The 72,089-nt window shown below is 39.1% G+C and overlaps 2 protein-coding genes across 10 annotated transcripts in view; one reads left to right on the top strand and one right to left on the bottom strand.

Annotated features, from left to right (window-relative positions):
• Positions 1 to 13,061: 13,061 nt before the first annotated feature.
• PAX6 (paired box 6) lies at positions 13,062 to 44,605 on the top strand. Of its 7 annotated transcripts, XM_075188028.1 has the most exons (14): positions 13,062 to 13,193; positions 19,477 to 19,632; positions 22,495 to 22,560; positions 22,773 to 22,827; positions 26,063 to 26,193; positions 26,723 to 26,764; positions 26,856 to 27,071; positions 27,503 to 27,668; positions 35,266 to 35,424; positions 35,755 to 35,837; positions 37,102 to 37,252; positions 38,252 to 38,367; positions 42,924 to 43,074; positions 43,403 to 44,605. In XM_075188028.1, the coding sequence occupies exons 4-14, from the start codon at positions 22,818 to 22,820 to the stop codon at positions 43,486 to 43,488; spliced, it is 1,311 nt and encodes a 436-aa protein (XP_075044129.1). In that variant the 5' UTR covers positions 13,062 to 13,193; positions 19,477 to 19,632; positions 22,495 to 22,560; positions 22,773 to 22,817; the 3' UTR covers positions 43,489 to 44,605. The 7 variants fall into 7 exon arrangements, with proteins under 7 accessions (XP_075044129.1, XP_075044128.1, XP_075044131.1 ...); XM_075188027.1 differs by lacking the exon at positions 22,773 to 22,827; XM_075188030.1 differs by lacking the exon at positions 26,723 to 26,764.
• Positions 44,606 to 64,705: 20,100 nt separating this feature from the next.
• Positions 64,706 to 72,089, bottom strand: part of ELP4 (elongator acetyltransferase complex subunit 4) — a 194,784-nt gene continuing 187,400 nt past the window's right edge. For all 3 annotated transcript variants that reach the window (XM_075188034.1, XM_075188036.1, XM_075188035.1), the window contains one exon: positions 64,706 to 64,977. In XM_075188034.1, the coding sequence (XP_075044135.1) occupies positions 64,846 to 64,977 (132 nt within the window). In that variant the 3' untranslated portion in view covers positions 64,706 to 64,845. The remainder of the gene's footprint in view (positions 64,978 to 72,089) is intronic.

The raw sequence follows: 72,089 nt of genomic DNA, 5'->3' as shown, positions 1-72,089 counted from the left end.
AATGTTTTTATTTAACACACTACTTCTGTTCCCCCGGCCATGAATGGCTACACTGAGAACTCCTAATATTTTTTAGATCCTTTAGTCCTCACATTCAGTGGTGTTTTCAATGCATGAAAACGGTTCAGAGAATGGAGACCACTGTTTATAACAACCCCATGCCCACTCTACAGATCACATGCGTTTGGTGACTGTGCTGCATTTCTTTAAGGACACTACCTGCTCCTTCCACTTGCATTTATCACAGATCATAGAATTGGAGAATTCTAGGCAACGTCCAATGATCTCTCCCATATGTGTATAAAAACACAATAGACAACTACATGTTGATTGTGTTTGTGTTTGGCATGCAATTTCTCTGGAGTTTGTACTAAAACTGCACAGTCCTGCGCCCATGTTTTTTATGGGAAGCAGGATAAACACATTTAAATGATGCTCATTTTGGACCTCATTTAGAGTCGGACGGAAAGTCCGTCTAAGAAGTGTAGGAGTGGGAGTGTGCCGCAGCTTGGTAGGGTATTACGAGTAGCAAGCAACCCCAGTTACATCCCACTCGTAATACCCTACAGAGTTGGGAGCAGTTCCTGCAGCTAGCTAACTGCTTGCGCCACCTAATTCCTGCCGCACAGCTTTAGCCCTTTTTCTTTAGCCCGTCTGCGCCTCACTGCGTCTAGGATTTACTTACTTGGTCACGCCTTCACAATTCCGCGTTCCGCCCATTCTCTCGCAGTCGCAAGTGTTAATTGTGTCCAAGATGCAGGCGGATATGGTGCTTGCTGCACATGCGTGATAGTGTTTTTTTGTTTGATGCGCCTAAAACGGACTTTGCATCTGACTCTAAATGAGGTTCTTTATAAGCACTAAAGTTGACCAGTGAGTAAATTGACCGGATTATCATTCAATAGGGTGACATACGTGAGTCCAATCTGACAAAGACCGGCCAGTTGGCCTATCAGGCCATTGTCTGGATTGCTTCTTATTCCACTGCAGGTTGTTAGCGTATTTAAAAGATGACCGCACACACAAGCCAATAATGGTCATGTTCCTATTGCAGTTTCACCCTACCCCAATCATGGTTCTTGTCAATGAAGCCCTGCACAATTTATTAGCAAAGGTCATTTCAATTTTATATTATTTATCAGTCCATTAATCTGTACAATAAGAGTGATGTTAGATTAATGCTTTTTAATTACTGACAGTTGTACATTTTACTTTTACTGACAATTGTTGAGCTGTCCACACATCTCTCCCGGCACTGACGGGATCTCCAGGAAGAACACAGAAGGTCTCCCACACTCTGACTCTTGCAGAGATCCCTGTTTACAAACAATAACTGTCTTCACAAAGTCTGAGAGTCCTTGGCAGTCACCAAGCTGAAACTGAACAGCTTTCACCGCCTCTGATATTATATTTGTAAGACCCTTTTTTTTTGTGTTCCCTTCAACACTCCTTAGAACGAATCATTTGCTCTATTCTTTTTAATTGTGATAGCAATTAACCATCGTGTATGCCCCAGTTGCCTGTAACGGAGCATTAAACTAGGCTTTATTTAACGCTAATTTACCATAACTGTTTTGTTTAACTTTGTGGCGTAAGAACCAGGTTTTTGTAACAAAAAATAGGTATAATTTTGTGTGGAGCTGCCTTTCTTTTACCCTATGCCCAGCAAGACTTCCTTTGTACACCCTACTCTGCTGGGCAGGAAGGCTGGAGCCTTATTTCCGAACACCTGGAGCCTACAGGACAGAAAATAAGCATTGATATAGATTTAGTTGAAATGTAATCTCAAATCTGTCCAAGATTCAGGGAGATAATTACACTTTCGGTGAATTGCCAAGGGTCGGGGTCTCTGTGGACCCGAGGAGCTGATCTACTAACAATAGTGTAACATAAAAAATTGTGTTTGAGATTATAATGTTAATATATTCTACCACAAAGGAGTCAGGGGTAATATGCAGCTCATTCAATACATCAGTTGATTCCTTTTCCTGTGTAGAGATACTAATCCTTTCCAGCAGTTAATTACAAAGAAAAGTTATGTTTAGAATTACACAGGCAGTGCTAATCAATTGTAACTCAATATTGGCAGGGGCTTCCTGGGCTAAGGTTTGTAGGTGTATGTGAAAGAGAGGGAATGAGAGAGAGACGGCAGGAGAGAGAGACAGAGAGAGGGATGGAGAGAAATAAAGAGAGGGATTGAAAGAGAGAGGGAATGGGGGAAAGAGAGAATGGGAAATGAAAGAGAGAGAGAAAAGGAAAGGTAGCTTAAAGGAGAGAATGATATATTGATTGAGATATATATATATATATATATATATATATATATATATATATATGTTGCTGTCTCTCACAGCTCACTCTTTTTCTCTTTATACCTCTTCTCTCTGTAAACAAATGCACTTATTTGGCCTCCATTACCACATCTATGTTCTGAAGCCGAAATATAGCTCTCCTGCCATAACCTCTCTCCTCTTTTACAAAATGCCTCTCTGTCATCTCCACTTGGATGTCCCAACAAAACCTAAAGTTTAACATGTCCAATGGAGCTCTATATCTTCCCAACTTCAAGTGTCACTCACCCCTCTAGCCTTCCTTACTTTTGACATCAACGCACTCTCCCTAGTTTCCTATGCCAGCTGCCTTGGTGTCATCCTTGACTTCATCCCCAACTTTACACCACACATCCAATTACTTTGTTATGTCACCTCCTTTTTTCAAAACTTTGACAGGTTACTCCCCTTTCTCACTGTAGACGTTATCAAAATACTTATATATTCTTGCATTATTTCCTGCACAGACTTCTGCAACATTCTGCTATCTGGCCTTCCTCTCATCCATCTATTCCCACTCTTTTTCACCATAAGTGCTGCAGTGAGACTGATCTTACTCTATTGCTGTTCCACACCCATTGCACCACTCTACAAATCTCTACAATTTGCTCTCCATTACCTTCAAAGACCAGTTCAAGCAACTCACCATCATCAACCTCCGTTTCATACATCTATGACCTCACCTAAGGATACTCTGCCTTTCGCCCATCTCTTCTGCTTCTGACCTGCACCTCAGCTCCTCTCTGATAACCACCTCTCTTGCCTCCAAGACTTCTCCTGTGCTGCTCCACACAATCTGGATCTCCATATCTCTCCAGACTAGACTGTCCACCAACCTTCATGTTTTCCACTGCTCTCTCAAAACCCAACTCTTTACTATAACTTATCTTACCCCATTTAAGGCAACTCTCTCTGGGAATTCTATCAGCTACAGTTCCTATCCTTGCTTCGAGTCCCACCAACTTGTATTGTGTCAGCATTGCCCTCTTCCTCCAGACTGTAAACTCTCATGAACAGGGCCCAAGGAAGGACAAGGGACACATAGGAAAAGATAAGAAGAGAGAGGGGAGCTACTGACAGAGAGAGGGAAAGACAGCACGGAATAAAGGGGCTTGTGCAGAGTGAGTGCTACTCCAGTTCAAGTGGGGTGAAAATATTCTGCACGTGCTCAGAAATGTGGCCACATGACTAAGCGCCTATGCAGATATGTGTGACTGTGGCACATATGGCCGATGCTTCCTGGAATGGTGGGATAGAGCAGGCTGGGGGTGTTCTAAGGCAGGCAGTACAGTAAGGGCACGTTCAGGCAATTATTAACAGCTGCAGACCAGGGGGTAAATATATCAAGCTGAGAGTTTTCCGTCGGGATTAAAATGTGGAGATGTTGCCTATAGCAACCAATCAGATTCTAGCTGTCATTTTGTAGAATGTACTAAATAAATGATAGCTAGAATCTGATTGGTTTTTCAAACCCGCCGGAAAACTCTCAGCTTGATACATTTACCCCCAGGACTCAGACGTATTATGCTTGTAGTATTATGTAGGTGGTCAATGGCAAATGCAAATAGCGGATGGAGAAGATGATGATGACTGTCACCAGCAATAATGAACCACTTGTGATTGGCTGGTTGCGAATGCTCCAATGACACTGATAGGTGTTTTTTTTCTTTGCACATGTATATATTTTGCTTTTGTGCGTCTGTGTTTAATACAGTTGGGTTTTTCATGTGCAGGAGACAGGGAGTTTTTTCTCTTATATTAGAGAGGTTTTAAAACATGTATTAATGCCTAATAGCAAATGCATATTTTGGCTTCCCCCCCACCCCCCCGAAAAAAATGGTTAAAAATATGGCCATAGATTGTAAGCTTGAGAGCAGGGTTCTCTTACCTCTCTGTCTGTATGTCTTGCCCAGTATTGTCTTATCAATGTTTGTTCCCAATTGTAAAGTGCTACGGAATTTGCTGGCGCTATATAAATAGATTATGATGATGATGATGATGTGTGAGTATTCCTGGCATAAACTGGGCAAAAATGTGACTGGTGCAGATCTGCATTAGCGGCAGAATGTTACACAAGTGCAGGTCCTGGATTGCAATGCAGTCACATAGTAAATAAGAAGAGTGATATGGATATTTATGACCATCTAAAAATAATATTAGGCTGTAGCTTTTTCCGCATTTACTATCTGTTTTAAAATTATTACTTATAATAATAATAATTAATATTTTGTATTATTATTATTATTATTATTATTATTATTGAAAATAAGGATAATATTAATATTATTATTATTTGTTATTTAACAGATAAGTGGATGCTAAACAAACATGAAGTTTCTTTAGCAGGTCAACTGGAGGTGTTTAACCCCTTCCCTGCCACCGGCAACCCGACCTCTGCCCCTCTGGCGCCTAGTTTCAGGGAGACTTACAGTAATTGTGACTTACTCACGCACTCAGCTACATTCCAGCGGAGCCACTCAGCAGTCCCCGTGTAAACACACCCCAGTCACTGGGGGGGGGGGGGGGCAGCCTCTGTCTCTTAGAAAACTGCGTATTTTGGTTTTATTTAGCGTGATAAACCGTCACGTCATCTGATGTGTTGCATAAAATAAACCGTTAACTAGTAATTAAAGGAAATGTCTCTTTCTTCATTACTTGCATTTAAACAGACTGAAAGCCAAAACCCACAGCCACTATATTTAATCAGACGCATCATTCCTAATTAACACGTGGAGGCAACGCTGAGACTATTAAATAAAACAAGACACAATTCTAATATCTCTACACAGGATCATTTATTTCACAGGAGCAAGTGGAACATATTGCAAGACTTGTCTTGAAAACGACAACAACGGGGGAGAATTTACTATTTCTATAAATCTGTAATTTTGCAGTAATTATATATATATGTTGTATATATATATATATATATATATATATATATATATATATATATATATATATATATGTATATATATTTATTTATTTTTAAATTGTAGGTTTATTGCACAATATATATATAATATATAGGTTTAGCATACAACATGTATAATATATAGATTTAGTATTCTATATATATATATATATATATATATATATATATATATATATATATATATATTATACAAACGCGCGTATATTGCTATAATAACAACTAGATGGAATGATAAAGTGCCAATATTATATTGGCTTTGTGACAATACTTATGAAATGTACTTAGTGATGGTTTTAAATATTTAAATAGACCATGGGCAGTCAAAATAAGTACAAATACCACGTTTCAGAAATGGAAACTCAAGACATAAGTAATATTTTCCTTCCCTTAGTGTTGTACAAAATGGAAGAAACCATTGGTGAACTGATTATGGACGTGTGTGTGTGTGTGTGTGTGTGTATATAAATTCATAAAGAATGAGGAATATTTCGTGATTACCATTCAGTTTAAAAATAGTATACAGTATCATAAACAGGGTGGTTCAACAGAGCAAAATGGAATCAGGTCGGGTTATGACATAGAGACGTTAAAGAAATGGAAGCAGCATTGAAGACGAAGCATTGAGATCACGGACACAACATAGGTCTCACAGCAGAGAAAGTGTCAGATCACAGAATAGAGTCGTATTAGAGATGATAGGTCAGATTAAGAAACCAGATGTCAGATTATGGAAGAGAGAGATGAGATTAAATTACAGAAATTTGTGATAAAGGACGAGAGAGCTCAGATTACAGAGGAAAGAGAGTTGGTCAGGACAAGAGACACCAGATGTATATAAGTAATAATGTAGGAAAGAGATGTATGTGTGTCTATGGGAGAGACCCATTGGCACTAGGGTAGATCCACCTCTGGCCCTCCTCATGCCATTTACATAGTGACTGTACATAGGACACCTGAGGACTTTCCACCAGTGCCTGGTGGGTACGAACCAACGGGAAACCCCAAGTGCATATTCGAAGTCTCCCTAATCTCCTATGAAACAGCAATATATATGTTAATTGAAAAACGTATGAATTGAAAATGGATGTGGCAAGTTGTAATTTGGCTCCTCGATGTCTGCAGCTCCCTCGTTTGGTCCCATCCTCTGCACGGTGTACATGGCTGTCAGGAAACAGCTTGTGTCTCACATTGACTTCTTTTTGATGGCACTGGATGACAAATGTGTTGTTTTATCCATACAATTTATTTCATTATTGTGTCCAGCACGAATCATCACAATCAATCATAAGGCAGTCCACTTGTCAGGTGTCAATCTCGCTATGTTTTGAAGGATTCAGTCTATATTTAATCCAATTACAAGGGTCATGGCATAAGTGCAAATCCCCTTGTTGGAACTCCCGACTAATTCAAGATTTTAAAGTAAAAAAAAAAAAAGTCAGTTTGATCACATGGACTGAGAGAGGGGGGATACATTTAAATATCCCATTTTGAATTATACAGTAGTTTTCTATTAAAAGAGTTATTCCATGCAGGATTGTGTGCAAATGAAATATCTTGTTATTTTGCTAAAGGAGAGGGAGCTTAATGATGAGGGGGGGGATCTTTCCGCTCCGTGCGCTTTCAAATACAATTGTAGATCGAACTCAGCCTTGTCAAGTTGAGCAAAAGTGCATTTTTAACATCCAGGACGTGACTGTCGACTTTCTGCGGATTGCCTCCAATCACCCCCAGGGAATCCAGCTAATGTCTCAGTCTAGAGCCAGGATGAGGGAGAAAAACAAATCAAGTATTGGACACAATCACGCTTATTATTAAAATATCTTTAATAGGAGGCGCAGAGTGAGAATCCAGGACGATCTGGATAAAATGTAAAGCTAAAGGTTTTTTTTGGGGGTTTTTTTTGTAAATACATTTGTGCATAAATCACACAAACACCAAGAGATGTGGCAGATTTTTTTTTCAGAGCTGAGCGCAATTTAACTATAGAGAATCATTAATATCGTGGTTTAACTCAAGCGTTGCCAAAAGGCGCAAAGGACAATAATTACGCGCCAGGCTATTTTTGCGTTAAATTATTAAACATACGTCCATATGAGTAACTAGCAGCCGGCTATGGATAGTCTGATTAAAAAAAAAAAATACATTCTTGATATATGACATATGCACAAGTTACAAACTTGTAATCATTCACAATATCCACAGATCCACAGCTAAAAGTACATATATGTGCACTATCACCGTTCTGAAATGTTTGACTGCGTAACCAGTTCACAAACTGTATGATCTATCTATCTATCTATCTATCTATCTATCTATCTATCTATCTATCTGTCTGTGTGTGTGTGTGTGTGTGTGTGTGTGTGTGTGTGTGTGTGTGTGTATGTATATATATATATATATATATATATATATATATATATGTATATATAGATATATATAGATAGATATATATAGATAGATAGATAGATAGATAGATAGATAACTAGATAGATAGATAGATAGATAGATAGATAGAGATATAATATATGTGTTTTTATATATATATATATATATATATATATATATATATATATATATATATAGTGGCTGAAACTTTGACCACCTGTTTGCTTCACTAGATATAAAATCGCCACATATATTACGATGTTTCCACACTTTAGTAGTATCTCACAAGAACGGTGGATAATTAATCTGGAAATACATTTATTTATGAAGATCTGAATGATACCTTTAGTCTAGCAGTCAATGACTTGTGTCCTATCCCGTCTGTCATGGGGTACACTAACACTAGCTATCACAGCCAGTAATATTGCGGAAGGAAAGCGCACACCTAACGCACTGATAGACACTTACCATTCTGCGAGCTGATGGGAGCTACATCCAGGCCGTGATCAGTGCTGGAGCTCGCTGGGTCCCAGGGATGCTGCGGGTTGAGTGTGTTGAACTGAGGCTTCTCTTGGGCTCTGCAGTCTGTGTAATGCCACAGTAAACAAATTGTCTTGATGCGCTTATTATTATTGCTCAGATTCTGCTTGGATAGAGAATTAAAGCTCATTATTACAGTGTGTGTGTGTTGAGAATTGCTCAGTCTATGTGAACACATGGGCTTAGGGCATCCTTCAAAACTTCAGCTCGCAAAGTCACTGGAAGATGTATTATACATTTGTAACACATAGAACTGCGTCTCTGTGACGGCAAACTGCGCTTACCTCCACCTGGACAGCAAACAGCTTCTGATGGCAATGTATCCGTTTATGTGTCCTGTATATAAGTGTGTACAGTGTGTGTGTGACTGATACACGTTATAGATACAATACACACTTCTTTTTATTTCATTTAAGCTACCTGTGTTTTAGACAGTTGCCTCCTTTGTGAAGATCTGTATGTTGTATGCAGAAAGTATTAAGTAGTCCATCATTTAATCAAAGTTGCTTTATTTTCACTATACAAATACACATTTCAAAGTTTTCTGTCAAGTTCCATCCGCAGAGAATGGCAGCATTAACGTATAACCAGCATATGCAGATTGGCTGATATTTAACCTTTTGTGAGTGAGCAAAGGTTGTTCCACAATAACAGCCAGTGGGTTCATGTGACCCAGTCCCTCTGGCTGCCCCTTCTTTTCCTCAATACTGAAAGAGAGGGGGGGAATGAGAGAGAGAGAGGGAGGGAGAGAGAGAGAGAGAGAGAGAGAGAGAGAGAGAGAGAGAGAGAGAGAGAGAGAGAGAGAAATGAAGAGCCATAAAGAGGAAGAGATGAGAGAGAGATTGAGAGAGAGAGAGGAATATAGATGGAGAGAGAGAAGGAGAGAGAGAGGAATATAGATGGAGAGAGAGAGGGAGAGAGAGAGGAATATAGATAAAGAGAGGGAGAGAGAGAGGAATATAGATGGAGAGAGAGAGGGAGACAGAGAGGAATATAGATGGAGAGAGAGAGAGGAATATAGATGGAGAGAGAGAGAGGGAGAGAGAGAGAGGAATATAGATGGAGAGAGAGAGGAATATAGATGGAGAGAGAGAAGGAGAGAGAGAGGAATATAGATGGAGAGAGAGAGAGGAATATACATGGAGAGAGAGAGAGGGAGAGAGAGAGGAATATAGATGGAGAGAGAGAGAGGAATATAGATGGAGAGAGAGAGGGGGAGAGAGAGGAATATAGATGGAGAGAGAGAGAGGAATATACATGGAGAGAGAGAGAGAGGGAGAGAGAGAGGAACATAGATGGAGAGAGAGAGAGGAATATACATGGAGAAAGAGAGAGGGAGAGAGAGAGGAATATAGATGCAGAGAGAGAGAGAGGAATATAGATGGAGAGAGAGGGGGAGACATGAAGAGAAAGAGAGATATGAAGGGAGAGAAAGATGAAGGGAAATAGAGAGCGATGAAGAGAGAGAGAGAGAGAGAGAGAGAGAGAGGGAGAGGGAGAGAGGGAGAGCATGGATGGGGAGGACTAGCTGAGTGAGAGGCCTAGCTGTCTCTGTGTGGGAAGATTTTGCGTGTTATAAAACATTGTGATGTGCATATAGTGTAGGTTGCTCCATCTATGTCGATGTACATAAGAGGGTGGGTTGTTTGCCCATTCCTCCTTCCAAATGTGCAGATAACCTACATCACACAAGTCCATTTATTTACCCCTATACCCCTAGACTGCACAGGGGTTATTGCTGCGTTGTGTTTGTAGCTGGCTATAGTAAGTTGTGTTAGAATAAGTGTCAGCACCGAATCTCCTGAGGATCCTAATCCTGTCTATCAATGCCAGTAAACATGCTTCTCATCATAACAAATGTGTGATCTAGTTTGGCCCTTTACCTGACCCGGTGTGTGGGAGAGGGCACACGGTGTGTGGAAGCGGGCACACAGTATGTAGGAGCGGGCACACAGTATGTAGGAGTGGGCACACAGTATGTAGGAGTGGGCACACGGTGTGTGGGAGCGGGCACACAGTATGTAGGAGCGGGCACACGGTGTGTGGGAGCGGGCACACGGTGTGTAGGAGCGGGCACACAGTATGTAGGAGCGGGCACACAGTATGTAGGAGTGGGCATACAGTGTGTAAGATCAGGCTGGGTGTATAACGAAGCATAGTTGTGTGTCCTTAGTGCTACAACTAGCTGTGTCATACTTCACTGATTCTACCATTTTTAGAGGCAAAGACAAGCTATGAAGTTAGCGTTGTAATGTCTTAAATGGTCATAGGTTGAGTAGATCAGAAGACTTGTCCATTTTGTCCTGATATTTCAACCAAGAATGTTAGTAAGTATAATTTGTGTCTGCACCTGTGTGTGTATAGTGTGCCTTGTGTCTGTGTGTACAGTGAGGCGTGTGTATATGTGTGTGTGTGTACAGGGAGGTTTCTGTGATTGTCCAAAATGAGGTAAATGTGTATGTGGGAGGAATTTGTGTGTGCACATAAAAGTGTGTGTGTGTGGAATAGGGAGCCGTGTGCTTGTTTGTGGTACAAGGAGCCACTTCTGTGTGTACTGAAGCTGTATGTGTGTGAGTGTGCGCATGTTCCGGTGTGTGTGTGTGTGTGTGTGTGTGTGTGTGTGGGAGACCAGTCTGTGTACATGGAGGCCAGAGTGTGTGTGTGTGTGTGTGTGTGTGTGTGTGTGTGTGTGTGTGCCGTGTAGTGTGCATGTTTATGTGTACAATAAGATACATAGAAGGACTGGGAGACCAGTCTGTGTACATGGCGGCTGTGTGTGTATACAGGGAGGCTGTGTGTGTGTGTGTGTGTGTGTGTGTGTGTGTACAGGGAGGCTGTGTGTGTACAGGGAGGCTGGGTGTGTGTGTGTATGTGTGTACAGGGAGGATGTGTGTGTACAGGGAGGCTGTGTGTGTGTGTGTGTGTGTGTGTGTGTGTGTCTGTGTGTGTGTGTGTGTGTGTGTGTGTGTGTGTGTGCATGGAGGCTGTGTGTGTGCTGTGCTGAGAGAGGCTGTGTGTGTGTGTGTGTGTGTGTGTGTGTGTGTGTGTGTGTGTGTGGAGGCTATGTGTGTGTGAGTGTGTGTACAGGGAGGCTGTGTGTGTGCTGTGCTGAGAGAGGCCTGGCCGGGCAGACTTTGCTTCACGCCTGATCAGTTCCTGGAGAGCGGTGCAGTTTGGATAGAGGGGGAGAGAGCACCTGGTCCTGACTCAGGATCCATCTCCTTTTATTGACAGCCAGATAAGCAGGACGGGGCCGTGATGTTTCCAGCGCTTCCTTCAAGGACCCTGCTGGGTTGCAGGGATTCAGAGTCCATTAATGGCAACAACTCCAAATAATCTGTAAAACACCTTTGTGACAGCTCTTTCCCAGGTTGCCCTTTTAAGCCAGTGAAATATTAGCCACAAACTTCCTGTGAAACCTGCGGAGCACTGATGCACCCCTACCCTGTAATGTGAGCAAACACAGAGCAACTGGCCCCTTCTCCATGTCCGACAGCAGAAGCAGTATGTTCAGATACGATAGATAGATAGATAGATAGATAGATAGATAGATAGATAGATAGATAGATAGACAGACAGACAGATAGATAGACAGACAGACAGACAGACAGACAGATAGATAGATAGATAGATAGATAGATATATCTATATATAGATATGAGATAGATAGATTAATATATATATAGATTTTAGTAAAGACTTGCATTACTATGTGCTATTACAGACATTGTACTAATAATACATTACACCTGCACAGTCACTAACTCTTCCACAAATAATTCTGCTGACACCCGGTTGATATGTCTACATTATAATCGCCCGCACAAGATACAATAAGTAAGAATATAACAAGATAAACTGATGTCTATATTACATTGCACAGTAACAACTACACGTTTTCTAAGTAATAAATGATAGAAAGTAGCTCGCTATGAGCGGCAGGGCCGCTGTACATGGAGGCAGGTAAGTATCTGTCAGTCCCCGGGTTGGAAGGTCATGTTTACAGAGTAATTAGTGGAACTGACACAAACAGTTACAGATGTGAATGCAGCCGCGCAGCTGCTAACACTACTCTGTCTATATACAGTATCTGTCTATTCAGTGTACAATTCTCACCTGAGGTTTAATCATTCCAAAATCATTCTAACAGTATTATTATATTATTGCAGTGAGTGGGTACTTACAGAACAAGTACCCGATTTTATCTGCGTGATATAAAATATACTCGCTCAGCAACAAATAAATAAAAATAGAAATCTACACAATAGAGAACACATGCAGTCGTGCATAATTTTATATATATATATATATATATATATATATATATATATATATATATATATATATATATATATATATACATATATATATAAAGCTATAGATAGATATCGATATATATCTTATTCACTATGACTGGGTTGCAATTTCATTACCCTAGCCAACATCTATTCTTTCTACATTATTGTAAACATATACACACACATACATGCATGCAAAAATAAGAATGTCACATAACTACTTTATATAAGAAATATTAACATGATATCCATACAATATAATGTATAAATATTTACTAGATAAACATCAATACATAACAATAATAATAATAAACTATTATTATTAGTATTATTATTATTATTATTATTATTATTAATAATAATAATAATAATAATAATAATAATAATACATTTAGTGAGTTAAAATACAAATATCCAGGCCCTTCCTGTCTGTACCACTATTATAATGGGGTAGTATTGAATCAACTACTGTCCATGTGACGTCACTGCTGCGCATCAGCCAATCAGGGCGGAGCTGGCATTGATATTAAGAGAAAGTTAGAGCCTAGACACACACCCTCCTTTTTTCTGTCACTGACATTTAAACGGTGTGGCAGATTCTTATGTAGAATTTGAAGATCAAATCTGCCAGTTTAAAGCTATCAACAAGAGCAAATGTGTTGGAATCAACAGATCAAGTGAACTATTGGTCACAAGCTGCAACAGGTAATATTTGGCGTTAATACTCTTGTCAATAATGCTGATCCGGTGCTATCTGTTTTATTTGCTCTGACTGTTTGCTGAGATACCTTAAGCTTTATAATTGTACAAGTACTGTAAACGGGCTTCACAACAGGGAAAAGTTCTAAAGATGAAGTTTTGAGCCTGTTTTGAATGTAGCTGGATATGTGGATATAGGAGAATTATGATGTAGCGGTGTGTTATCAGAATTATACGGTAATATAGAAAATATATATATATATATATATATATATATATATATATATATATACATATATATATATCGGATCTAGACGTAAAACAAGCATAAACGCAAAATATATTCAGCTTTTCAGAATGCTGTAAATACAACAACTGCGAGATACTTAGCTGGTTTGTCTGACTTGTTGGAAGCTTTCTGTTGAAATGAAAGAATGTGATCCACATACTTGGGTGTATTTTAAATCCTTACACTGTGTGATTTGATCTTTTTTTCGGAAGACCATATAATTAACGATTAGCACTGGCTAAGAGTATAGGGAATTAAATTACAGTTAACTGCTCACACCCTTTTTTGCTTCTGATGGAACAGGTTTAAAAATGTACTTAAGGAAATTGAATTTCAAGCAGAAAAAAAAAACCCTCTTTCTATTAACCGCTGAATAAGGAAACTACCACATAAAAAGCACAAACACAATCCTAATAATCACTCTGCAGAAGCAAACTTTATAAAACCCAAACATAAAAATCCTAAAAGGTAGCTAAATAATAAATGTCCTAAAAAAAAACAACGCATTATTTATTAATATGCTTACAATATTAAATATTAAAGATATTGTTTAATCTTAGCATTGGCCGGATAGGTAATGCGATAAATCAATATAACAGAAAAAAAAATATTGCTGTTATAGTTTACCCACCTGTAATCATTTTAAAGCCACCTGTGTTGTGTTTTAATAACTAAAATATGAAAAGAAGAAAAGAAAAAGGCTTTTGTAATATGCTTTATTATTTTATACCGAAAATAGTCCAGGCTATTTCATTTAAAAAAAATGCAATTCGTCATCGACCCTCCTCCCTAATTAAAGTTGTTTATTGGAAGTTATGTGTATCTAGCTGTCATGCAGCGAAAAAAACGCAGCATAATTACCTCTACCAGATAGGCTTTTCATATGCATATCAGTATGATACAATCATTTGGTGTAAGATATTATAGAATTTAATCCAATGAATTTATCTTCTGATCCCACCAATCTTATAGGTTGTGGGAAGTCAAATCCTTGCTACATGGAAACAGTTAATAGGAGAAACCTGACAAAAAAAAGTCATCTATGAATATATAGTATATTTGTGGAATTAAAGCTGGATTTTACGTTTTTGCATTGAGATTGCTCATGTCTATAAAAGCGCAGGGCTGCCCGCCTTAGTTATTGCAACAATAAAGCGTCTTTCACATATTCCAGATGTCAAGGAGGACAAACTGTTTAATAAATTGACCTCTAATTGAAAATATATCATGCAGGCAGCTGGAGAAGATATGAAGGGTTTCGTGTGATCTACAGCCTGGGATCTCTAGTCGCTAATAAAACTCACATTGAGCTGCTTAGAGCCTTGATTAACAGAGAGATTATAGTGTTACAGGACTTTTTTTTTTTTAACAGCTTGTATTAATCAATAGTATATCCCTTCAGCAAAGGATGGTCCTTTTTTAAATTCACAAGTCATTTTTAGCACCCCCTAGCTTTAAAACGTATTTTCCCAAATTTGCACACACAAAAAAATCGCTATACAAAAAAAAACTTGTATTAAAGAAATGTCACCATGGAAAAAAATAAAATAAAAATATATTTATTAAATTACCTTTGAAATATTTTGGGGTATGGTTGTGTAGTTATGTTGACTGGCAGTAGCAGAGAAGGCAAGATGTGTGTATTTGTTTAAAAGGATGAATTTCTATTTATCTCAATGTCTTGAACATTACAGGAATCAAACACCGCCCCATCTACACAAATAGTCATTGGTTATCCTAGAGGCAAATGCATTTCAGCCTAACACGTCAGGAATGGTGTTTCACTCTAAGTTCAAAGTGATCTGGACAAGGGGACTTTAAGCATTTTTCTGGGTATTAAAAAAGGTGACTTGCAAAACAGATATTAATACAACAAGACGTGCATGGGACTGCCATAAAAACAAGAATCACTTTCACACAAACACAAACCCTACATTACTATTAAACATTAGACTAAAGACATATCAATCCATTAACATACATTAATCATTGCAAAATCCCGTTAATAGTTGTCGACAAATCGAAATAAAATCATGTTTGCATAATACATATTCCTTAAAATAATAGCAAGAAATGTTATTATATACCGAAAGTGTCTAAAACACTACATTGAAAATATTACAATAAAATAACCGTCTAAATCGCTTGGAGACGCTGCAGCATTATAAAACCATTGGCACGTTCTTTCCTAATTACATGTCATAAATGAGCGGCGATTATCACGCGATTTCTAACATATGGGGTAAACAAAATAAAAATGGCATATATCAGAATGGGCAATAATCATTAAAAGTCAACTAGTCCAAGGACTAGTTTCATCATTAAGTGATTTCCCATTTAGTAGCCATGTTCTCTGATCTAGGTTAAGGGTAAATGTAGTGAATATTATAAATCGCATGCTGCCAAGTGTTCTGTTATTTTTAGTCGGTGGAAAAACTTTGTGACCTTGTTTCCACAGTTCTTCACACAACTACCAATCTGCTACAGTAACACCTTCCGATGTTTGCCGGGGCAAAATTAGTAATTTTATATGGCCCCAGCAAAGAAATAAATCCATGGTGTAGATTAAATGATACAGATAAGAGCCTAGAGCACTCACCTTTTGTAAGTACCCCTGACACAGCTCATCCCCCTTCCACTGCCTCCATTAATATGACGTCACCTGCATTCATCAACGACCCTCCCCTTATTTTTTTTTTTTCCTCTCTTCCCTTTTTTTTTAAACTAAAACTTTTTTTTTTTCCTATTGGGAGGGTACACAAAGACCACTCTGCCCTAGGGAGAAATAGGAACACGATTCAAGGAGAGGCATTAGTTGGTGTTAATCCCAACAGTTGCTAATTGAGAGGTGGTTAGATAGGGGGGGGGAAAAACAACTTTATATTTGCCTGGGAAATCTGACTCGACCATTTATTGTGAGCTTGGGAGAGATCCACCACGAGTGTTTTCATTATTTTAGCAGAGAAGGGACAAAACAAAGAAGCGACTACTACAGAAAAAGGATTGCAAGCCATTGGACCAAGCAAGTCTCAAGCTGCAAGTCTTTTTTTTTTTCTCCTTAAATCAAGAAAATATCACTTTTTCCACCTGCTTTAATATACACATAAATGCCTTTAACTTACAAGAGGAGTTGACCTTTCTGCAAGGTTTGTACCATTTTCCTTCAGCTAGTATAATGTACAGTCAGGTCATTACCCTTACTATGCTTAACGGGCCTACAGAGACTTTAAGACTCATAGGAATATGCAAAGCTGTATTTATTTATTTTAAAAAATACTACAACGAAATACAAGCTTTCTTTGCAATAGAATAACAGACACGTTCAACAAAAAAGTGTGTTCTCTAGATACTTGCGTTTTTAACTTAACTTCAAATAAGGCTAGATATCAGATTTGGCGTGCGTACAAGTTCGGCAGCTGCTGTTGAACTAGAAGTCCCAGCCGCTCCTCCCAGGCAGCGCATGATGTGGAGCGCAGCAGAGCTACGGAACCACGCGTTGTCCATGTCTGGGAGGTAACGTGGTTTTTAATCTGTACAGGATGCGTTGGCAGACAATGAGTTAATATACACTCCCACTGCAGTCCACATGAATATTGAGAGAGGCCTGCAGAATATCAGATCATTATACCGGCTTGCAGGGTACTGCTGGATGTAAGATAAACAGTATTTAAGGTCTAGCTCTTGACTCAATAATAAGTTCCACTAGCATCCCAGGCAGTGCAGTTGGGCTCGGTGTATTTGCATAGAGGGAGCTGTGAGGGGCACTGCAAGGAACTGATGGGCAGTGAAGGGGCTGTGTGTAGGCCGCAGGAGGACAGGGCTATGACAGCCAGGCAGCTCATTATCCAGCTCCCATTGAGTCGTCCTTTCACTAACATGCAAACTCTCTGGCAGAGTCGTTTGTCTCCCTATTGTACTTTATTTAAGAATGCAATGCTTGTCAGCTAGTTTATTGATGAGATGTGACTTTTAACACTTTCACATGTCAAGAAAAGTCAAGTGTACACATCTAATACTTTAATTTTCTCCTCTGCGCGCTCAAATCCCTCTCCCCCCCCCCCCCCATCCACTCTTTATTTATTTATTTTCATGTTAACTCTAATATTATTTATATATTTATTTATTTCCATTAGCTCATCACTTGTGACATTAACAATGAAGGAAAGCAGAGATCGAGCTGGTGCTCTAAATGTAACTTTAAAACTAGCGCCCATTGGGTGACTTTTTTTTTGGAGCGTACCGAGGTTTGCGTAAATACTGTCGAACAAATGTACTTTCATGCGTGTGGTCAAAATATAAAAGCAATTACTTACATGCCATGATTGTTGACACCTTCGACAGACATTAAAGTCAAGGCAGAATTGTTTTCTGAGCCAGCATCTTTTTTTTTCCAGTGATCAAAAAAACAAAAAAAAAACAAAACATAAAATAAAAGGGAAAAAAAAACGTAAAAGTAATACGTGGGTTTAATAGTAGCACTAGTATAATAGACATAAAGGCTTGAGGCCCAGAGGAAAAAAAAAACTCACGCAGTGTAGTTATTCTGCTAATTTCCTGGTTTAATCGTTTTGCCCCCTTTCTATATAAGCTAATAACGACCCATCTATATACATTACTACATGTAATGTTCCTCCTTCCATCACCTGCAGGCAGACAGATCTCTTCCCAGACTGAAGATGATTAGGAACATTATCTGCTCATAAAAGTAAAATTAACTCTTTAATGTGCTGGGCACTTGGATAAAAACAAACGCTTTAGTCAACAATGACACGTGGAAGAAATGTGTATATGTTTGCTAAGGACACTCCAGGCCATTTCTCTCAAGAGTGCTCTATACACTGACTGTAAATTGAGAATTTCCTCTAGTGTCCTGTGTGTGTGTTTTTTTTAGTCCTGATTTTCTTAAAAAAAAAAAAAAAAAAAGAGTGTACTTAGACGCCCGGGGGCAATTCACAGCTTGCAAAGCGCCTGTCTTACAAATATTTATGCTCTTTACATTTGAATGATATTTTGGTTATCCCCATTGTTAACTGAGGCTTTTTTTTTCTTCAAAATGCTAATCGCCCCCCATTCACAACCCAAAATCGCCTTTTTACAACAAAATGCTGCTTACAAGGAGAATTATTTAATTCCTATTGTGAGCAGTACACAATTACAGTAGCAGCAGCGTAAAGAAAGCCATCAGGACTTGTTTGGTAGTGATACCTTCTAGTGGATCAGAATAGTAATACCAAAAAAAAAAGAAAAAGAAATGATGTATATTATCCGTCTTCATAGAGAGCACAAAAGTTGTAGAGAAGCCATCTTTTTTTGTTTTTTAAATCCTCCAACAAGTAGGATTATTGAAGAAACAAATGAGTGATGTCAATGAAATCCAATAATCAAATCTTGAATCTGCTTCAGAAATGGTGTGAGTGTGACAGTCTCACACACACACACACACACACACACACACACACACACACACACACACACACATAGTTATAGGGCGAGGAATCAATACATGCAAAAAAAAAACTGTAGTGGGGGATAAAAAAAAATCAACTGTATTCATATTCAAAGACAGGAGCCAATGATGGCATGCACTGGGGGTAACCAGCCAATAGGCATCTGCAAGGCTACCCCAGTGCTTTGCATAAAGCAATATTTTGTGTGTGGAGAAAGCAATTCATTTGCATGTCTAGAGTGATTAGTGGGTTTGAAAGCAAGTCCCAGCTCTGCTTCATTTCCCGCTCTGGTGAAGAAGCAGGAGGAAGTGTTTTGCTGGGAGATGATGACAGAGGTCAGCCTTTGCTAATGGGCCAGTGAAGAAGAGTTGGAGCTGTGGAGGCGAGGCACAGGGAGCAGGCATACATACATTAATACACTTGAACCATCACCAATCAGCATAGGTGTGCACTGTGGCTGTGTTCTGCTCTCTCACACACACACACACACTCCCTGCGTCCCCTTGCACCCACTGACAGCACTTCTTATTGTCAATCTCTGTCTCCTCCTCAGAAACCAACAACGAGGATCGTCCCTGGGAGAAAAAAAGCTTCTTCATTCCTGGGCACTAAAATAAATCAACTGTATTTTTTTTTCTGTTGTCATTAAGCAAGTGGTGCTCACACCAATTATCCAGCGGAGCCTGACAGCACAGGATGCATCTTACAGGTGAGTGTGAGGACACACTATGGCTGGTGGATTTTAGGACACTTCTGCAGCCCTGCACAGCTTACTCTGCATTTGTGGCAGTCTGCTGGGAAACTTTAGGTTGTGTCAGTATCGCTGGCTGTGGTGTTACAGCGGGGCTGACTGTAAGGCTTCTGGTTTTATGGTGTGTGTCGTGGTGCTGTACGCTTGTTGTATGGAGATAGGGTATATCTGCACCGGGGGTGCCTGGTGGTGATCAGTCTGCTCTGTGTGTTCAGAGGCTGGATGGTCCTATGTAATACACCCCAGCCTTGTACCGCCTGCCTGGCTGCCATCATATCGCTAATATGTCCTATGTATGTGGCTGGAGCTGGAACCCAATCTGTGCTTGTCTGTGTGTAGACTTTACATGACACAATTTTTTTTTTTTATTGAACTATATAAATGGGCACATCAAACTTGCCACCCTGGCATCTACATCCAGCTCTGCCCTAGGAAGCGCCTAATCTTATTTTAAAGTGATCGAGAAGTACTTTAAACTATTTTTAATGACTCTAACCTGGCACTTTAATATTGCGGAATTAAATATATTTAGGCGTGTTGGTGTATATATATATATATATATATATATATATATATATATATATGCGTGTTGATGTACATATATACATATATATATCAGTGAATATATGGTATCTGGTTAGGATAAATAGTTTCAGCTAAACATTTAAAACCCCCTTTGGTTTAAAATATGAAGGGTCTTGTTATCATCGGGACTACAGGATCCGCGTAGGGACACTATTTATACAATATCAACAAACCGATTATTGCTCTTTCAACTGTTAAATAAGCTTGTGGATTTCTTTACATGATTCTACAATTATTGCTGAGGCTGAAGTTTAATGTTTGTATTACTGAGTTTGCACAAAATACAGGCATCACTGCTGCACTGTTGTAAACACTTAAATTACTAAATATCGTTTTGCACGTGTCAGACAGTTGTTACATTGTGGTGAACGCTGATATTATTGCTATGTATAATAATAATAATATTATTATTATTTATTATTTATTATTATTATTATTATTATTATTATTATTATTATTATTATTATTATTATTACCAATAAGTTACAGGCGCCCCAGCGTTGCTACATTAATATTAAATATTGTTATGCAAGTGTATGCTCTACACATATGAAATAAACCTAGGTTGCATTATTTGAAGCTAGTTCTGTGAGCACTAGGCCTGGCCTGCTGTAAATTGCAAAATATACTTTAACGATGAAGCTAAGTGCTTAGAAACACAAGCACTGTTTTAAGTCCCTCCAGGGACTGTTTGATAACTAAACATAACTGCAATGATTATTTTGTGACAGTTTGTTGATGGTTCACATATCGCTTCCGGTGTGTGTGTGTGTGTGTGTGTGTGTGTGTGTGTGTGTGTGTGTGTGTGTGTGTGTGTGTTTGTTTTAGATCAGCAAGCATAATACATTCCCTGTGCAAACTGTATGTTACATGTTCAGACTGGATTAAGTATTTTGTTATAAGTGAGATTAGTGGTGTTCTGGCTAGCTGTCTATAGGGTCCTTGCAGGGCGATATGCTTGGTTACCCAGAGAAAGTGTTTACAAATCGCTGTCTGTGTCTTCATCACAAACCACTGGCTCCCTCCACTTTCTGCATATAATGAGGGCATAATAGAGATGGAATATGGGGCTAAATTAAACTGTGAATACACTGTTGCATTATTAATAACAGTGGCAGTAAATATTTACCAATGGTCTGCAAGCTGCGACAAATATTAGCAGAGTAAAATGTTTGCCTAAAATGCTGGTGTAATAACTATACGCTTAAATGGGCGGAAAAGTTGTTTTTATTTTTATGTTGATCAGGAAAATTAATATTCAAAGCAGACATAAAAGAAGCAGAATTACTATTTTAGAGACGTTTCAAACAGAGTTGTTTTTTTTTTTATTTTATTTTACCTCGTTTTTTTTTTTTCCTTCCTTTTTAACCAAACCTCTTCTTTTGTAATTGTCTCTTGCCAATTGAGCGCCCCACAGCGCTGTTGTGTCCTTTTACAAACCCCTAACAACTCGCACCAGTAACACAATTACCTTCAAAAAATTTATAACAAGAAATGACTTTTGCTATTTTCTGCTAAATTCCTGCTTCTAAGCAGCCTCGTGGACATTTTGCAGCAGCTGGAGCTACAAAGTATATAGTAGTTTTAGTTTTATTTTAAAGTTAAGTTATGGACTGTATGCGAAAAGCATTTTTTTTTTTTTTTTGCCTTTGCTTTGAGAGACTTTGGTTTGGGTGAATGTGCAGAATGAAAATCATTGTTGGCTTTGTTAAGTGGCCTCACCCCCCCCCTCCTGATTTAACTTTTTAAAGCACTGAGGCGAGTTAGGCAGCGTGTGTCAATTTACAGTCAAAAATATAAGATCTAAACAGCTAAAGCGAAAGGAGTAAAAAAAGTTAGTTGCAAAAGATAAGCCTAGAAATGTGCCCATATAGGAACATTTTATCCAGACTTTCTGTTGCCCAGCTGTTATTCTTAACTCCTAATTAGCAGTCATGACTCTTGTTTCTATGGTAACACTTTGCCCTGTAATTTTTTTTCCCCCCCGAAAATATTGAAATCTTAAACATATTATTGATGCCGAGCCAGAGTTGCTCATTTTTAGGGAGGGGGGGGGGGGGGTACGGGGGTAGTTTGGAGATAAAGCAAATTCTAAGCTGATGCCTTGGGAAAAAAAAATATTTCAAGAGTAATTAAATGGGATTTGAGGATGTGCTTGTGTGAATGGGGGAAAAAAACCAATTTATTATAACTCTGCTTAATAGTAAATCTAACACAACTATTTATTTATCATAGGGGGAGAATACTAGACTCAGATGCTGGAGTGCGCATTTCTTTTGGGAGAGGAAACGCTAATTTCAGGCAAGTTTTACACAATATTTATGTTGCTGTTTCAATGATAGCAGTCTTTGTGCAAACACTGTACTCTAAACGCCTTCTAAAATATATATACAATTTTATATTTCACTTAAGATGGTGATATAGCAGTAAAACCATCGTATACTCGTGGGGGGAAGAGGGCCTTTTAAGAGCTGTCCCTTAATTAATAGGACAATCTGTTTATTTATTAATAGAATTCCGTAGAGCAACCACGTGGGAATTTATTGCAAGTCATCAACATGCAGAACAGTAAGTAATGTTCCTTAAATCACTATGAAATAAATCCGGGTCTTTCTAAGTCAAATTCTATCACTCTTTTGTTTATCTGAGAGACATCAATCAATTAAACTGGGTGATTTATTTTATGACCCTCTAATATTTTATAGAGCGCTTGTTAAGAGACTTTTGCTAAATTGTCCCAGTTATTTACAATGGCTAGTAAGGTGGTTGCATAAGGATGCAGTTGTTAAGTTGTTAATTTTTTTTTTTTTTAAGAGACTTATTTTGGGTTATGTTTTTTTTAGTTTAAGGAAATCTATTGCAGTTTTGTCATTATTACTATTTTTGTTGTTGCACAGTTAGGCCGGTTAGTGACATTTAGATATAATTATTATTTAAGTGCATTTTGTCGGAACAGTAGAGCGCTTTTCGGTATTTCTGAAACTGGTTGGAAATTATAATTTTATCACTTATTTTCTACTTATGATTTAACAATTTATTATTGTTATTGATTCGTTTTAAGTTGTTACGTTTTCTCAGAGGCTACAAACCTGCACGTAACTTGCGCTGAAAAGAAAATAGTTGTTCCAAAGTTCTAAAAGTACAATTGTTTCTGGATAATATAAATATTTTACCATAGATAATTTTTGGCAAAATTGTCATCAGTGTTTAACGACCGAGACAGTGACCGCTTGGATTTAAGCTGAAATATATTTTGTATATATATTTTCTCTATGCGTAGAATTTGCTGCTCGAAAATTAAGCCAATCTCAGCCAATAGAGTTATTTTTTTTCAGTTAAAAATCAAATCGCTTGATAATGCTAAACTCACGATATATTGGCTAAAAATGTGGTCACATTTATCATGACATAAAATCATAAAAATCTGAAATACACATCGATTCTGTTTATGTTGCATGGTAATCACGTTGAATTATTTTTTTCGCCAGTGTACTACCATTGACTTATTCAATATACATTTCAATGAATAGCGTGAGAATTGATGACTGATCATGCGTTGGATCTATTGTATTTCATATGATGTTGCCACCTATGGCGCAGGAATGGTTAATGATCTCATATATGGAACTTAGTAGCAATTTGTATGTCTTATTCATAACATGACCTATCAGGGTGCTGTGATACATTACAAGTTGCCTTGTGATCAGCTCTGCAAATCTAAGGAGTGAGCCCTTTATTTTCGGGGCTTGTGTAAAGGTCACTAGTGGCTCTATAGCTTTTGTGTCAACAATTCCTGGGTGTATAAAAATCAGGGGAGTCCAAATCAACACCATATGCTTTCTTATTAGCTGACTAGGAGTGGTTAATGATTGCCACACAGCGAAGTCTTCAGTCCTCCCGGGGGAAATCAGATCATGATTAAGGCTTTAACCTTTTAAGTGAAATTTTAGTTTTGCCATTGTCAGTGTCATATTTAGGTTGATAAATGGTCTTTGCAAATGACATTCCTGTAGGGGATGGTGTGCTACGGACAGATCCTCACAGCGAAATAATATCTCCAAATGTGGATTTTCATTGTAGAGAATTCTATATGGGGCGACACAAGACCAGGGCTTGGCTAAGTGTTCTGGAATCTATTATATATATTCATATAGGTCACGTATGGTAAATGAAAGTGGAGATTTCATCATGTTTTAAGGTGTTGGGATGTATGTATTAAAACAACAAGAGATGCTATTTAGTCGTTCAAGTCCTTGATACGGATTAATGTGGATTCTGCAAGGGCAGAGAGTGGGGTTAATGCTTATCACTAATGGTACTGTTGTGGTGTGGAGTGTCAGCCAAAATGATATAAAATAAAATTAAAATAAAAGTGAGTGTTAATGTGATCCAGGTAGCAGACATTGCTCCCCCTCTAACTGTTGTGTCCATACATCCTCATGGCCACCTTTTAAAAAAAAAACGTGGCTTTCCTTGAAATAACTAGTTATAGCCTTATCTCTAGTCTGAGTGATATCCAAATCCGGATAGAAAGGGTCGTTTTTATCATAGTACCATTTGTCCTGACGATGCAATTTTCAAAAGCAGAGCACTGTCATAAAGTGACATGTCTGCCACAAGTACTTCAAATGATCTTTTCAATTAGCCTCCCATGCATGATCCAGGGCGACTTCCGCCTATTTCCAGAAATTAAGCTCAAACTTGACGTGCAGCTAGCTTTATTTTAAAGACAAATGTCAGAAAGACTCATCATACTTTCCCCCTCTTCTATATTTGGTGCTTATTTATTGCTAAGAAGCGAGAGCTCCTGCAAGTCGATTTATCAGTACTCTGCGAGCTGAGGAGCACACATCTTCAGGGGAACTGTCTGTGCTGACTTCAGGTTTGAGGATTTTTTAATGAACTAACTCCTAATATCTCAGCAAAAAGGAATAGCATCACAAGGCAATGTCTGAAGAGGAATTTGCTGGTATTTATGAGACGCTCTAAGTAGTGTAGCTTTGGACTTTCAGAGAGCTTTAAAATACCTTTATTGTGTATTTATTTATTTATTATTATTATTTTTTTTTTGCATAATCTGATTTGGTCCTATAGCTGGCATGTTGTTTTATTCATATATTCCTTGTTTATGTTTGTGTGTGATGGAGTCAGTTAAAAAAAAAAAGAAGAAAACTGATTGGGCATTTTCTTGGCTGGTATAATTGTCTAGTTATCATCGTTTGACTATTTGTGGAATACTGTACCGGACAAACAGGAGTCGATATAAGGTTGATTTAATTTCATTTTTTGCAGTTTTGCTGGAACGTTTAGTGGAAAGCAACTGTTTGTGATGTTTGTGCTTGTGGGGTGCCTTGCTGGTGTGATTAGGGGTGCACTAGCTCCTAGACAAGCGCAGGAGGTGTTTCTGAATCACCCCTTAATTCCAAAATTGTTGTTAAAAGAGAGAAAAACTTTGGGACAGCCATTTCTGGCACTACACAATCACTTGTGCGATGTATAGGTGATCTCAGGGTAGGATGCACTATACATATATATATATATATATATATATATCTATATCTATATCTATATCTATATATATATATATATATATATATATATATATATATATTTATATATATATATATATATATATATATATATATAAAATGAATATCGTATTTCATAATATTTTTTATAATGCTTATGCGTGCAATATAAATAATTTGGTGATAGAAAAAGTTGGTACCCCCCTTATCAAACCCTGTAGATGGCTACTGGACTTTCTCAGAGTAATGCAGTTCTTGCTGTGTTTTGTTCCCAGGTCACAGCGGAGTTAATCAACTTGGTGGCGTGTTTGTAAACGGTAGACCCTTACCAGATTCTACCCGGCAGAAGATAGTGGAGCTGGCTCATAGTGGAGCGAGACCCTGCGATATCTCAAGAATCCTGCAGGTGAAAAGGCTCTTTGCCTTCCAACTGCTGATAAAGGCTGTGGTTATAATGTGATACCCATCTGTTACCTTGCTATCCCCTCTACCAATGTAAACCTCGCTCCAGCGTATTAAAATAGCATTCATCTGCTTAAAACCCCCAAAAAACTACTCCACAGAAACCTGACTTGTTGCTTCAGATTAATAATACTTCGGCATGTTTAAAACATGCCACTTAGTTGAAATAATAATTAGCCTCCCTTACTTCCCTGGAAGCATATATAAATATATATATATTCTTATGTTTTGGCTCTTACGTAACTTGTATTTACTATATACGTTATTCCTGCACTATGGAATTAATTTTAATTAGGGCGATGCACATCTCAATTCTAGCTCTAGACATCTTTAAATCCGAAAAAAATAATAATATTTAGATGAAAACTGTTTTCTAATGATCTTATATAGAGGTAGAATATGTAGGGCCACAAATGTAATTATAAGGAAGACATAAGTTCTCATACCATTTAAGGTATATTTTTGTGTTATAGAACCATGCAGATGCAAAAGTCCAAGTGCTGGATAGTCAAAACGTAAGCTTGTCATTGTTTAATGCCTACTATAAAATTGTACCATTGTCTTGAAATTATTAATAATGTCATTTGTTGTTATTTCTCTATGCAGGTGTCGAACGGCTGTGTGAGTAAGATTTTAGGGAGGTATTACGAGACTGGATCCATCAGACCTAGAGCAATCGGGGGTAGCAAACCGAGAGTTGCCACACCAGAAGTGGTTAGCAAAATAGCCCAGTATAAGCGAGAGTGCCCCTCCATCTTTGCCTGGGAGATCCGAGACAGATTGCTGTCGGAAGGCGTCTGTACCAACGACAATATTCCTAGCGTAAGTCACGTCTTGCGGGGAAATACTGAGAATGCGTCAAATAGAATGACGCAAATGCGTATAAGATAGACGTATTTACCAAGAGTAGGCTAGTGTAACATCCACCACATTGGAAACACTTTAAAAAAGTAACATACTAATTAGAGTACCGTCAAATTGATATAACTGACTTGTCAGAACCATTGGTACGAATTAAATTCTGATCTTTTTGAGGCAGACTAAGAATAAATAGAGTTTATTTGCAGTTAACACATTAATAAAGCTATGTGTATATATATATATATATATATATATATATATATATATATATATATATATATATATATAACTTTTTAGTTTACAAGAAGACCGTGCATGGGTTTTTTTTTCGGGTTGGTGTTTGTATCGTGTATGTCGGGATTTGACTGGAAGGATCGCGATTTGTCTTGCAGGTATCGTCAATAAACCGAGTACTGCGCAACCTGGCTAGCGAGAAGCAACAGATGGGCGCAGATGGCATGTATGACAAGCTGAGGATGCTGAACGGACAGACAGGGACTTGGGGGACCCGGCCTGGGTGGTACCCGGGCACATCAGTACCAGGCCAGCCTGCACAGGGTAAATAGATGGTGCATGTTCAATGTGGGGATGGGGTTGTGGAAGTGACCGATGCGATGTATTGTCCTAGTTAATAAAATATATATATGGATTTTATTTTTTTTGCTTTGCAGATAAATTATTTTATTTTATTATTTTTTTATGTGACAATGCTATTGACAAACTCGAATATAGAACTACATGTTTGTGCTCCAGGATTTATTACAGTATTGTGGTGCTGTGAGTGTGGCACAGTATTTACTATTATGGTGCTGAGAGTGTGGCGCAGTAATTTGTGCTAGACGTGATGTATTTCTATGCAATGGCCCTTTGGTTTTGAGATAATGATTTTCTGTGCAGAATACGCAAAGCGCAACTTGCACGTCAACATTTACATGAATGTAGATCTGATTAAATATCGATATGATATCATTGCTGGGCATTATTTACAAAAGTGAGGCAGTTTCTTAGGTTTTATCAAAGATAGTTGTGTTTTGTACATTTTTGATCTTGACATAGGACCTCATTTAGAGTCGACACAAAGTCTGTTTTAGGCGCAAGTGTCCAAGATGCAGGCGGATTTGGTGCTTTCTGCACATGCATGGTAGTGTTTTTTTTGTTGGATGCGCCTAAAACGGATTTTGCGTCCGACTCTAAATGAGATCCATAGGACCTCTGCAGTGTATATGGAATTAAGTTTTTGTGTGTGTATGGGGGGGTGGGCATATTCCCCTCTGGGGAGTATTCCCGTCCAGCATTTCCTAGATACTAGATGTGACGCAGTATGTCTATTGCAGTAGATAGGCGCAGGTATTATTTGTGGTGCAATATGTATAAGCTAACACATTTTACACAACTTCTGCGCTTTATTCACATAACAGTACATATGGGGTATTGGATGTATAAATTCAGATTTAAGGCAATATTTACAGAGCAATACCTTTAACGCACTTTTGTACATTGAAGTAACTGCAGAGCAGAGTACATAGGGCGCAGCATTTAGACCTGGCAGAACTTGTAGCTCACCGATAGAAATAGAATATTTCTAGAGATATGTTAACACAGGTGATACATGACTGTCTCTGCAGCAGTATTTGTGGATGTTAAAGTATGGGGCATGCTTGGGCACCATACCCAGAGAGATAGCTGCAAGCTATGGGTACCAAATTGTGGTACTATTTTCCTTTCTCTGCTCTCCAGTTACACTAGTGAGATCCGGGCAATAAACTCAGGATGACAAAGGGGTCAGTGATTTCACCAGTGACCTCCAATATTTACCCGTATGTATCTCTTATATATATATATATACACGGCAACAGAAGGGTTAATGCATTACAATTCCTTTGCATTAAACCTATTCGCACCAATCCCGGTTGGCTGTTAATCCGCACTAGGTGCTAGAACACAAACCTGCTTTATGTCTGCAGTCTACAAGGAACCACAAAGTGTACGCACAGTATCTGCTACAATGGATGTTTCTGTCACACACAAGAATTTGTTGTGGGAACATCGCTGTCGCTATGTAATTGCTCATTAGAGATCGTTTAGTTTCTCATTAAGGCGACATGAACAAGCGTCTAGTTGGACCGGCCAGCTGTGGAAAATGTTTCACAGGAGACACTTTGGACACGATATGCCCCCACTTGCCAATTAGAAAAACAATATAAGAAGGGGGCTAAGATGGGAAAGTGGGGCTTCCTAATGTATCTGTCTGATTAGTCCCATCATTGGTGAGACTTACACTGTGTGTCAGACAGTCTCCTAAAAAGCAGGAGCATCAGGCTGAACGAGTCTGACCCATTCTCACCAGCTAAGGTCATTATACCCCTGGTAGGGAATGGTTAAAGCCAAACTGTAATTCCTGGGTACATTAATAGTGTTGGGTAGGAGCGTGTAAAAGGGGGAATGAAGTGCAGAGACGCTATATATATATATATATATATATATATATATATATATATATATATATATATATATATATATATATATATATGTCCATGTATGTGTATATATATATATATATATATATATATATATATATATATATATATATATATATAATGTATGTAAATAAGTGATCCCACTGCCATTGTCAGTATAACTTCTATCTGGCAAGGGCGTATTATTTTTAATTACTTATTATTAGTCAGATGCAAATCAATTGCAAAACAAATTGCTATAAATTATGAATATTACGTGAAGTCTCTACAACGATAATTTCTTAGAGTTGAATAAACTCATAATATGTTACAAACACTCTGGTTCAAGATGCAGAGTTAGTAGTGTTTAGTCATATACATCATTTTATGGGAAATATGCAGACCTAAAATCCTGGAACACCGGCCCCTGAGATGGTGGGGATGTACTTGTGGATTAGACTATTTAGTAAGATTGTATATACAACGCTGCGGATTAATGTTTATAAATATGCACTATATTATATTTATTGTTTTACAGTGTATATATATATATATATATATATATATATATATATATATATATATATATATATATATATATAAATATATATATATAATATTGAGTCTCCTCAGAGGTGTTTTTCCCCCACATTAAGATGCCTGGGAATTTAAATAAAATAACAGGACACAGACTCACTTTAACACACACACAAATCCCATCCCAGACGTAATACGAACGTATTTCTCGTAGAATATTTATGCTGCTATAACATCCCTTTCTCTCCTTAATGTGATTTCCTTGCTTCGGGGATGCTGTTGCTGTTTCATAAGAGCCCATTACCCAGAAAGCATAAGGCAGGGTGAGGTCTCAGAGGGTACAAATATGTTCCCAATATTAGCAACACCGTGAAACAGTGAATGAAATAATAGACACAGAAGAGTTGACAGAACAAAAAGAGACATCACAGGTCCGGGGAGAAAATTCTCCAGCGATTTAGTGGTTTTAAAGATCACTGAGACACTTTTCTTACTTTTTTTTCCCCCCTTCTAAGACTAAAGCCCTCTATAGGATTTAGATATTTTCTCTTTTCAACAGATGCGACAATGTTTTGATCCCAGCACTAGAGCTGAAAGGTGGCCGGGTCGGTTTGCTATCTTATTTTACTGGTTTTCCGCCTCACTGATTAAGACACTAAGAAACTCAGGAATGATTCTAATTTCCCAGAGCTTTTTTTTTTTTCCAAGAAACAAATCCCATACACCGCGTCAGATGGTCTGGGTGTAGGATAATGGGACACACATTCACTCTCTCTTTTTATGGATTAGGTCTGTAAGGTGGAGCAGACCATTCAGCAACTCTCCTTTTAAGGCTTTCTAACTAGACCTTAAAGAAGATATCTTAATTGAGTGTCAGTTTTTTATTATATGTAATTCAATATCAGAAGCCGGCGCACTGGAGGTATTTGAGGGTGCGGGAAGAAAGGCTGCTGGGTGTGAGCCACTGGATAAGCTGGGTCCTTTTTTACGCATTCTCAGAGCGCAGTTACAATCAGGAGATTTCTTCCTCTTACTTTAAAGTTATACACGGCTAACATTTTTAACCCCGGTTAAAGCTTCTCAATAGATCGTTTAAATCTCTTTCTAGATAGCAAAAATAACCCCACTCTTTAAACACTTACTACTTGAACTCTATACTGCAATCCCCTGTCTTCGATGTGGAATAGGCAGTGCTGAATTTAATTGGATTTTTTATATATAGTTATGGAGCATAAACAGAGACTAGAAAACAATGAAATACACAAATACAAGACACATGTTTGTATATGTAAGCTAAAGTGAATAAAGTAGGGACGATTTGGTATATAATGGTCCACACTCAGCAATATAACATGTTCTTTGTAAGTTGCTAATAATTATTATGGAGGAAACTTAGCGTTCCTTACTTTGTGCAGAGTTTTCCTGGATATTTAAATTTATTAGAACATGCAGGAATCTGCCTATGGGTATAGCTATATAACATAAACAGCATATACTATAAAGCAGTGTTTCCCAACTTTGGTCCTCAAGCCTCAAGCACCCCTAACAGTCTGTTTACCGGCGGTTTGAAAAGTGTAGATGTTGCCTATAGCAACCAATCAGATTCTAGTTATAATTTATTTAGTATATTCTAAAAAATGATAACTAGAATCTGATTGGTTGCTATAGGCAACATCTCCACTTTTAAAACATGCCATAAACTCGCAGCTTGATACAATTACCCCTGGGTGTTAGAATATCTGTCCTCTAACCACCTGTGCCAAAACATGGATGTCCTCAAAACATGAAGTGTATTATTTATTTTTTTGGGGGGTGGGGGGGGGCTTCAGGACTGGATTTGGGAACCATTGCTATAGAGGCAACCTGGTTTCTTACTATTGTGAAACTACAATTCCTAACATTCCCTGCTGGGCTCTGGTGTAGTTATGGCACTATAAGATCCAACATGATATGCCAGCCTCTGTCATGTTGAATAGTACTACAAGCCCCAGCATGACTTGCAAGCCTTTGCCACTTGTAGTACAACAGCTGGACAACCAATATATTCTCAACCATGTTCTGGTAGATTAGGTTAGATAATAGATAGATAGATAGATAGTAGATAGTGTATATATATATATAGATAATAGTTAGATGGACAGATAGATAAAGGATAATATATATATATTTTTATATATATATATATATATATATATATATATATATATATAAACAGATAGATAGATAATAGATGGGTAGATAGATAATAGATAGTATATATATATATATATATATATATATATATATATATATATATATGGACAGATAGATAATAGATGGATGAATAGATAATAGATAGATGGACAAATAGATAATATATGTATATATATATATATATATATATATATATAGATAGATAATAGATGGATATAGATAATAGATAGTATGTATATATAGATAACAGGTAGATGTATAGATAGATAGATAATAGACAGTATATATATATATATATATATATATATATATATATATATATATATATATATATATGTAATAGATAGTATGTATATATAGATAATAGGTAGATAGATTGATAGATAGATAGGTGGAACTCTTATCCATGTGAGAAGAATGAGGTCTTATGACTGTTAAGGACTTGTTATGTGATATCCACCTGTAATGCTGGATGCGAGTGGGGGGTGTTAGTTACACCAACATTGACTCCTGTTCATAAACACCAATAAACAAACACACTCCCGACATTAGCACCAGAACACTTAAGAAGCCACATAACAGATTTGATGAGTAAATAGAGGGACACTTGTGTGTTAATATGTGAGTTGAAGCTTATCTAATCTTAACTAAGTACTTTTCCGCCTTTTTTTTGCTGCTGAGTAAATAGCTGCAGTGTATGGACTTATCCCATTGACACGTTTAGGTGGTTTTTTCTTCTCTCTCCGCTCCTATAGAAAGTAAAAAAAAAAAAAAAAATCCTATATAGCTTTGAGTAGCCCAACCCGGGGGACAGTGATTAATGATGGCTGTGCGTAAAGGTTAACATGCTTGCCTGAACAGTCTGTTGACTGGACCCCTTGTGATACAATATAGATCACTGCGAGTTTCAAGAGAATCCTTTTGTCCTCCGTCCTGATTGTGTCCTCAAAATTCTACCCACGGAAGTTTGCCAATCCCCCTGGCCAGAGTGTTTAATAGTTCCTCTTACGCTGCTGTCATTGTGCACTGCTGAAAGGCAGCTCCCTATTCTATTCATGTATTGGTGGCCATCTCAATGGGTCTACAAACGTCCATATGCCACACACTGTAGATGAATCCGACGATTTAAATGGAAGGGAATGTTTGGGGTTTTAAAACATTTCAAAGTGTTTGAAAAGAGCCCACCACATTCTGTCACAATTCCATTAACCCTTTGAAGGCATCACCATTGTAGTAGGTTATTCCTCTGATGTTAATTCCCACAATATTTAATTACAGAAGGTACAGATTCTTTCAAGAAGGGGGATAAGCACTTTTTTGGCTGATCTACACAAAATAAAATAAAAAATTTCTGGAATCCCCAATACCCTATTAATGTAGGTGTATGTTTTGTTTTATAGTAAAAAAAAACAAAAAACAACAACTCTATAACAAAAAGTCAAACCAGTTTTATTGAGGAATAGGTTTTGTCTTAGAAGGGGAGGTATGGTTAAACGTGTCTCACCCATCTTTAGATTTTCCCCATTTGAATGCCAGAGACATACTAATTAAAATAACTACAGGTGTGATAATAAATTATTATAAGTGGCACAATAAAGTCATAGGCTCATTATAAATATTATAAAGTTACTACATGTGTGTTTAGTTAGTTGCTAAAGTCACTACATTATCTTCTAAAATTATATAGTTGTTTTTTTGTGTGTGTGTATGTGTACGTGTGTGTTTTTTTTTTTAAAAGAAATCACACTTTTCCCAGTACACCATATTACAAAGAATGGACAGTCCTTTTATCTAAATATAAAATTCCATTTTCTGCAATTATAGGCTGTTCTTGCTGATGATATAATTACAACTGTTCGCTGTAATGGGTGTCAGAGAATTGCACACACATACAATGGTTGAATAAAATTGTAGAACAATGCACGCACTTCTAAATTCAGAACCTTTAAACATGAAATTGACTGCGGGGAATTAATTTTTTTATTTAAAAATTCCATATAAATATTTCTTTTTAGAGATTACGAGCTTGGTTTGAGTTCTTAATCACACTTTGTACAAACCTATCAAGATTTAATTGATTACAATTGCTGATTATAGATAGTCTGGGAGACAAACCTGAACACATTAAAATAGTTGTAATTTTAATAGCAGATATTTAAGCAGTGATTTAACGTCTCTTTGATAATACAATGTATTTACTTTACTTATCTGACACCAAGGACCTCATTTAGAGTCGGACGCAAAGTCCGTTTAAGAAGTGTAGGAGTGGGAGTGTGCCGCAGCTTGGTAGGGTATTAGGAGTTGCAAACAACCCCAGTTGCGTCCCACTCGTAATACCCTATGGAGCTGCGAGCAGTTCCTGCAGCTAGCTAGCGCTTGCGCCACCTAATTCCTGCCGCACAGCTTTAGCCCTGTTTTGACGCGTGTTGCGTCTGCACCGCACTGCGACTAGGATGTATTTACATGGTCACGCCTTCACAATTCCGCGTTCCTCCCATTCTCCTGTAGCGAGTCACAAGCTGTCGCAAGTGTTAATTGCGACCAAGATGCAGGCGGATTTGGTGCTTTCTGCACATGCGTGGTAGTGTTTTGTTTGCTGGACGCGCCTAAAACGGACTTTGCGTCCGACTCTAAATGAGGTCCCAAATGTGACCCATGTTTAAAATGAATCTATAATGTCCACCACAACTACTGCAAGATTATATTAGTGATTGTTTCATTTGCATAACACCTCCCAGAATGCTTCCCAGTCGTTTAAACAATGAATTCTTTGAGGTGTTTATAGCAAAATAAAATACAATTGATTTTATTAGGAATTTTCTTAAAATTGCTTTAGAGTTCTTTAACATAGTTTGACACAATATTATCCCCCTACCCCCCTCCACACTTATTCTATGGCCATAAGTGTGTTGAGTGTTTGATATGTTGCCTATATTGGGAGTGTCTTATGCTTGACTATCTTATCCTAGATGGATGTCCACAGCAGGAAGGTGGAGGCGAAAACACCAATTCCATCAGCTCTAATGGCGAAGATTCCGACGAAGCACAAATGCGGCTTCAGCTGAAACGAAAATTGCAAAGAAACAGAACTTCCTTTACCCAGGAACAAATAGAGGCGTTAGAAAAAGGTAGATCTTACTGTAACGTGTGGAAGGTGACCTGTGCGTATAAGGTGGTCAAATGTTGGGAATTATACAATAGTATTGTCCATGCAGATATTAAAAAGATAAATATAAACTCCGTTCTTTAAACGATCAGTTATGTAAACACTGTTTTCCGTAGAAAGCCACACATGTAATCCGTATTCCCGTTACACTAATCATTCCACTCTCAGCACAGAGAAAAGACTTTGAAGAAGGGGCCACTAAAGCTCAGTGCCTAATTGGAGACATTTAACATCCTTCATGATGAAACCTGTACATTCTTCTTAACCAACCTGTTCATTTGTATGCTTGCAGAATTTGAACGAACCCATTATCCTGATGTGTTTGCCAGAGAAAGATTAGCTGCCAAAATAGATTTGCCAGAAGCGAGGATACAGGTAACTGTTACTATGTAATTAAAAAAGATGTTTGACCCCGTTGTAAAAATGCATTCCATTTATTCTCCAGTGCAACCGTCATGTAGATAGGAGATGTAGACCTTATGAACGCACAGTTTTACTTATAGATCTCACACTGTGCGCTGGGAAGGATGAAAGACTTTTAATAAGCATCGTAGGGGTTGTTCTCTGCTCATTAGCTGGAATCCTGTTGAATTTCAAGAGGTTCCGCAGGCAATTTTGGAATATATATATATTTATTAAATACACTTGTGTATATAAGATACAATCATAGCAAACAGCATTATATTTTTAAAGATGGCTCTTTATTACAATGTTTTGGACTCAGCAGATATCTTTAAGTATGTTCTTGCTGCTGAGACCAAAATGTTGGAATGAAAACCCTGATTTAAATTTAATAGAGAGTGGTGTTCCGTATGTGTGTCTATCTATCTATCTATCTATCTATCTATCTATCTATCTATCTATCTATCTCCTATCTATCTATCTATCTATCTATCTATCTATCTATCTATCTATCTCCTATCTATCTATCTATCTATCTATCTATCTATCTATCTATCTATCTATCTCCTATCTATCTGTCATATCTATCTATCTATCTATCTATCTATCTATCTATCTATCTATCTATCTATCTATCTATCTATCTATCTGTCATATCTATCTATCTATCTATCTATCTATCTATCTATCTATCTATCTATCTATCTATCTATGTCATATCTGCCTATCTAATATCTATCTATCTATCTATCTATCTATCTATCTATCTATCTATCTATCTATCCATCTATGTCATATCTACCTATCTATCTATCTATCTATCTACCTATCTATCTATCTATCCATCTATATCACATCTATCTATCTATCTATCTATCTATCCATATCATATCATATCATATCATATCATATCATATCATATCTATCTATCTATCTATCTATCTATCTATCTATCTATCTATCTATCTATCTATCTATCTATCTCCTATCTATCTATCTATCTATCTCCTATCTATCTATCTATCTATCTATCTATCTATCTATCTATCTCCTATATATCTATCTATCCTATCCATATCATATCATATCATATCATATCATATCATATCATATCATATCATATCTATCTATCTATCTATCTATCTATCTATCTATCTATCTATCTATCTATCTATATATCTATCTATCTATTACTTGGTCTAGATGATCACCCTCTCTGATCTCCTCTCTTCGCTAGGTATGGTTTTCCAATCGACGGGCAAAATGGAGAAGGGAAGAAAAACTGCGGAACCAGAGGAGACAAGCCAGTAACACACCGAGTCACATTCCAATTAGCAGTAGTTTTAGCACTAGTGTCTACCAACCAATTCCACAACCCACTACACCAGGTGAGATACACAGAACGGAGGCCTTTACTCCACAGGGCCTAGTTCTCAAACAAGGAAGTTGGGATTTTATTTAAACTTCCCCACAAAATTCCATGTTTGTCTGCTTCTCCTAACGATTAAAGAGGTGGACATGACATAGTTCATTACAGTTTAATTTCTCTATTTTTTCCACTTTGATATCTATATAACCAGTAAAGGCTTCACCTTCTTAACAAAACAGCCCTTAATTACCTCACAAAGCGACTGTGGAATGATTTTGCCAGGTCAAACCTGATAAAATGCCTTGCTTCAATTGGGAGGCTCCTGTCGGCTTTAAATAATAGATTCCTTTGTTTTCCCCTTTATTTTGCTGATATTTTAACGCATAGTTATAACAGGCTTTTCATATTATTATGTTTCAATTTTCCTTTTTACGTTGACTTAATAAATAGGTGAAAGACCTGGGGGTACATTTACTAAACTGCGGATGTGAATAAGTGGAGATGTTGCCTATGGCAACCAATCAGATTCTAGTTATCATTTATTTAGTACATTCTACAAAATGACAGCTAGAATCTGATTGGTTGCTATAGGCAACACCTCCACTTTTTCAAACCCGCAGTTTAGTAAATATACCCCCTGGAGATGCCCCCTAGCAGGCGGGGGCTGCATCCTCTCCTCCTGGGAAGGTGAGCATGGCACGTGGTTGTGACATCATAGCCAAGCGCCACACTCACAGCCTCATACAGACACTAAAGAGCCGTACCCAGCAACTTTACATGTCAGACCCTGCTGGCTACGTCTCCTCCGTGTCTAGCTCCATGTGGGGGAAACCCGGGGACACTCATTGAGTGGTTTAGGCTCCATTACTATTGGCTCTCTTGGCAGCTGCCTAGATTCACCCAATGGTATCGCCCTGTGGGAGCATCATTGTATTATGATCAATAGACACCTAGGTATACATGGCTGCCTGTCAGTGACGGCTATAATAACTCCTCTCTCTCTTTCTCTTCTCTTCAGTGTCATCATTTACATCGGGCTCTATGTTGGGCAGAACAGACACGGCTCTTACAAACACATACAGTGCGCTGCCACCAATGCCTAGCTTCACCATGGCGAATAACCTGCCTATGCAAGTGAGTATAATCCTGCCCTTCACTTATGTTTATACGTTGGGCCACCAATATGCTTATAATACAATCAGCCATCTTCACAATAATAATAGTCACAAACACCACATAAACGTTATATGGATGTAGCAGAGATTTCTACCCTGCTCATAATGTAAATATTATTTAGTAGTACAAGAGAGTTCCTGGTACTGGGTTCATTACCGCTACTAATATTTATAGAATTTATTTATAGTATTACCGCTAGTACAGTGTTCCGGGCAAAGTGTTTATTGTGTGCTGAATGCATGTCGCTTGTTTACCTAACACACCCGCTTCAATGTAATATTATAACATAAAAGGAACAGACAGTTCAATATATCTGGGCCGTTATGAACAATAAAACAATTAACCAGAACTTTGTAATAGCTCTTTTTAAATATTCAGTTAACTTTCTTTTATGAATCCACCACATTTCTTTTCTACTAGTTTAAATAACAAACAAGAATAAGAAAGGTCAGGTGACTTGTTCCATGATGTTTGTTGACCGAACTGAACAACAAATTATTATTATTTTCATTATCATTATTATTATGAATATTATCGTTTATTTAGTGTCAACATACACATCGCTTTAAAGTAATGATTTATCCCCTTCTGGGCAGAGGAGCGAGTATATATAAATATTTATTGAGATTACATATTAACCAATGAAGACAAAGAAATAAAACCTTTATATAGCTTCTTTTAACCCCCTTTTGTAGTAATATTTTGCAGCTCACCATTATTTATTGTATTGTTTTCTTTGTTGTTGTTCTTTTAATTCCCCACTCTGATAAGTGTGCAGAAACAGTCACCAGGAATAACCCCTAGATTGACATTTGTCCTATCCATTTGCTTCTGTGCCTGTCCTTAGTTTCTTACAGGCACTGTGTACTTTCTTAATAACATCTCCCTGTCTGTAGATAAGAGGCATTGTCTACAACCTAACCTGCAAAATGGGACTTAAATATTGTTGAATTTGACTAACCACGCAATATAAGTTACATTTATTGACATGATCTATTATGATGTAAAGTGATATCATTCCATCTGATGTGGGTGAAATAATAAGTAATCCACAGTCATTCGCGGAAAACATAGGATGGTGCCAACAATAAACGTTGGTGATTCCCATAATGAAGACGATGCATCTGTTTGAAAGAATCTTCTGAATAGACATAGTTAAGCAGACAAAGCCACAAATGATGGTCCTGAGTCATTCCCAGTGTTTACAGTCCGCTCTGCTACAAGGGACTGTGGCCTAAATGATTCATTGCTCGTCCCACACACTCACTGCCCACTTTCTAATTACCTCCTCCGTAGCGTTGGTCCTGTACATATGTGTACGTGGAGAGCCACACACACGGTGACTTACAGTGAGCTAGTATTTCCGCTTGATCGCTGATCGGCTGGATGGGTGCCTAATTTGGACATATGTTACAGCTAAATTAGGAAGACCCGGTTGTTCAGTGGGAAAGGCTGAATGATTTAATCTGTAAAGATCCCATGTTACCAGTCAGCCAATGACCACATGCACAGGACATAGACATAAAGTAAGGATCCAATCGGATTGTGACAGTGTAGGACAATTGATTTATGGGGTCATACACCTGTAGCTTTAGCCTATATCATAAATACAGCTCTGGTCATCGCTTCAGTTATGTGAGCAGTTATAGTGTACAGCGAGTGCAGTATTAGAACACATAGTGTAGCGTGTATTGCTTTACACACTTTCTAGGTCACAGACAGACAGCATTATACTTTCACCATATTATTCTGATAAAACAATGCGCAATCATATGATTTGTGATGTATATTTACTCTATTGCTCCTTCCCTCATACCACAAGAGTTTCATCCAGACTCCAAACCGGAAAGCCATCCCTGTAACTCACCTCTTCAGGCAAGCTTATTAAATTCCAGAACCACCCTCTTACCCTCCCCTAGGCTCTTCTTCCCAATTACCACCCCTCCTCAGAGTCCATGCAAAACTTACATTCATTCTTTTTCTATATTCAAATCTACTGACCCCCAAAAACAGGGGAGGGCTGGCAAATTTTAGCCTGGGGGCAACACTCGACTCAGCAGCCCATTAGGAACATTTTAAAGGAAAAAAATGCAGGTGGCCCGGTGATCCAGCCCAAGGTAGCCCTCTATGGGACCGGCCCGGGGAGCAGATACCCCCTGCCCCCCAGCTCAACTTGCCCCTGACCCAAAGCCAGATTGTTGTGTGACTGGATGATTCAGCCCACTAAGTAGTCTGGCTGGACCAACATGCAGTCTGTGGCACTTATCCTCTGGTATTAAATGCCTATTTTCCTATAGATGGTAAATAGGGTCCTCTTACCTCTCTTTCAGTTTGCCAATACTCAGTCTTGTTTTATTACTGCGCTTGTTCCAACCTGACAAGCTCTTGGGAGCATGCTGGCGCTATACAAAATAAATATGAATGAAAATAAGAATTAATTGTAGTGTTTTTAGATACTAACATACGGTAAACTGTAGCACGTAGCTAAACACAAAGGCATATCAAATAAAGTGACTTCAGTGGAAATCATTTGCTAAGCTGAAACTTGAATGACCTTATTTATGAAAAGGTCCTTATTCAAGCTCCTATCTGTGCTATTATAATTAGTAGTAATATAACTTGTATTAAAGACACAGCATTGACTAAGTTTCATATACTCTCCATATATCTATATAACCTATTATTATAGCCTCATTCATATTACGCAGTGCATACAGAGGATATGAGGTAATTTACATCAGTCCCTGCCATATTGGAGCTTATAATCTATATTCCCACCCACGAACACTCTAGGGTCCTTTGAGCCAGTTGAGCTTCCAGTATGATTTTGGAGTGTGGGAGGAAACTGGAGCACTCGGAGGAAATCCGCTTAAACACGGAGAGAACATACAAACTCCTCACAGATAGAGTCCTGGTTAAAATCAAACCCAGTGCTGTGAGCCAGCAATACTAACCACTGCGTGGTCCTAAAAGAGACAAACCAGCAATTGTGTGTTTACCTATATATCACTACATTTATCACCAGAAACCACAAGGTTCATCTCACATTTACATCGTAGGTTAAAATTAAAAATTTGAGGTTGGAGTTGGTTTATATTTTAACCAGTTGACAATTGAAAACTAACCTATTCTCATCATTAGACAGTTTTCCTTGGATAGCGTTAAAATTTATTAGCATTCAGGGAAGGTCACATTGTAGCTGTTTATATTACATATGTATATTGTATGCATGATTATACCAAGGGGTACCATAAGAACATAAATAAGGAATACATTTATTTTGTTTCCCCTGATCGGTGAGTTTATATACATATGTTTTTTTAAAAATAATGCAGGATATTTTCTTGCAGATCATTACATCAGCAATGATGGCAAATTGTTTGCTTTCTTTCCCTTTCTACTCAGGGGTAATCGCAGTATTCATAGAGAGGGGTTTCCACACCACGCCGCCAGTGGGCGTGACCAGCATGCATGGGGGCGTGGCTATAATTTTAGACAGTGCTTGGCTGCTCTCCAACTCTTCCTATCCCCATAATATACATGGGCAATGCTGCGTGCACTACTGTTAGGTACACGCAGCTCTCCCTTTTCAAGCAGAGTCATGTGAATCGGGGCATGGTCCAGCCACCTCAATTATACAGTGCCCAGGGCTTTGAGGGGGGTTTCCAGGCACTAGTAACCCCCCCCCCTCGGTTTGCCTATGCCACTATACTGTAAAGTTTTATCATATTAATATTAATTATAGTTTCCAAACAGGGGTGTATCTCACCAGGCAAACACTAGAATTACACCCTCCTGATCCTTATCCAAACTACCATAAACCTTTGTATATGACTTTTGTGCAATAAATCAATGTTGTAATCCTTAAGCACTGCTAGACCTACCAAAAAGGAAGCAGTCACTACTTTGATAGTGTGCGTCTCTAAAATTGGCAATTGCAAAAGAATTCCTGAGCAGTGATGATGATGTATGAACCCACCCCAGCCTGCTTGATTAAAAATAGCAGAGAGGGGGGAGTCTTCTTGTGCATGCGCAAACGTGATGAGGACTCCAGCCCACTATGCTCTTTTCAGAGATTAATTTTAGTGTTGGGAGATATTGCGGGGGCCCCTGAGTGCAAGAGGTCCCATGTTGGGGCCTTGGAGAAGTACCACTGCCATTTTCTGGGCCCTGTAGAATGCAAGTTTTGCCACTGCGTCTAAGGTGCTTTTTTGTAGGTACACCCTTGTCCTCTGCCGTACCAAAATTCCTCCTGCACTGTTAATGAACTACATTTCCCATAATGCCCAGCCAGCGTGGGAGGTGTAGCTCACCTGCAGATTGTGTCTTAATGTTACACCTTTGGTCATCCACATAACCAATAGCATATGTAGACCAGTGGCTCAGACACATACACACAGACATACTTTCATTTTTTTCCACTGGGCAGATGTTGGATACAGGAGGTGCAGTGATTGTGTATAAACATCACAGATGGCACTGAGCAGTAATATTGCTTTTCTTTCTTCTTCCAGCCCCCTGTACCCAGCCAGGCATCCTCCTACTCATGCATGCTGCCCACCAGTCCATCTGTGAATGGGCGGAGCTATGATACATACACACCTCCCCACATGCAGACACACATGAACAGCCAGCCAATGGGCACCTCTGGTACCACCTCTACAGGTAGGCATTCCATTATTTTCCACCCTCTCTGCCACTCCTCCTACACAGCTACTGCTGAATGGGATAGCCACCCATTGATACACAGTGCGCCGCCTGCACACGCACTATAACCATCTCCTACGATAATAAAACACAGCAACAAGCGTCACACTCTGCAAACAATGCATGCTCCAAAAACAAGCCCTGCATCTTCATTAAAAATAAAAACAAAACGTTCCTACGAATCTCCTAAAACCACAGAGTGCATGAGTCGTGTATTGTGATTGCAAAGAATGAACCTAGCCTGAAACATTAACGTATATATCTGTATTTTTATATTTATTTTTAGGTCTCATTTCCCCTGGAGTGTCAGTCCCAGTACAAGTACCCGGCAGTGAATCTGACATGTCTCAGTACTGGCCAAGATTACAGTAAAAATCGTGTTAATTTAACCAATGACTTTATGGAAAACAGTTGGATGTTCAGCAGTATTTTATAAAAATCGAGAACTGTCCTTGGGATAAATACAAATGAAAGACTTGTCTGCACAGCAGCTATGTGCTGATCATATTGGAAAAGACTGCACAATGGACATTTGCACATTGAAAGCATTATATCATTTGGATCAAATCTTCATTTTGATATCCAAACTTTTATCCATTTGATGTACTATTTGTAAACTGACTCTGTTATGTAACAAAGAAACCGAACAACACAGGCCGGGTGGATGGATCTGCTCTCCGTTAGTCATGATTTTCTTTTTGTTTCTTTTTTTTTAATGGAAGCCATGATCAAGCCACGAATTTAAAAGTTTATCAAGCTCTATCGACCCTGATATTTTGTCCGTGGACGCCCCTCCTTTTTTATCGACTTCCCCTCGGGCCAGTTGCCGGAATTTTTTTCTTTTTTTTCTTTAAAAATCCCCTCGCCCACCCTAGTCCTCCCCCCCTCGTTGGTAATCCTCCAAGGTTGACGTTTAGTTTCCAAAACAAAAAATTGAAAAAGAAAGAACTGAAGAGAGACATTTGGTAGATGAAAGGTAGATTATGTCTTCGATATAATCCGGTTTGTTTTATGTCAAAATGTATACGTTTGTGTCTTCCCTAGAAATCTCCCAGAATGATTTCTATAATAAAGTTAATTTCATTTATATTTGACAAAGATACTGTATAGATGTTTTATACACATTTTCATGAATCATAAGTTTGTTTCTTTTCTTGGTCAGCAGGTTGTTTAATTGTTCCTAGATAGATTGTATAAAATGTTCACAGTCCAATCATACTTGTGCATATAGATCATTCCTTATACCGATTAAAAGTGCTTGCAAGAGTTTTCAACTTAAGTGTTTTTCAAGTTGTTCACAACTACATATCAGAATTAACCATTGTTGATTGTACAAAATCATACCAAAGCCTTTGTATTTCCTTTGTTATATATTATTTCATTTAAACCTTTAGTGTGGTGTTGCAAACGTTTTGTTACCAGTCTTGGACGTCAAGTCCGTTTTTTGTTTTAATTGTAATTTATTTTTAAATAAATTAGGGCAACTGAATGATTGTGCCGTACAGATGTTCAACTACCAGCTATCATATTACTTTTCTGTTTCAATAGATATCATTGAACGGTCAACATGCGTCCTTTAAAAGGCTTACTCAACAACATGGTACAATTAGCAAATGTGCAGTAACTAAGATCTTCATTATTTTATATGCCTCAATATGTCAAAACAGGATATACTTCAGGGGGTAAATGTATGACGCTCCGATTTCTGCAAGTTGGCGGAAATAGGCGACTTTGCAGGGGAAATTTAAAGTGGCGATGTCTTGCTTTTACAAACCATCGCCGCTTTAAAGTTCCCCTGCAAAGTCGCCTATTTCCGCTGACTTGCAGAAATCGGAGCTTCATACATTTACCACCATGGGGGTAAATGTATCAAGCTGAGAATTTTTCGGCGGGTTTGAAAAACCAATCAGATTCTAGCTATCATTTATTTAGCGCATTCTACAAAATGACAGCTAGAATCTGATTGGTTGCTATAGGCAACATCTCCACTTTTCAAACCCGCCGGAAAACTCTCAGCTTGATACATTTACCCCCAGATGTTATGAATGTGCAGAAAATAGATCACTTATTTGAATATTCATCATCATCATCATTTATTTATATAGCGCCAACATATTCTGTAGCGCTTTACAATTGGGAATATTCATTTAAATACACAGAAATGATCACAATTGGGTGTTCACATTGTAAAAAAAAAATACAAATGGTTACATTTTAGACTACAAAAGCACATGTTATATTGGGTGCAGTGCCAGAACGTTATAATGGGTGCAGTGCCGGAACTACCATTGTTGCTGTAGGTGCGGTGCACCCGGGCCCGGTGCATGGGGAACTAGTGAGCTGTGGGCCCCGGATCCCTCCTCCCTGCTCCCCTGCATCGGGGCCCACAGCTCACTAGTTCCGCTTCTGAATGGGTGGTAATTTTTTTAAAACATTTACCGTAAATACCATGTTATTGAATAAGCCTTACCGCGTATAGCCGGAGAGCTATCCTATAAGTATGGGTGAGACCAGCAGGCTGGCTGGATGTCCCAGGTCCATAGTGGGTATTCTATTACAGCAGAAGGATGGTCATTAGTTTGTAGTTAGGATAGTTGTTCTTTGTGTTCCGTATTCTAGAACGGTATATCGCCATTAATTCTGCCACTTCCATCTCTTCTTGTGTAAACAGTGGGCTGGGCTAAGTTAACATCACAATAAAACGTCACATTTGTAGAATACACGCAACGTAGTTATATTTTTTACCTTCATTTTTTTCTACCTTAATCAACACTTCACACTCTAAAAAACAGAGAACAGCTATAAAAAGTCTATTTTCTTAAGAAAGGACTGAACAAAAAACCTATTAAGGAACAAAAAGAGTAAAAGAAAAGGACATTTGCATTCTAAATGCAGACTCAGGATATAGAGCCCAAATGGGATTCAAAGACATTTAAAGAACATTTTCAGATTTATCCACCAGTGTGGAACGCCCCATATGACAGGGCGAGCCGTCTGATGACCCTGGAGGCAGTTCTCCTCTGTAGAGGTGTCAGGCTAGTAGATTACTGACAGGGGCGCAGGTTAGTAATAAGAGTGTTCATAGTGCAACAGTAAAAGGTTCTAAGGCTAGATGGGTAATTTCTTTACTTTTCTCTGTTTGTTATTATTTATGAAGTGATCCAGTGCCGTATATATCAGCAATCCACCTCTGGTTCCAGCCAGATATTTATCCAGCTAAAAAATATGGAATAGGTGTTGTTGGACAAAGTAGTAACATTACATATAATAAACAAGCCTTCAAAGTCCTCAGATTTCCTGACATCTCCAATAATATATGGGATAAGTATAACATTATAACATATGTGGAACCCTCCATCTAAAAACTCCTGCAGGTCTACTCTGGTAGCATAAACTCCAGGGAAGCTGGACTACTCTGTTAGAACAGACTCATGGGATGCTGGACTATTCTGGTAGCACAGACTCAAGGGAAGTTGGACTACTCTGGTAGAACAGACTCATGAGAAGTTGGACTACTCTAGTAGAACAGACTCATGGGAAGTTGGACTATTCTGGTAGCACAGACTCATGGGAAGTTGGACTACTGTGGTAGCACAGACTCATGGGAAGTTGGACTACTCCGGTAGCACAGACTCATGGGAAGCTGAACTACTCTGGTAGAACAGACTAATGGGAAGCTGGACTAATGTGGTAGAACAGACTCATGGGATGCTGGACTACTCTGATAGTACAGACTCAAGGGAAGTTGGACTACTCCGGTAGTACAGACTCATGGACTACTCCGGTATTACAGAGTCATGGGAAGTTGGACTACTCTGGTAGAACAGACACATGGGAAGTTGGACTACTCTGGTAGAACAGACTCATGAGAAGTTGGACTACTCCAGTAGCACAGACTCATGGGATGCTGGACTACTCTGGTAGCACAGACTCATGGGATGCTGGACTACTCTGGTAGAACAGACTCATGGGAAACTGGACGACTCTGGTAGAACAGACTTAAGGGTAGCTGGACTACTCTAGTAGCACAGACTTATGGGAAGTTGGACTACTCTGGTAGAATAGACTCATGGGTAGCTGGACAGCTCTGGTAGAAAAGACTCATGGGAAGTTGAACTACTCTCTTAGCACAGACTCATGGGAAGTTGGACTACTCTGGTAGAACAGACTCATGAGAAGTTTCCATAAAGCTATATTCAAGCATCTATGGGGCATTCAGGGAGCTGAGAGGGGGGATGTCCCTAAAAAAGGTATTTGGCTTAGAGGTCCTCAGAATTGTCAACAAGTTGAGTAAAATGAGGGTGTCATCTCTATGGGCTGACAGCAAAGATTGTATTTGTGGGGAGCCCCATGGCAGGAACTGCCCTTGGATTCAGTGCTTTGATTTGTGCTTTTATACCAGAACTGATTCTTTAGATACATTACGGCAATGAGCTCATAAAGGTTTTGTTTGCATCTTTCAATGTTGTTTTACGTTGTATAATGTAAACGATAACTAGTTCCTTCAATATATTTATTCCCAGTACTGTATTCATAGCATTACAGGGCTGAGGTTTTGGTCTACTCAGACTTCTTAAGTCTTCACCGATAACTACTAGCTTTTTTCTCCAAAATATGTAATAATACACAAGGTTCATTTCCACCAATGCACCTGATTTTATGGGTACCTACACGAAGCCTCCTAGTTTTGGTCTTAAGTGGGAAAATAAGATTTCCTTTTATGAGATTTATTTAGATTGCTGGACAGGATGTAAAATGTTAATTCAATTTTTCCAGGTAGGCCCACAGCCTTTTTCTTCCCCCAAAATGACTCAGTGAGTACTGAGTGGTGACCAAGTTGGGTTCCAGTCCTGTACTATTGATGGCAAAGTGCATTTCTAGACACACCACAGTCAACGTATTAAAAAGCGTTAAAAACATAAACGTGTCCACTCAAAAGCGATTTATGTAACACATATATAAGACTAAACAGAGAGGTATTTTGAGAGAAAAATGTAAAAGTTAAAATTATTAAAGTGGAAGTAGGTTGGACTTTGTGATGCTTTTACTGTTGAGCATTTTCAGAGTGACCGCAAGCCTGCACATGTAGGCGCAGTTGGATTTTACAATGCGTTTTTCAAAGATGGAGAAGTGGCATCTACCTTGGAATGTGCTTGAGGAACAAATACTGCAGATACGCATTTTCTGGGGTCCATAAATGACCCTGATTTAACCCAGGTTGTACTGTGGTCCGGTATCTCTGTATAACAGAAGCTCCGAATCAACACATTCCTAAATGGATTCACATTCTAGAAACACAGACAAGACAGTGAAATAAAATAATAATAATAATAATAATAATAATAGTAATAATAATAATATTATTATTATTAATAACAGTACATTTCTTGTAAAATGCACCAGCTGTCTTCATATAAACTACAATGGCGTTTTTAAAACATTTACACATTTTGTAGTGCTAAAAGTACCAGCATGCCCAACCCCTTAATGGCAACCTGGGTATGCTAGGACCTGTAGTTCACCATGGACAATTTATTTTTATTTTTTGTATAATGAAAACAATTATTACCCCCACACCCACTTCAGAAGGGGTGTGGTAAGAGCCCTACTGCGATCAGCACAGGGCTGATTAAAATTTAGGGATCGCCCTAGGGAAACCAACCCTGTGCTGACCAGCTAGGGGCTGGTTTATCATTATGGCAGGTGGGCCCCGCGCTGCAGGTTTCCCTGCTGTAGCGCCACCAGCCCAGGCTGGCAAAGCCTAATATTGGTAATAGTAAAAATCGGGGGGAGTCCACACTTTTTGTCCTTCCGATTTTTCTCTGTACCAGCCTAGGCTTACGCTGTGTTTTTTACATATATTGCTATTTTAAATTGAGGGGTTTATGTCGACATTTTAACTGTGTCGACATTATGAATGTTGGCCTAAAAACTGTGTCGACATTATGAATGTTGACCTTATAACTGTGTCGACATTTTGACTGTCCACTTTCATCTACATGCCGCTTTTATTATGATGGTTATTTACAGGTGTGCCATGTGACCCCAGCTCCTTCTGTGCTGTGGGAACAGGAGCCACCTGATGTAGAATCTACATCGATGGCCTCCTAAGTCTAAAACAGTGGCAAATATTGGGACATTTGACACTCTCCAGAGACAGCAACTTGCTCAGGAGAAGCATAGCACAAATAGATTCTACATTGAATTATATATTTAAAGCCATTTCCACTTTAGTTTCTTGATTTAAATACAGCCTCCTGCCGTTCTTACTAAATACATTAATTTATCTTTCCGACTTCTGTGCTTTTTAGTGAGGACTATGCATCATCTAGGCAAAGTTTATTGTATTTGTCCTTGGACGTGATGCAGTTTTGCTTTGATTACAACTGTATTCAGAAAGCTGCTCTGTGCTGTATCCAAGGACCCAATTTGGTCTGGGTGCGATAAAGCCTACTTGAAATGAACAGAAAAATGAATCAAGAGGGCATAGGTAATTCAGTAAATCAGCGTGATCTGAAGGTGAAAAACCCCATTCATTTTCTCCACCCTTTAAAAAATTATAGATTTGATGGCCATTCACTGCTTTTTCTGTTGACGGATTATATATTACACTACTCATATGCAAACCCACTGAAATTCACCTTCAAGTGGCAGAAACATTCCCCAGGTCTCATTAAGGATCTTGTTGCATAAGTAGTGACGTTGTTATCAGCTTTGTGCTTACAATGTCTTTTTTACACAGCTTAATACATTATATGAAAAGTGTGTTTATTTGAACAATACATCAGCAACAAGCTGTATAAATGTGGAAAAGGTCAAACAAAAATGTCTGCTTTGTCCCAATATCGTTCTGCACAATGTATACGCAGCAGATACAAATACAATAAATTAATGAATAGATAAACTGCACTAATTTGCATAAGTAATCTGCATGACGTATTACGTTTTTCACATCTTACAGTGATCAACGTAGAAAGCATGGAAGAAAGTCAGAATGAGAGGTAACAGATAGCAAAACATGATAATAGGAATCAGAGATCAGCAACTACACTAAATCTTCCAATTTGACTGTTAGGAATATTGTAAAACGGGGAGCGAAGGGTTAGCCCGTCTGGTCCAGTCCCACAGAAGAGCTACTGTAACACAAAGTGCTGAAAAAGTTAATGCTGGCTATGATAGAAAGGTGTCAGAACGCACAGTGCATCGCAGCTTACTGCTTAATTATCCTCATAGCCACAGACCAGTCACAGTGCCCATGCTGACCCCTGTCCACCACTGAAAGTGCGTGCAATAGGCATGTGAGCACCAGAACTGGTCCATGGAGCAATGGTAGAAGGTGGTCTGGTCTGATAACTCACGTGGGCACAGTGCATCACAGCTTACTGCTTAATTATCCTCATAGACACAGACCAGTCACAGTGCCCATGCTGACCCCTGTCCACCACTGAAAGTGCCTGCAATAGGCATGTGAGCACCAGAACTGGTCCATGGAGCAATGGTAGAAGGTGGTCTGGTCTGATAACTCACGTGGGCACAGTGCATCACAGCTTACTGCTTAATTATCCTCATAGACACAGACCAGTCACAGTGCCCATGCTGACCCCTGTCCACCACTGAAAGTGCCTGCAATAGGCATGTGAGCACCAGAACTGGTCCATGGAGCAATGGTAGAAGGTGGTCTGGTCTGATAACTCACGTGGGCACAGTGCATCACAGCTTACTGCTTAATTATCCTCATAGACACAGACCAGTCACAGTGCCCATGCTGACCCCTGTCCACCACTGAAAGTGCCTGCAATAGGCATGTGAGCACCAGAACTGGTCCATGGAGCAATGGTAGAAGGTGGTCTGGTCTGATAACTCACGTTTTCTTTCACATCATGCAGATAGCCAGGTGTGTGAGCGTCGTTTACCTGAAGAAAATATAGCACTAGTAAGCACTATGGGAAGAAGGCAAGCCGTGGAGTCAGTGTGATGCACATTATAGAGATGGCCCTGATTGTTGTATTAGCAGAAGCCTGTGTGGACGTCAACCCTAACAGTGACTGTTACACCATTTTATCCCTGCAAAACCACTGACGTCAGCTCAGACTATTATTTACAGACTGCTAGAGTGTTATTTACACAAGAACTATTTTAACCATATACTGTATTTCCGAAAGGAAATCTAGGTGTGAAGTTCCGTAGTATTAAACAAAGGCTACACAAATGAAGTTAACGAATACATCTTTTTTTATTTGGCAGTAGATCTTTCTGCATACTTTGGGCGTGAAAGAGTGAGTTGAATACAACGAAGACACAATTTACGGCCTAAAAATTTGCAAACAAAAAAAGAAAAGAGTATTTTAGCCCATATGCCGTACGAATCTCATGGTACAATAGCCATACACACACAGGGACATGCCCTACCCCGGCTATAAATCTGTCCCCACGTTTTAAATTTACCTCCCCCTCCAATGCAACATGGTTTTGCCCAGGTGCAAAGTTACTCATTTTTTTTTGCTTTACTTTCCTTAATGAATCAGGCCCAGTAAGTTTTGTGTGAACTGTGCAGAGGTGCGGTAATCAGGCACAATAACCTCGAGGGTGATTTGGGAAATTGATAAGGTTGCCTGAAGAGGTGAATTTTAATAAATACATAATGACAGGTTCACTTTATAATAAAAAAATAACATGAAAATATGAAAATATGAAGCATTTGTGTCCTTTACAGTTCACAATTCTGGCACCAAGCACTGATCACAGAACACTGCAATCCTCTACTTACTATGCACATGTATACTGTATACACACAATGACAAAACTGTTTTAAAATGTAATGTTTTTGTGAAAAAAATAGAATCCTACTATTTTTTTTTTTTCAATGAAAGAGTTCCGCTCTGCTAGAAACCTTTAAAATACAGAGAACAAAGCTCTAGTAAAGACTAATAATTTTCTGTGTGGGATTGTGAAATACAGATAAATGAAAGTTAAGAAGCATATATTTGCGACCCATATGATTAACTCTGCAGGATTTACCATCAAATGCCCCATTTTATGTATTATTAAGAAACAGAGAACTGACATTTATTACAATTCACTTTGTATGATATTTTTCTCAGCGAGAACCGTGTTCCACTGTAAATGGTACTTTAAAATAGTATATGGCACATTTTTCTTGCTGAAGATCCTCAGAGCGAGGACACTGTTATCAGATTATAATAATAATATTTTTCAAAGGTGGCCACAGAAGTGTGCTGTGTTCAAGCAGACCTTAAACACTGACATAAAACCTCACTTGGAGCGATGAAGTTTAATAATTGGATAAAAGTGGTAATCAATATTTTATGTACACTAATATTGGTTGCGATGTGATTAGTACGCAATCTAATAATTATTTTAGCAAACAACGACATGCAAATAAGTTTAATCTACTTATTCTAGTTAATAGAAAATATAAAGTAGTGAAAAAGCTAATTAATATTTCCAGCATATTAATTACATCCAGTTTGGTCTAATTCTGTTCCCAATTGCATGAGAACGTTTCCGTTATTATTTATGTAGTGTTTGCACATTGCAAATGCTGGGTATAACTAATATTACTTTACATACATCAAATAGCCAGTCCAGAGATGTCATAAAGGAACCAGTTTATAAAGGTCCAGGAGCGGGAGCCTGGAGAAAGACACCTTAAGGAGCAATGACCAGAAGAATCAACCAATCGGGCGTCAAGTTCTTGGGAGGTCGTGACCCATCAACCTATGAATGAAGACCTTAATACTGTAACTGTGTACCTTTGTGAGGTCACTGCTACAGTGTACAGTGTATAAATTGTTCACCTCTGGCTTTGGAAACCAGAGCGTTCTCACAGAAGCTTGTATCAGTGCTAAAATTTGCCTTGTAATACTTTGCGAATAAAACCCTTTGTGCTTTGGAACCACAGCGATCGCATCTGAGAATCTTTATTACAAAAGTTACCTTTAACACGTTATGTTTAAAAGCAGATAGAAGTGCTTCTATTATACCTTTATTTCTCAACAGCTACAATGGCAGAATCTGTTTCCACCGCCTAATTCGCATAGAATGCTAGTAGCAAATAAGAGGAATGAACAAGATACACAGACACATGTGAAGTATTTTAATATGTTGCAGCCATTAACTACTTGGGTATGCTGGTGCTTGTAGAACTACAGATGCCAGCACACCCATGGCTACCAGAGCAAACTGGCGCTTATACAATCATAAATGCAAGCACGCCCTGACATCCAGGGCCTGCTGGGATCTTCAGTGCCCCATAGTAAAATACTATGAAATAAACACACACTGTGTAAAATTTCTTTATTTGAAATACTCATCCAATACCTCGTTGTCTTCTTTCTTTATTGCACACCTAAGTCCTATGGTATCTTCATCTTCTTTTCCATGTTCTTTTTTCCCCATCTTCTTTTCTTCCTTGGTTTTCCAATGGTTAATTAAAAACAAAACAAAATGTTAGACAACTAGACTCTTGTTTCTAGCAGAGACGCAAAGTGAACGACAGGCTGTGGTCTTGTGTGCAAGCAATCAATTGAAGCAGCTTTGTTTTAGATTGCTACTTGAGTATAGACCCCAGGCAGGCTATGAATGAACTTCATTGATACCCCCATGACCGCTTTATAAAACTCATATTATTAATCTCATGGCATAGTTTAACAGCTGCATCTTACAGGAGGGGCGCCAAGAAGCTGATGGTAAATTACTCAGTTCAACTAGTATGATCAGATCAGACCAAGTTATTAGGAAAATATGACTCTTGCCAAGTTTAGAGGCACCTGCCTGGTCCAACCCCATCAAGTTTGGTGTAGAGGTTGTAAACTGGGGATTAAATGGTAAAATCCTTAGCTGGAGGATTCCACATTCTCCATGAAATATATAAAGTAATTTTTTTTTAATAGGGGTAGAAAGCCATAGTATGCTGGTAGGTGAGTATGGAGGAGGGGGAGAGGTATGTGATCAAATCTAATTTAGAATCTCTAGTAGAGATATTAGAACAGGGTGTTACAATCTTTTGTCATCTATGTTGTGAGAGCTTTTGGTCACGGGACAAGAAAAAGGTGGTTTGATTATGATCACTTATTTATTAATACAAGGTGCTACACTGTGTGACTATATAACATCCAATGAAAATACAGGTGTCAGTGCTACAACTAGATCCAATGGAAAACTTATATATAATAAACTCGCCCCTCCATGGGAGAGGGGATATGATAGAAGCTTTTAAACATACCAAGTGGGGAATTCAATTGGCCGCGTTAAAGTAACGCATCCTGCGCACTATTACCGCTATTACGGTAATAGTGTGCGTAAATACCGTTATTATGATAGTTTTAACGCCAGCTTTTTGCTCACAACTCCCAGAACAGGAAGGAGGGTCAGTTAAGATAAATGGACAGTTATGGTTGTCAACAGCGTTTTAAAGATTTCTACAAAGACTAGGGGGAATATTTACTAAACTGCGGGTTTGAAAAAGTGGAGATGTTGCCTATAGCAGCCAATCAGATTCTAAATACATGATAACTAGAATCTGATTGGTTACTTTTTCAAACCCGCAATTTAGTAAATATCACATCGACCTGTCTCACTTTATTCCAACAGTACCGCACCAGCAGCCGCTAATGATGCTTTACTATTGGTTGCTGACAAAGCCGCTGCCTTACAATAGCCGCACGCACTAACCGCACCAGCAGCCATGGGCGGATTGGTCATAGACCTTACAGGGAAGTTTCCCGGTAGGCAGATGCCTAATGAGGCCACCTGAAGGCCACCTCAGATTTTTCCAGGGGGCACGTTTGGATGCGGCGGGGGGAGGCACGTACAGGAAAGCAATCTAAAATATTGGTGTTCAGTGGGCAGCAACAGGCAGCCAATTGCTAGGCTCCCACGGTGCTGTTCGGCAGACAGGAAGTCTGACTTCACTTCCTGTCTACCTGATGTGAGAAAGGACGCTGCTCAGAGCAACTGAAGGTAAGTGAGGTGGGCTTAGTATACTATACTATACTAAGGGGGGCTGCCTATACTATTGGGGGGCTACCTATACTATACTATACTAAGGGGGGCTACCTATACTATACTATTGGGGGGCTACCTATACTATGCTATACTAAGGGGGGCTACCTATACTATACTAAGGGGGGCTACCTATACTATACTAAGGGGGACTACCTATACTATACTATACTAAGGGGGGCTACCTATGCTATACTAAGGGGGACTACCTATACTATACTATACTAAGGGGGGCTACCTATACTATACTATTGGGGGGCTACCTATACTATGCTATACTAAGGGGGGCTACCTATACTATACTAAGGGGGGCTACCTATACTATACTATTGGGGGGCTACCTATACTATACTATTGGGGGGCTACCTATACTATACTAAGGGGGGCTACCTATACTATACTATTGGGGGGCTACCTATACTATGCTATACTAAGAGGTGGCTGCCTATACTATACTAAGGGGTGGCTGCCTATACTATTCTAAGGGGAGCTGCCTATACTATACTAAGGTGGGTTACCTATACTATACTATGCTATACTAAGGGGGACTACCTATACTATACTAAGGGGAGCTGCCTATACTATACTAAGGGGGACTACCTATACTATACTAAGGTGGGTTACCTATACTATACTATGCTATACTAAGGGGGACTACCTATACTATACTAAGGGGGGCTACCTATACTATGCTATACTAAGGGGGACTACCTATACTATGCTATACTAAGGGAGGCTGCCTATACTATACTAAGGGGGGGCTGCCTATACTATACTAAGGGGGACTACCTATACTATGCTATACTAAGGGAGGCTGCCTATACTATACTAAGGGGGGGCTGCCTATACTATACTATACTAAGGGGGGCTGCCTATACTATACTAAGGGGGGCTGCCTATACTATACTAAGGGGTGGCTGCCTATACTATACTAAGGGGAGCTACCTATACTATACTAAGGGGGGCTACCTATACTATACTATACTAAGGGGGCTACCTATACTATACTATGCTAAGGGGGCTACCTATACTATACTATACTAAGGGGGGCTACCTAAACTATACTATACTAAGGGAGGCTGCCTATACTATACTAAGGAGGGCTGCCTATACTATACTAAGGGGGAGCTGCCTATACTATACTAAGGGGAGCTACCTATACTATACTAAGGGGGGCTACCTATACTATACTATACTAAGGGGGGCTACTTATACTATACTATACTAAGGGAGGCTGCCTATACTATACTAAGGGGTGGCTGCCTATACTATACTAAGGGGGGCTACCTATACTATACTAAGGGGGGCTACCTATACTATACTATACTAAGGGGGGCTACTTATACTATACTATTGGGGGGCTACCTATACTATAGTATACTAAGAGGGGGCTGCCTATAGTATACTCTATATTTGCCCTGCATGGCTTTAGAGATGACCCACTGTGTGTAAAGTCATCACATCTAGGTTTTCCTAAATGTTACTACAACCAAATTCCTGTAGTTCTAAATCCCGCCTACTTTTGTGTTGACCCCACCTACAGTTATTTTGGTCCCGCCGACATGAAGCCACTTCATTAATTTTTTCCAGGGCCACTTTAAGTTCCCAATCCACCCCTGCCAGCAGTTACAATAGTTATTACACTACCTTATGTATGAATTGTTCCACACACCCCTTAGAGTGTAAGCTCATGTAGACAGGACCATCTTTACTTTCTGTTTCGTGTAATTGTCATTTGATTGTGCTACGATACCCTCAATGTACAACGCTGCACAACAATATGTTGTTGTTTTATAAAGAATTATAATAATACGATATATATATAGATATATAGATAGATATGTCTATTTTAGAAGTATTGCTCATTGTTAGCAGAGTGTTGCCTCCATAACTCCTTACCGCAGTGCGATTATAGTCCACTCCTGAGTGTCCCATATATTCTCCAGTTGCAACCACCTGGGATGAATTAGTTAATGTTAATGCAGTTTAATTAATTCAGCCCTGTTAATTCCAGTTGAAAAAAAGTGTGAAAAGCAGAACCCACATAATGAAAATGAGTCAGGGGTGGCACGTAGGATGTTGTTTTGTATATTTCGTTCTAGAACATATGCCCAAGAATATTTACCCAACCTAAAGCTAACATGAACACATGGAATGCAGTATATCTGCCTGCCAATCTCTATTATGGCAGTACATAATCTGGGCTAATGAAAATCTCATTGTTATGGTTTACATGGGTGGGAGAGGCGTGGCACAATACTTGCCTGGGCAGCGTAATAACTAGAACTGTCTGTTATGATAACATCACGGACTTAAGCTGGGTACACACTACAGAAAATTTCCTCCAATGCGATATCTATAATGATTTTGCCAACGACTGAAAGTCACAATCACCATGCTGGTTCCATGCTGGTTCATGTGTACACACCTACAGGATTTACCTTCAGATCTGTGCTCTCCATCTGTTATAACCATCGGCTGAATAGATCGTGACTCTGTAAACTCTATAGAGATCTATGGACACTGCTGGTCCTGAGTACGTACACAGAGCAGAAATTGCCCGACCTCGTTCAATCGTTTATAAAGATTTTTAGTCTGGTTCTAAAATCGATGAAGCGATACGATGAGGGTTGGTACGATAAAACATGATGGTGGGAACGTACACACTAATGTGATAACGGACCGAACAGTCGTTTATCGTGTGATTGGCACCATAATCAGGTGAAAAGCCTGCAGCGTGTATCTAGCTTTACACATCTCTTTCTGTAAAACGTGAGGATCTGACTGTGTCGTTAGAAAGCTGTCCAGGTAAACAGTGAAAACTAAGCAAAGTGATTTAATAGGACATGGGTAGGATGGGCTATTTTTTTCCCTAGATCATTTTACAACAAAAAAAATTCTGATCATATTATTCTCAAAAATCATAAGAAGATTAAAAAGAAAGCACCACCCAAAAGTAAAAATTAAGCAGAAAAAAATAAATTGCTCCCGATGGCATTAATGGTCCAAACTGGAGAACCACTCTCCATTGGGTGGGTGGTTTTAAAATTCCTTGCAGTGTTGTCAAGTCCCCACCCCCCAGGAGCTTCCCTTATCTATTATCCTTTCATCTATTTTTAATTAATGATCGATTTTAAAGGGTAGCTCCACCCAGAGGCCGAACTAGCAAGCTGAGGGCCCCGATGAAGTGAAGCAGGGAGGAGGGGACAGAGGGCCCACAGGCCGCCAGTTCCCCATGTGGTGGGGCCCCATTATCTCCTGGGCCTCAGTGCACCGCTACCAATGGTAGTCCCACCACTGGCTCCACCAATTAGCAATCGAGTTGGGAGATAGTTTAAAAGGGGGGTAGCACTCTGTGCTGTGGAATATGGCATTGACCAGAGATTAACCAGGTTATTGAACATCACTCCCTGATCCCATTTCTGCGGGGTCTGATTAATAATAAAATAGTGACTGGGCATATGGTCTGTTAGGTCCAGTAGTGCCTTTATAGGACACGAGCCAGACCCTCTTTGTGTGTGTGTGTGTGTGTGTGTGTGAGATCGGAGGTAGAATTACATAAGAATAAGTACAGTAATAGAAAAAACACAACAGCAATCTAATACTACCTTTCATGTTGTGAACAATAACAGAATTTATAATTGGGGGTAAACTCTCAGATGCTAACGACACATCATATAAATGTATTTCTGCTGTGCAAGTTTTGACTTAAAGCTTTAATGTGTTTTGGGAGGGAAAAAAAATCCTATTTGTAAAAGCCAATTTTGAAAAGCGAATACAAAAAAAGAAAAAAATAATTCCCTGCTGTAACTAATGAAATAGCTGATGACAAAATAGTAGTCTTTTTTGATTTTAATCACAAAAAAATAAACTGGTAGCGACAGTATATGATGGATAGATTTGACATCTCGGCAAATCACTGTCATTGATTCAATTATTCTAATTCAGAATAAAAGATGTATACCGTATGTGTTTATGCTACAGTGAAGTTTCCCCAGTGATTGACAGTCATCAAAATTCACGACTATTAAAACCAGTCTGCATGTTGCAAACTATTCTGTACAGAAAGGAGTCAGACGTGCCTCAAAATAATTTGTAAAGATATCTTCACAATGGGTCTTAGAGAAATAGGTGGCTGTGGAAATGAGAAGTGATGATGAACAACAGAAGCACATGTCCTAAGCACAGGATTATGGATGGAACTTTAAATGAACAATGCCCCATAGGGTACGTCTAGGACGTATGCATCACGGGGCAGTGCCATATGGTGGAGAATATTCTATTGACATAATACACAAATTATGCTCATATATGAATAAACTCCTGTAACATCTGTATAAATTCTGAGTTCTGATATCATCACAGAACCTCACAGTGACTTATAATACTGCTATAATTTACAACAGAGGAACATTGTCATATACTGTATATATATATATATATATATATATATATATTTATATATATATACAATATACACATACACACACATATACTGAAAGTAAAAAGAACTTCCTATTGTCTTTAACACATGGGGTAAATATATCAATGAGCAGATATGAAGCCGATTTTCCGCCGGCATATAAAATGGCAATTATAGGCTAAACCCACTGGGCTTTCCCTTTACTATAATGTAAAAAAAGAAACGGCAGTTTTAAAAAATGCCGAAAATCAGCGGTTCTATATAACCGTCGATCGCTACATATATCACCATAGTCTTGCAGGACAATGTATATTGTGCATCCTTTCGGTAATTAATGATATAGATTAACTTGATGAAGAGATTTCTTGAGAGTCCGTCTTACAAATGAAGTCTGTCCATCCAAAAAAAGTGATTTCCATACATTACATTACTCAAAATACGTATTTGGATTTATCTGTCAATAACTATTGAAAAAGCATCTGATATGGGATTTCCTGTTATGAGTCGGTGCTGCAGCGACTCATCTCCTTGTATTAGGGGCTGCGTCACTTCCGGTTTCTGCGTCCCAGCTTCACCAGGGCAACAGCCAGGACACTCTTTACTTGACCGCCACAGCCCGGCTAGTCTGAGAGCCGGGCGCGTGCCTACTGCAGTTTAATTAATTATCTGCCTCATGGGGCTAATTACCTCCCCTCTTATGATTGGTCCATTTAGCTATCTAAGGGCAGGGAGGGCTTAGCCTCCCTGTCGGTTAAAACACTCTGTGTACTACACAAATTGCTGACCAGCTTCCCTGTGGATACTTGGCTGTCTGTGACCTGATTTTCCCGTAGTGACCTTGGCTTGTTTTCTGGAACCTGTTTGAACTCCTTGCCCTTGTGACCACTGCCTGTTTCCTGGAATTCCCATATTTGCAACCTGCCCTGACCTATGGCCTGTAGCTCGACTCTCCTGCTTGCTACTGACCCATAACCTAGGCCTGTCCTCGGTTCCAGTCTCCAGTATTCTGGTTCCTCTACCCTGTGCTACGGTTATACTGATAAGCTGCTACTACCATAGAGCTAAGTCCTGGGGGCATTCAAGTACCTCCGAACATGTTTAGTTTCTACAGGAAAGGTGGCTGATATGTTTTTACAACCGGACTAGTAGATGGCTTCACCTTTAGCAAATTGCCGTGGCCCTAACACTTACCTTATTTTAAAGTACATTTGTCTAGGGTTTGTGCACCTTATTGTCCAATCTTCAATCTCCTGCTTTCCTGGATACTGCATGTGAGAGGGATAGTGTAATGATGTAAGGGGGAGAGTGGGAGTAAGCAGAAAGCCACAGACTTTGCTAGTGGAAATAGCAGGGTCCTCCAACAGCACATTGATGTGAGACCCCTATCAAATGAATTCCAAGAGACTGTGTTGTCAAACGCAACTCTATATGAAAAGATGTTCACACATTCAACTTGTTTAATCAAGTTCTGTGTTTGAATGATGTCTCTTTCAAATAGAAAAGCACAAAAGGTGAACGGATTAAAACTACATCAAAGCTGTCAAGGGTTATTATGAGAGACAAGCAAGTTTGTAAAGAACAGAAGAAGATAAAGCAAACATGGGTACAAAAAGTAAATATTTTCAAGAAATGCTTTTATATGTTCCAGAGTAGTTTTCGCCAAAATCGGTTGAAATGAAGTTGGGTACTTATTCTGATCAGTGGTCAGTATTAAATACGTTCACACCATCAAGGTCCGGCTTCTGGTACTTCCCTGCCAATTTATGAAGTCTACCAATATCTTGCTGTCTGAGACCAGATGAAGCTGAAAATGGTGAACTGCTGTCCATACTTCTCTCCTCTCCAAGACATTTACGTGAAGCCGTTTCTCTTTTTGTGACCAATTGCCTTGTGCTATTTGTCTTTGTAGGTGAGCTTTCCAGTTATGGTACTGCTGTCTATTGTCATTATGATCCATTCTGGCTCCAAAGTCAGGGGCAAACGCAGGATTTGTAGAGAGGGGTTTCTACACCACGCTGCCAGTGGGCGTGACCAGCATGCATGGGGGCATGGCTATAATTTTTAAGAGGGCTTGGCTGCTCTCCAACTCTTCCTATCCCCACAATATACATGGGCAATGCTACGTGCACTACAGTTAGGTGCACGCAGCTCTCCCTTTTCAAGCAGAGCCGTGTGAAGTGGGAGCAGGGTCCAGTCACCTCAATTATACACTGCCCCAGGCTTGGAGGGGGGTTTCCAGGCACTAGAACCCCCCCTCAGTTTGCCTATGAAAGTGATACTCCTTTTGTTTTCAACTGTTTGGGCTTAGCCACCACCTGAGAGACTGCCTGGTGGCTCTTGACAGGATGATAGCACAATTCATAGAAGTCTTTCTGTGATTCCACCTTCTTAGAAGTTTTAACTGGAAGTCTTGGAAGCACCAACTTGCAAATGGGATGATCCCTGTGGTGGAGGAAAACATCCCCATATACTGAAGCCCCTTCCTTATTGACCACTGACGAGGAGTTTGCAGTTGACGAGCCCGGGACTGGATCTTGATACACCTGGCCTGTGACAATGACATGTTGCTATGTGTGGTGTACATCTGAACCCCCTGGAACTGTATTTGTTGTGATGGGATAAGATTACTTTTTTCCTTGTTCACAATCCAATCATGTTGTTCCAGAAAAAGTATCACTGGAGCAGTCCTGCAACTGACAATGCGTTGTGAATTCCCCACAAAAATCTCATCCAAATACAACCATATCTTGATTCCTAACTTCCTCAATTCTGGAATGGACAAACTTGCTCAGCCTCTTCCAATCCAGAATTGTGCAAGAAGCCCCTGATATCTTTTTGACAACAAAGAGTCTGGAATAGACGCCTGTGCCTTCTAGATTAAAAGTATAGATAAAATGCAATAGCATTATTACTAATCCAAGCTTTTACACTGAAACAACACTTAAATAATAAGTTCCATAGCAATGCCTTCTCTCTCACTTTTCTGTATATAGAGGCAGCCGGGCTGGGAAAGCGAACATGGTTTAATGGTGAAATGTTGCATGGAATTACCATTAATGTAGCAACAGAACCAAAGTTACCTGTAATAGCTGTCTTTAGTATGCAGGCTACATGGAGTTGCGTTAGTAAAGTGAGGTTGTGAAAGGAGAAAAGCTTGGTTCACTTCTATAATAAAGACAAACCAATCAAAGCACTGAAAAGTGCAGGGGTAATTTTAGCTGTTAGGGACCGGGCTGGCTATTATTTTGTGATGAACCACAATACGATCCCCCAATTACAATGTTAACTATGCCACTTCTCTAGTGACCCTACATACTGGGCAATGGGCCCATAATAAGGCTACCTATTACTTAACCACACACAACACCTATAATGTGCTAGATTAGTCTGCAGTCCATGTATTTTTGGATATTTGTGTAATAAACAACAGACTCATGCCACCAATAAACTTGTGACCATTGTTGAGACTATCTAGCCACAATCAACTCTAATTTTCCCGTGTACTCCCCCTATGCACACCACTTCTACTTCTGCCATAATTCCATTTCTATTTCCCATATCTGATCCTCCGACCTTGTCCTTCACATCTACGGTGACGGTAGTAGGTCCAGAATTCACCAAGAGACAATTCTGTTTGTTCATCAGATTGTTGATTTCTGTAGACTTCATTTCACCATCCGACTGACTTGGGAGTAAAAATGCACTGTCCTATTTCTGGTAACGATAATCTAACATCTTACTAATATGGAAGGCTTACCTTGGTCAATTCTATTATTTTTACCATAAGTCAAAAATGTTTTTTTGTTTTTTTTTCATCCGCTCAATTTCTTTTGTGTGCCTCCATAACAGTGGGGAGAGCTGTAGGCTTTCATGTACAGCGGAACCTTGTGGACTCCTTAAGGCTTTAGCCAATAACGCAACCAGACTTTCTCCAGCACAGTCCGAGGGGTGGTCAACAGTTGCCGTAAGGGATTATGTTACAATTAAACCACTCAGCTTCCATTTCCAAGTATGAATACAAACGCACACAAAGGCTATACAAAAAAAAAGCATTAGGAACTAAAATAAAGTAATAAAAAAAATATTATATAATATATAAAATTTACATTCCTAATTATACTAATTGTCAGGTGTTCTTAGCCAAGATATTCTGCACATTATTACTGCAAGAGCATTTTGCAAGTCTATGTTTTCGTCCTGCGTTTTACACTATTTATTTATTAAGCTTCAGTGAACACTTCAGAGTTACCAACATCAATGTATCTGTCAGTTTGAATTTCACTCTAGAATTTAATCTGTTGATGTAATCTCTCAGTGTTGCTATAAATTATTTAAAACTATGTTTTTAGAAGATAAATAAAAAAATAAAAATAAAATAAACCCGCTTTTGTTTTTTGTTTTTTAATGCTAATTACCATATGTGACCTTTTTTCTTTTTTTATATATAAATGTTAATTTGTAAATAAAATTGTGTTTCCAGTATATAAAGGCTGCTTTCAAGTCTATTTAATCTACATATATAAAGGAGAATAAGAATATGCCGTGCGGCATATATTAAACTATAAAATATAAGGATATCAGTATAAAATGACCGTATTTATAGTACACACTTAAAATAAAATAAAAAATAAAACTATTCCCTTTCAAAGTATTAGATAAAGTAGCTGGTATATGCAAAGAGGCAATATGTAGTGTTGTAATGATTATTCAATGTATACACAAGGAACGATGATCAGGCAGGAGCTGTGGTCCTGTAAGAAAGTATTTGCAGGAATGGTGTTTCCGTATTCTATTTGCAAAAGAGATCAGTATGTAGCAGAAATTAGTTTGAATAAATAAACTTATTTGGATCTCTAGAGAAAATCTGGTCAGTTTACTCTGAAAAACAGATTTATACGGGGGAATTTAATTCAATAGTCGGGGAGCGATTTAAATTCTGGACCGGTGATATTTACTGCGCCTGGATATAGGACTTGACTTACACCCATTTCTGCTCGCACTTAAGGATACAACTCGCGCAGGATTGAATTCCCCCACAATGTCCTAACGTCACAAATGAATGGTCCAATATTTTTAGATCTTACACGAAAAATAAACATCGACTCACATTCTATAGCAGATTTTAATATGACAACACAGTAGTTCTGAGAATATTCTTTATTATCAAGAGCTCCATTTCCAGCATTAATATTTCTGTACATAAAAATGTTTAATAATAACAATGATGATGATGCCCCATTTGGGCGCCAGAGTTGGTGAACATATCTGCTAAGTAGAAATCACTAGAAGTCCAGGTGCTTCTTCCCTGCGGCTTCAGAGCCACATCCTGAGCTCAGCAGTTTGGCCGACCCTGCCAGATCCTGTTTGCTTGAACGACTCACTGTGTCTGACAAGTCTGGAGGCAAATGCAGTCTCTGCGGACAGAATGGGAATGGAAATAACAGAACACAACCATTATTAAATGTTTATTTGAAGCAGCACACAGTATACCTTGTTAGTCATTCATGTAGTCATTTAGTTTTACATGCAACATAAGTATCTATAAATCTTTTCCAAACCATTTGTCTGAAATAAAATTTGCACATGAGGAGACGTACATTTAAATGGGCGCACTGCCGAAAAACACTAGCAGGAATAGATAGGCGCATCTTTCCAGGGTGAACAGGAGCAGCCATGGCTGGCAAAATCATGTGACCTCCTCTTGTTATACAGATTAAAGTTGTACAAGATTTTACCCATTGAAAAAGTATACACTGTAAGATTAATTATATATAATTAGCACTTTATATCTTTGCAAATGGAAATTTATATCTAAGCAAATGCCTGTGAGCAAACTGAACTCCTCCCTCTTAATAGCAGTATGAAGACTGGGGAGGTAATTCACAAAATCCACCGCTAAACATCTCGGATTTGCACGTTGATTTTCCTCCCACCTCACGATTTTCAAATAAAGTTTTTTAAAAAAAAAGACTCCTCAAAACCCTTGCTCACCTCTTTGTTAAATAAAAATGTTATGTTTCTCATCTGGACTGTGACGGATCAAAAAACGAAGAAAAGAAGATTTGATTGTCCATTTCTACTGCGACAAGATAGAAGAAAATACGTAGTGAGCAGGTGTTTTGGGGAGTCTTTTATTTCATAACTTTTTTTCATTATTTATTTGGCTGTGCAAACTGCCACTCCTCCAGAAATACAGCTCTCTAGCCCCTCAACCCTAAGCGCATAGACGCATTTGCGTAATTTGAGGTACACATCAAGTTCAAAATTGTACTTGCACAGTGGAACGGTCGTTTTGCACAGGTGACTTACTGTGTGTACCTTATAAAGGGCCAGGAGCCAATTAACATAATTCCTGGCACTGAAACTGGACTAAGAACTGGGATGATCCAATGATGGTGGACATTCTGTGGGTATGTTAAGTGTGAAACCAGGGTTCTCTACAGTCAAACTATCACAACTGTGACCTCAGCTACCGGAGTAGTGGCACAGATTATGGATATGTGGTTATACTACTTACAACGTCACAAGTTCACTGAAGAAAGTAGATCTGGCTGCATCATAAAAAGAAAAAGTTTGGGAGATGATTTAAATAATGGTTCCATGCCTAAGTCATGTGATCCACTGTAGCCAATCCAAGTGACAAATAATTCCTCTGTCTCTCCGTGGTGATTATCCAAGAAACCAATACCACCCACCCAACGACAGACAAGTGGAGGTGGACAATCTGTTCCTCTTACTACCAATCAGACTTGGCCACCATCACATAGTGGTAGCTCTTTATCTCAGGGGTAGCTCACTCCAAACTCTCAGTCCTGCAACTAAGAGCAGTGATAAGCTGCAGGTTATACCTGGCGGTGATGGGTGAGGAGTAGGAGAAATGGACAGCTGCTAAGGAAACTCATGCTGGACCGCACTGAAAGAACATATTTCAGGTTATTCAATGTAGAGACCTGCGCTGGACTGTTTTAGAAGACACGTACCCAAACATGGACCCAGGACCTGCACAACAACAAAGACGTCTGTACTGTTACATCCTCCCCTTTTAGATGGCGAGTTTCATTATTTCATATGGGAGTTGGTCCAGCAGAAACAAAATTAGGTCATTTTATTGTGAAGCCGAGAGTAGCTCACTCTGCATGAATGGGTGCACCAGCCAACCAATCAGAGTGTAGGGCACCAAGTCCCCACATATCTCAATGGTTGGTCAGGGAAGTAGAGACTATGGTTATTTAGCCACAGGCGGGGGTGTGTGTGTGTGTGTGTGTGTGTGTGTGTGTTTGTGTGTGTTAGATTTGTCTGATTTTTTTTTTTTAGCACTTTCGGGACCATGTTGGAACAAGACAGAAGAGTGAGGACGAGGGCTTTGGTCGGTGGGGAAAGCACATTTGGTGATTAGTTTACGTTGGACAGAAGTAAAAATTTTTGTTCCACTGGATTATTTTTTTATTAATAGGGATTTTAATAGGGATTTTTAGCAAAAAGATGGAGAGCTGTGTGAATTTTATTTAATTATTTTGTAAAATGTACTCATGTGTATTTTTTACCATCTCTGACATGATAAATGGAGTCTTGGAGATACTTTGTCCATTATGCAGGAATCCCTTGTATGCAATGTACCCACTCCTGGGGCGCCATGTTATCATTACCCAGACCACTGGTGCAAGGAGAAGACCCAGCGATATTCAACACAGCAGATGGAGAGCACACACAGTCCTGGTGCTGGGGGTTTTGTTGTTCTTATATATATATATATATATATATATATATATATATATATATATATATATATATGCTGTCTAGTTTCACCAGCTAAGCTCTATGCAGCACCTGCTCATGTTAATACATGAAAGCTCTCACTAACCACTTCAACATCTGGGGGTATATTTTAGTTAAGTGAAGGTGTTGCCTATAGCAACCAATCAGATTCTAGCTATCATTTATTTAGTACTTTCTACAAAATGGCAGCTAGAATCTGATTGGTTGCTATAGGCAACATCTCCACTTTTTCAAACCTGCAGTTTAGTAAATATACCCCCTGGTTGTGATTTTATTTTCCATACAAAATCCAAGCACCCAAGCTGTTTCCGGGGTCTAATTCAATGTAATACAAAATATCTTCATACAAACAGACAAAAACACAGGATCAAATTGCAGTCACAGTGATAGTCCAAACACTGCTGCACATACAAAAATACTTAAACATGTACAATCAGCCACTAAAGCAAGATGACAACTCCCGTTTCAGACTTGGCCAATGTCCACCATCAGGTGAAGGGCACGATTGGATTCTGTTGATCCGCTACCACACTGATTACATAATACACAAAACAAAACATACGACTAAATATTATAAAAATTCTTAAATAAAAGTTGCCATGTTCTATATACTATAAAAAAAACACCTAACAATTGTATCTGTGGTTGTGTGAAACCAAGTAAAAAATAAAGCCGGCATAGGCGCAAAATTCTAAGTAAAATCCTGTGTATGACTCTAATTGTTTCTACTGGAACTATGGAAACAATGTGCGATTTTCAGTGAAATCATAATCTCAACATTATAATTAGACAGAATATATTTTTTTACATTGGGCTCAGAAAGGAAGCGGGATGTAACATCACATAGTTCACATATAAGAATACATGCAATGTTTGTGATTTCTCTCTGTTGGCGAGTAATGCAAATAATTAGGGCAGTGGAAGGTTTGACTGTACTTTACCTTTTCCTATTCTCGCTCGGTTCATGTGCAGTGCAGCAGAAAATGTGTTTTGTGCAGGAAAGAAAAAATGGAAAAATGGAGCAAAATGTGTGGCTTGCCCCAGGCTTAAAAATGCCTTGTTCAGATATGACAGCTGAGATCGCAGCAGGAGAATAACAGGGAGAGAGAGGAGAGCGAGTGATGGAAGGGTGAATTCCTCCCCAGAAAGGTGACACAGAAATGATTTCAATAAACTATTACCCGACTGCCATGCCTGTGACGGGAATACAGGGACTGCGCGGCATAGTACGGCAGAGATAGAGGTGTTAATGAAGACAAAGCACAGAACTGATAGAATATGCCTTCACATATTATACTGAAATTGTACAAATTGTACACATTGCAAAAGTCCCACTAAGCCGTGTCTGCAGTGCAGCAAAGGTTTTGTACATTTTCCCATCAATAACCGAAAGTATTGGAGGAGCCCCATCATCATCATCAGCTATTTATATAGCGCCACTAATTCTGCAGCGCTGTACAGAGAACTCACTCGCATCAGTCCCTGCCCCATTGGAGCTTCATCATCATCTTCTATTTTTTTATATAGCACCACTAATTCCGCAGCTTACAGTCTAAACTCCCTTACACACACACACACACACACACACACACACACACACAAAGACTAGGGTCAATTTGATGGCAGCCAATTAACCTACTAGTATGTTTTTAGATTGTGGGAGGAAACCATAGCACCAGGGAAAAAACCCACGCAAACAAGGGGAGAACATACAAACTCCACACAGATAAGGCCAAGGTCAGGAATCAAACTCATGAATCCAGTGCTATGAGGCAAAAGTGCTAACCACTGAGCCACTGTGCTGCCCAGAGATCAATGGATGAATCACAGCTTTAAATACTCCCAAGTAAAAAGTTTAGAACAGTTATGGAAGAAAGAACTGAATAAAGTTATTGTACGTGGTCAGAATGTCTACTCCCATAACCTGGGTTCTATTCCAGACACACATCTATGGAGTCCTGAGTACTTCCAACTCATTGCCACATAAGAGTCCACAAGCGTCATGTAAGGGGTTCAATGGTACATGTAAGTTATTTACATGTTAGTTATTTACACTGGCTATAACAGTAGAATCTTGTGCAATCTTTAAAGTGGTTTTCCCACCTTACAGTTGTACAACCCCCTGCTAATACTTTGGTGTCCTGCTCAAGACCTATGTTATTTGCTTAATTCTGAAGGGTAATAGGGTTAGAAATGAAAGTCAGTATCTCATTCCTCCCAACACTGGAAAAATCTAAATTGGGGCACTGCTCTGAAAAGGGAGGGGCTACAACACAATGGTAGTAGACAGGGCCCAGGGGAGTGTCTAGCATTCACTAGGACAGCCCCAACATCCTTAAACTAAAATCACCCTTTTAATTGCTGCGGCCACCAGAGACATGGGGGTATATTTACTAAACTGCGGGTTTGAAAAAGTGGAGATGTTGCCTATAGCAACCAATCAGATTCTAGCTGTCATTTATTGAGTGCAGTCTACAAAATGACAGCTAGAATCTGATTGGTTGCTGTAGGCAACATCTCCACTTTTTCAAACCCCCAGTTTAGTAAATATACCCCATGGTGTGTGGAAACATAACTCCCTACTTTATATGACTTGAGTTAAAAGTACCAACCAAGGGCCAAGTCCTTTTAAATCATGACTGTACCCAGAGGTAACCCAGTCAGTGCTTACCAGGCTATCTTCCAGAATACTTCCCGCCCCAATACCGTGGGTGATAGAAAGTATTTTCACACCCAGGCAAATAACTGAACAAGGAATATTTAAGTTTATTTAACACGATTCACCAACGGTCATTTGTGAAAGGGTTAAAACAATCACACTGTAATATTACATACAGGGAAACAATATATTATAGCAGTAAGGTTCCTCTTCCTGCCAAGACAGCAGGCACCCCGCTTTCCGTGGGCATACACCTCCACAAAAATATGCAAGGAACGAAGACGTACATCTCTGGTCCTCACAGTCTTGTAGCCTCTGCCACTTGGCAATCCAGCACTAGCCAGTCCCGTGGGCACCCCGAGCCAGCCCTGTGGGCACCCCGAGCCATCCCTGGGCACCCCTAGCCAGTCCCGTGGGCACCCCTAGCCACGACTTCCTAACCAGGCTCCTAAGCTTGTGGCCTCTAGGTACAAAATGGGCGCTCCTCTTATCTACTGGAGTTGGACAGGGACAGAGGAACTGCCCATCTCACTCTGAGACCCCTTTCCAGCCATGGCTTCACATTCGCTGATGTAGTGAGTGATGGCATCTGCCCTGGATTAATCAGTTAGGCCCTTTCTGTGCTCTGGACTGACCAGAACTGCCGGTGGCATCTGGCCGGCCCTCTATTCCTGGACCTTGCAGTAGCGAGAGCCAGTGTTTGGCACACCTTAGGGGCAGGATGATCTTGGTCCAGACATTGTGGGATGGGTCTCCCCATGGTGCCTACTGAGACATTAACAGTGTACATACACAGAATCACAGTATAGCTATCACACATGTATACTAGGGACAAACACTGCTTCTTAAGGAGAGGGGGTCCTGACGGGCACAACCTTTATTTAAACATGGCCATTATTATTATTATTATTATTATCCTTTATTTGTTATGCGCCACAAGGTTTCCGCGGCGCCGTACACAGTACAAAACAGTCGACAATACAGGATGAAACAGTACAAAACAATAAACAAATATACCAATACTTCAGAAACTCCAGGCAGGCTGATGCAAAAAACGGAGCAGAAGAACAGGTAGGGAGACATGAGGGAAGAGGGCCCTGCTCAAGTGAGCTTACATCCTAAGGGAGGGATTCACCTCACCTTGACCATGGGACTAACTGGGGAAACACAAAGCAGTAAAAAGTGTCCCAGTCACAGTACGTTTACTGTAGGAAACACGATTAACCCCTTGTTTCATCACAGCCCCTGAACCCCAAGTTCTGCTCCACCGCTAGACATAACATCCATGCTCAATTCGAAACACCCACTTTGTAGCCAACAAAACCTCTCCTGTGCCTAAAGTTCCCGATTTAAGAGGATCCTTAGGTTTACTCCCATATGTACTTCAATACTGTAACACTGACCGCTCCACAGTTTAAATTAAAGTAATATTATTTATCCACAACAATAAGAGATGAAAAAGTAGCCGCTAATCTATATCTTACGATATAGGTGTGTGTCTGCAGTGCGGTGGTCAGTTAACGCAGTATATATATATATATATATATATATATATATATATATATATATATATAATGATAATTTGAGTGCTCAGTGAGACCCCTCCCCCAGATCCCCCATCATGTGTTGTACTAAGCAGGGTTCAGCACCTACATATAGCCGGAAACTCTGCCAATCACCTTTACCAATCCTCAGGTCTCTCCAATGCCGAATATCTGCCACAGTAACTGTAATATGCCGAGACCCTTCACGGTACAACAAACAGGGACCACCACCACAGTATTATTATTTCCCCATGATTATAGCCCTTCTGGTATAGAATATGGCCTACCTTTGGTATTTACTAATGGTCAATCTCCTTTTACAACACACAATGGAGCTGCTTAACACATTCGGGATGTAGGAGAGGTGGCTAAGGTCTATTGACAGGGCTGAGGGATCGCAGGGCCAAACAACATACTTTAAAGGAAAAACAAACCAAATTAAAAAGTTCAGATATCAACCATAAAGGTAAAATCAATTTGTGACATTACATTGCAGCTCTTTTAGAAAGCAGCAGTCCCTACTCTATTGCAGACATCTGATTATAGA

The sequence above is a fragment of the Mixophyes fleayi genome, chromosome 10 (genome assembly GCF_038048845.1).
Source record: "Mixophyes fleayi isolate aMixFle1 chromosome 10, aMixFle1.hap1, whole genome shotgun sequence".
Lineage (NCBI taxonomy): Eukaryota > Metazoa > Chordata > Amphibia > Anura > Limnodynastidae > Mixophyes > Mixophyes fleayi.
The sequence above is the reverse complement of the archived record's forward strand: the minus strand, read 5'-3'. Positions and strand labels throughout refer to the sequence as shown.

Excerpts from the sequence above, each read along its gene's own strand:
- PAX6 (XM_075188027.1), top strand. The coding sequence starts at position 22,515 with ATGCTGGAGTGCGCATTTCTTTTGGGAGAGGAAACGCTAATTTCAG. Across the intron at positions 22,561-26,062 it reads AGAGGAAACGCTAATTTCAG|GTCACAGCGGAGTTAATCAA; the intron begins GCAAGTTTTACA and ends TTTTGTTCCCAG. Across the intron at positions 27,669-35,265 it reads ACCAGGCCAGCCTGCACAGG|ATGGATGTCCACAGCAGGAA; the intron begins GTAAATAGATGG and ends ATCTTATCCTAG.